Consider the following 71,778-nt stretch of genomic DNA (forward strand, 5'->3'; position numbering starts at 1 on the left):
CGGCCTGCCACTGAAACGCGGAGCTAGCCTTTTGTTTACTGTTTTATGTATGTTTTTAATAAATAATTTTATAGATAGCGGAGCGCCCCCTATTGTTTTTGATTTTTAAGTCCTCTAGGGGGGACTTTAAAAAAGTCAATAAAAGTAAAAAAAAAATTAATAAGATTTCTAAAAATTCAAATCACCTGATTTTTTCTGCCCACTTAAAAAATAAACAATAAAGACATGAACGCCCGTAGGCAGGGCCGCGTGCCAAAATGCCTGTACTATAAAAGTATAAAAATATTTTATCCCGTATGATGAATGCCGTAACAGGATAAAAAAGATAAGAAAGGGGGAGAAGTGCAGATAGGTAGGACGGCGGGAGGAGGAAAAGGGCAGCGAGGCGGATAGACTGCGCACATGGCGGCGGAGTGCTGGGAGCACAAGGCCCAGAGGAAGGGAAGAAGCACCACTGTGAAAATGGGCATAAAGTACCTCAGTCACTGAGGGCAGACTGTGGATTCTCTGTGGAATTAGGTGTGTAAACCCTGACAGACTCCTAACACTGTGTGAATATGGCTTTTTAAGAACTTTCTGAGGTAAAGTCTTAAAAAAACCTTAAAGTTAGCAACAATTACCCCGAGACAATTTTGGGGGAGGTACAGGAACCCCAGTGGAGCCTCTCCCCGCAGAAGCACGGGCGGCTCACTAGGTGTCGCTCTCTACCACTGTACACTGCCCGAACTTCCCGAAGCGCATGACGTCACTGGAAGTTTTCCCGCCCTCAGATCCTCCCAGTAACCGCGCTCCTACAGACACGCCTCCCTGCCAAAGCTCCTCACTCATTGGTGGCTGGGGAGTGATTGACAAACCGAAGGGAAAGGCGGGACTTATTCTCTGCTCCACCAATCACAGAGGAGGAGTGTTTGGTAACCAGGAAGTAGCTGCTTGTGGTGACAGTGGGAGCGGTCTGAAGCAGGAGCCCCGAGTCATCATGAGCTCCCCGGTAAGTGGCTCCGGACTTACCGCAGTTTTACGGTTAATTAAATTGTATAGTGAAGGTCTATATCTAATATGTAGTATATGACCCCCCTGTAAGGAGGTGTGTATCTATCATGTAGTATATGACCCCCCCCCCCCCCTGTAGGAGATGTGTATCTGTCATATAGTATATGACCCCCCCTGTAAGGAGATGTGTATCTGTCATATAGTATATGACCCCCCCCCTGTAAGGAGATGTGTATCTGTCATATAGTATATACCCCCTGTAAGGAGATGTGTATCTATCATATAGTATATGACCCCCCCCCCCGTAAGGAGATGTGTATCTATCATATAGTATATGCCCCCCCCCCTGTAAGGAGATGTGTATCTATCATATAGTATATGACCCCCCCCCCCCTGTAAGGAGATGTGTATCTATCATATAGTATATGACCCCCCCTGTAAGGAGATGTGTATCTATCATATAGTATATGACCCCTCCCCCCTGTAAGGAGGTGTGTATCTATCATATAGTATATGACCCCCCCTGTAAGGAGGTGTATCTATCATATAGTATATGACCCCTCCCCCCCTGTAAGGAGATGTGTATCTATCATATAGTATATGACCCCTCCCCCCCCTGTAAGGAGGTGTGTATCTATCATATAGTATATGACCCCCCCCCCTGTAAGGAGATGTGTATCTATCATATAGTATATGACCCCCCCCCCTGTAAGGAGATGTGTATCTATCATATAGTATATGACCCCCCTTGTAAGGAGATGTGTATCTATCATATAGTATATGACCCCCCCCCTGTAAGGAGATGTGTATCTATCATATAGTATATGACCCCCCCCCCGTAAGGAAATGTGTATCTATCATATAGTATATGACCCCCCCCTGTAAGGAGATGTGTATCTATCATATAGTATATGACCCCCCCTGTAAGGAGATGTGTATCTATCATATAGTATATGACCCCCTCCCCCTGTAAGGAGATGTGTATCTATCATATAGTATATGCCCCCCCCCTGTAAGGAGATGTGTATCTATCATGTAGTATATGACCCCCCCCCCCTGTAAGGAGATGTGTATCTATCATATAGTATATGACCCCCCCCCCCCCCCGTAAGGAGGTGTGTATCTATCATATAGTATATGACCCCCCTGTAAGGAGATGTGTATCTATCATATAGTATATGACCCCCCCCCTGTAAGGATATGTGTATCTATCATATAGTATATGACCCCCCCCCCCCCAGTAAGGAGATGTGTATCTATCATATAGTATATGACCCCCCCCCAGTAAGGAGGTGTGTATCTATCATATAGTATATGACCCCCCCCCCAGTAAGGAGATGTGTATCTATCATATAGTATATGACCCCCCCCCCTGTAAGGAGATGTGTATCTATCATATAGTATATGACCCCCCCTGTAAGGAGATGTGTATCTATCATATAGTATATGACCCCCCCCCCCCCAGTAAGGAAATGTGTATCTATCATATAGTATATGGACCCCCCCCAGTAAGGAGATGTGTATCTATCATATAGTATATGACCCCCCCCCCCCCCCTGTAAGGAGATGTGTATCTATCATATAGTATATGACCCCCCCCCCCCCCAGTAAGGAAATGTGTATCTATCATATAGTATATGACCCCCCCCCCCCAGTAAGGAAATGTGTATCTATCATATAGTATATGACCCCCCCCCCCCCCAGTAAGGAGATGTGTATCTATCATATAGTATATGACCCCCCCCCCCTGTAAGGAGATGTGTATCTATCATATAGTATATGACCCCTCCCCCGTAAGGAGATGTGTATCTATCATATAGTATATGGACCCCCCCCCCCCCAGTAAGGAGATGTGTATCTATCATATAGTATATGGCCCCCCCCCCCCCCAGTAAGGAAATGTGTATCTATCATATAGTATATGACCCCCCCCCCCCCCCAGTAAGGAGATGTGTATCTATCATATAGTATATGACCCCCCCCCCCTGTAAGGAGATGTGTATCTATCATATAGTATATGACCCCTCCCCCGTAAGGAGATGTGTATCTATCATATAGTATATGGACCCCCCCCCAGTAAGGAGATGTGTATCTATCATATAGTATATGACCCCTCCCCCGTAAGGAGATGTGTATCTATCATGTAGTATATGACCCCCCCCCCCTGTAAGGAGATGTGTATCTATCATGTAGTATATGACCCCCCCCCCCCTGTAAGGAGATGTGTATCTATCATATAGTATATGACCCCCCCCTGTTATGAGGTGTATCTATCATATAGTATATGCCCCCCCCCCCCTGTAAGGAGGTGTGTATCTATCATATAGTATATGACCCCCCCCCCCCCCCCCCGTAAGGAGGTGTGTATCTATAATATAGTATATGACCCCCCCCTGTAAGGAGATGTGTATCTATCATATAGTATATGACCCCCCCCCTGTAAGGAGATGTGTATCTATCATATAGTATATGACCCCCCAGTAAGGAGGTGTATCTATCATGTAGTATATGACCCCCCCTGTAAGGAGATGTGTATCTATCATATAGTATATGGACCCCCTCCCCCGTAAGGAGATGTGTATCTATCATATAGTATGTGACCCCCCCAGTAAGGAGATGTGTATCTATCATATAGTATATGACCCCCCCCCCCCCCCCCCCAGTAAGGAAATGTGTATCTATCATATAGTATATGGACCCCCCCCAGTAAGGAGATGTGTATCTATCATATAGTATATGACCCCCCCAGTAAGGAGATGTGTATCTATCATATAGTATATGGACCCCCTCCCCCGTAAGGAGATGTGTATCTATCATATAGTATATGGACCCCCCCAGTAAGGAAATGTGTATCTATCATATAGTATATGACCCCCCCAGTAAGGAGATGTGTATCTATCATATAGTATATGGACCCCCTCCCCCGTAAGGAGATGTGTATCTATCATATAGTATATGGACCCCCTCCCCCGTAAGGAGATGTGTATCTATCATATAGTATATGGACCCCCCCCCCCAGTAAGGAGATGTGTATCTATCATATAGTATATGGACCCCCCCCCCCCAGTAAGGAGATGTGTATCTATTATGTAGTATATTTCGCACCAGTGCCTTTTTGACTATTTACTGGGTTTTCGTCTCGCGCGTTGTGTTTCCCGCAGTGTAAATCTCCCCATTCTCACGGTCACCAGCACAGTCACCACCATGCAGGACAACATGGCGGCCCACGAGAGGACCGTGAGGTGTCATCCCAGCAAGCGGTGGAGGATTACAGCAGCTGGGATATTGTAAAAGCCACACAGTAAGTGAACGGGGAGACCGGAGCGATTGGAGACCTCGCTCAGATACTGAGGCATGAAGTACCTCCCACCTCTATAATGACACCGTCTCAATGACTTGAGTTAGTAGTATAGGTTGGCCCAGTTGCAAGAAGTTTAAAAACTATGGAAAAATTCTTGTTTCCATTCACTGACAGCAAGCAGACATCTTCGTGACTGACACCTTTGTTAGGCCCCTGGCTGCCATGGTAACTCGTTAGCGTCCCACAACTGCACTCCACCCTGCTTCCAGACACGTAATTGCAGCATCTAAGGCTGGGTTCACATGTCCGTCGATCCAGCAGACAATGCCGGGAATCGTCCGGAAGATTCTCTGCAATTTTGCTGAAATGGGACAAGGATCTCTGCCGGACGCCATTATAACTAATGGGGCCAGCAGACATTCCGTTCCTATCCGGCAATGCTGGATCCGGAGAATTCCGGCAGGCTCTTCTCTGTCGGCACAGCCTGCCGGAATTAATGCCACAGATGTGAAACTATCGTAAGGAGTTAAACTGCCCGGGTCAGGGCTATCTCCGGCTCTTCCAGGAGCAGGGCCGGGTATGACGGCTGCGGTTCAGCCTCTGATCTGGAGCGGTCACTGGCAGCACCCACAAGATCACATAGGTGGCACTCGTGCTGTGCTGGAAATTTTTGGGGCTAAGCAGAATGCAAAAGTAAAAAAAAATCTAAAGTCTGCCAGGATAGCTCTGGGTCTAGTGCTGAGGATAGTCACTACTCCTGGCCGATCAATGGTGACCAGCGCAGGAACGGGACCGGGGTCACCCCAGAGGCCGCCATGGACATGTTGCGACTCCTACACTTTTCTAATTGCAGCTGCATTTTCTTTGGTCTCTGGACACACGTGGAAAGCCTTTGGGCAGGAAACTGTAACATACGTGTTGCATGCGGTGACAGCCGTGCAGCCCTCGTGGAGTCATCAGGACTGTTTCTTGCCCTGCAGCGTCGCCTCCTCTCTGCCATCTTCCCTCTTCTCAGCTCTCCCCTCCCTTCCTCTGTTTGCTTTAGACTAGACTCCTCTTTGCTGCAGTGTATATTACCGCCTCTGTTTACCTCTACCGCAATCATTCCTTTATTCCCCTCGTACCTACAATACACCCGGGTGAAAGGTCATCTACTGACTGTAACAGGGGCAGGGAAAGCAGCCCCCTGTGGGGACATCAGTCACTGGCAGAGCTGACCTCGGTCTGCTAAGACCCACCAGCTTTGCATTTCCAAGGGGTCCCCGGCGATCACTGGATGCTATGTAGACAGACTTACAGCGGTTCTCCAGACTTAAAGGGGTGTTCTAAGATTAAACTTTTTTCAAGAGATCCTTTCAGAGTGGCCTGACCCGTGGTGAGGGTCATACTTACCTGGTCTCCGCTGCTGGGTTCCAGCTCCACGGCTGCCTCCGCAGATCCTGGGTCTCTGGGGAAACAACATCTGGCTGATGGGGGGCCATGGGGCCCCCGTAGCCAATCAAGGGCTGCGGTGGTGACGTATCACCCATGCGGTACGTCACTAGGTGACAGGTCTCCACTGCTGCCAGTGATTATCTGCAGGGGTCACGTGGCCCCAATTAACCAGGACGTTGATTCTCAGAGACCCGGGCCAGCGGAAGAGGCCGTGGAGCGATGGAGCTGGACCCAGCGTCGGGGACCAGTTGGGTACAAATCGCACAGCGAGTCCATCACGCTGAAGGGGGTCTGTGAAAAGAAAAAGAAAAAAAGCTTAAACCCCTTTTTAATTATGTCCAGGACTGTGTTCTACCTAAACTAAAAACATGCTCTTACCTGCTCCCCGCTGTTCCGTTCCAGCGCCAAAGCCCCTTCCACTGGCGTGTAAACTTCCAGTTCACAGCCGCTGCAGCCATTCACTGGTCTCAGTGGTGACGTGTCTCCAAGCACCATGCAATGTGCCAGTTGAGGTGACAGCACCACTGGTGCCAGGGATTAGATGCAGTGATGCATAACCCCTTCTGGAGGTTACACAACATGGACCTATTTATATAGCTTTAAGGCTAAAACCCCTTTAAGACCAAGGCGGTTATCCATCAGCTGTGCTGTCTCCTTGGGGTCCCTGGCTGTCTCTGACAACTGGGCACTGGACCTTCTCTTGCTAGATTGCAGGGACTCGGGACCGTCACCCCCCACCGTACAGTGCATTCTGGTTTTAATGCGAATACAGCTCTTAAAGGGTTAAGGTTATAACGGTATGTTAAATCTCTGGGATACAACCTCCTGGCCACCGCTGTGTAAACCACAACAACTCTGCTACATTCAGCTGACCAGGGTCGTGTTGTAGAGCACATCATTGTGCTGGGGGGGATTTATGGACCCCTCATTCTGAGGATCAGGCGATTGCCTGTGGATAGGGGATAATTTAATATAACCGGAATTCCTCTTTAATGATCGTGAAAGCCTGAGGCTGCACCACTGAGAGGTTGTGGAGTCGGTTTCTGAATTAGGTGCAGTGCTGTCTGCCATGGAGACATGAAGCTGTAAATCTCCATCAGCGTTCATCTGTAGCTGCAACTGTGCGACCTTTGTAGGATGTATTCAGTAGTGCAGCCTCAGACTTTGGGCCTGTGACTGGACATTACACAGACATGTTTTTTCTTCTCGCAGTCTTAGTGTTTCATGTGAAAACTGGTCTCTTGTCCATCATTGCGCTGCAGTCAATGTATAGTGTGGATGGACGCCGCCCTGACCCTCTTCCCCTATGATGGTCGCTTTTCTTTCAGACACGGATTGTTGGATCGATGCAGAGAACTGATTGAGGCTGGTTATGATGTTCGGCAACCAGATAGCGAGAACGTGACTCTCCTGCACTGGGCGGCCATTAATAACAGGCTGGAGCTTATAAAGTATGTACCTGCGTCTACTTACCGCCCTCATACACCGCATTTATCTACAGACCAGTGTACACTGCGCAGATTTCATTGACCGTATTGTTCTTCCAAACCAGGTACTTAATCTCCAAAGGGGCAATTGTGGACCAGCTGGGAGGAACGTTAAACTCCACGCCGCTCCACTGGGCCGTCAGGTAACGGAAGCTTACTGATTTACATCCTTATATCCTCGTATGTAAAGAACAGCATTATAGTAGTTATATTCCTGTACATAGGAGGCAGTATTATAGTAGTTATATCCTTGTACATAGGAGCAGTATTATAGTAGTTATATTCTTGTACATAGGAGCAGTATTATAGTAGTTATATTCTTGTACATAGGAGCAGTATTATAGTAGTTATATCCCTGTACATAGGAGGCAGTATTATAGTAGTTATATCCCTGTACATAGGAGGCAGTATTATAGCAGTTATATTCTTGTACATAGGAGGCAGTATTATAGTAGTTATATCCTTGTACATAGGAGCAGTATTATAGTAGTTATATCCTTGTACATAGGAGGCAGTATTATAGTAGTTATATTCTTGTACATAGGAGGCAGTATTATAGTAGTTATATTCCTGTACATAGAAGCAGTATTATAGTAGTTATATTCCTGTACATAGGAGCAGTATTATAGTAGTTATATTCTTGTACATAGAAGCAGTATTATAGTAGTTATATTCTTGTACATAGGAGCAGTATTATAGTAGTTATATTCCTGTACATAGGAGCAGTATTATAGTAGTTATATTCCTGTACATAGGAGCAGTATTATAGTAGTTATATTCTTGTACATAGGAGCAGTATTATAGTAGTTATATTCTTGTACATAGGAGCAGTATTATAGTAGTTATATTCTTGTACATAGGAGCAGTATTATAGTAGTTATATTCTTGTACATAGGAGGCAGTATTATAGTAGTTATATTCTTGTACATAGGAGCAGTATTATAGTAGTTATATTCCTGTACATAGGAGCAGTATTATAGTAGTTATATTCTTGTACATAGGAGCAGTATTATAGTAGTTATATCCTTGTACATAGGAGCAGTATTATAGTAGTTATATTCTTGTACAGAGGAGGCAGTATTATAGTAGTTATATTCTTGTACATAGGAGCAGTATTATAGTAGTTATATTCCTGTACATAGAAGCAGTATTATAGTAGTTATATTCTTGTACATAGGAGGCAGTATTATAGTAGTTATAGCCTGGTACATAGGAGCAGTATTATAGTAGTTATATTCTTGTACATAGGAGGCAGTATTATAGTAGTTATATCCTTGTACATAGGAGCAGTATTATAGTAGTTATATCCTTGTACATAGGAGCAGTATTATAGTAGTTATATCCTTGTACATAGGAGGCAGTATTATAGTAGTTATATTCCTGTACATAGGAGCAGTATTATAGTAGTTATATTCTTGTACATAGGAGCAGTATTATAGTAGTTATATTCTTGTACATAGGAGGCAGTATTATAGTAGTTATATTCCTGTACATAGGAGCAGTATTATAGTAGTTATATTCTTGTACATAGGAGGCAGTATTATAGTAGTTATATTCCTGTACATAGGAGCAGTATTATAGTAGTTATATTCTTGTACATAGGAGCAGTATTATAGTAGTTATATTCTTGTACATAGGAGGCAGTATTATAGTAGTTATATTCTTGTACATAGGAGCAGTATTATAGTAGTTATATTCCTGTACATAGGAGCAGTATTATAGTAGTTATATTCCTGTACATAGGAGCAGTATTATAGTAGTTATATTCCTGTACATAGGAGGCAGTATTATAGTAGTTATATCCTTGTACATAGGAGCAGTATTATAGTAGTTATATCCTTGTACATAGGAGCAGTATTATAGTAGTTATATTCTTGTACATAGGAGGCAGTATTATAGTAGTTATATTCCTGTACATAGGAGCAGTATTATAGTAGTTATATTCTTGTACATAGGAGGCAGTATTATAGTAGTTATATTCCTGTACATAGGAGCAGTATTATAGTAGTTATATTCTTGTACATAGGAGCAGTATTATAGTAGTTATATTCTTGTACATAGGAGGCAGTATTATAGTAGTTATATTCTTGTACATAGGAGCAGTATTATAGTAGTTATATTCCTGTACATAGAAGCAGTATTATAGTAGTTATATTCCTGTACATAGGAGCAGTATTATAGTAGTTATATTCCTGTACATAGAAGCAGTATTATAGTAGTTATATTCTTGTACATAGGAGCAGTATTATAGTAGTTATATTCTTGTACATAGGAGGCAGTATTATAGTAGTTATATTCCTGTACATAGGAGGCAGTATTATAGTAGTTATATTCTTGTACATAGGAGCAGTATTATAGTAGTTATATTCTTGTATATAGGAGCAGTATTATAGTAGTTATATTCTTGTACATGGGAGCAGTATTATAGTAGTTATATTCTTGTACATAGGAGCAGTATTATAGTAGTTATATTCTTGTACAGAGGAGGCAGTATTATAGTAGTTATATTCTTGTACATAGGAGCAGTATTATAGTAGTTATATTCTTGTACATAGAAGCAGTATTATAGTAGTTATATTCTTGTACATAGGAGGCAGTATTATAGTAGTTATATTCTTGTATATAGGAGCAGTATTATAGTAGTTATATTCTTGTACATAGGAGCAGTATTATAGTAGTTATATTCTTGTATATAGGAGCAGTATTATAGTAGTTATATTCTTGTACATAGGAGCAGTATTATAGTAGTTATATTCTTGTACATAGGAGGCAGTATTATAGTAGTTATATTCTTGTACATAGGAGGCAGTATTATAGTAGTTATATTCTTGTACATAGGAGGCAGTATTATAGTAGTCATATTCTTGTACAGAGGAGGCAGTATTATAGTAGTTATATTCTTGTACATAGGAGCAGTATTATAGTAGTTATATTCTTGTACATAGAAGCAGTATTATAGTAGTTATATTCTTGTACATAGAAGCAGTATTATAGTAGTTATATTCTTGTACATAGGAGGCAGTATTATAGTAGTTATATTCTTGTACATAGGAGGCAGTATTATAGTAGTTATATTCTTGTACATAGGAGGCAGTATTATAGTAGTTATATTCTTGTACATAGGAGGCAGTATTATAGTAGTTATATTCTTGTACATAGGAGCAGTATTATAGTAGTTATATTCTTGTACATAGCAGTATTATAGTAGTTATAATCTTGTACATAGGAGCAGTATTATAGTAGTTATATTATTGTACATAGGAGCAGTATTATAGTAGTTATATTCCTGTACATAGAAGCAGTATTATAGTAGTTATAATCTTGTACATGAAAATTTACGTTTATTTTTTCTCTTTGCTTTGGATGCTTGTTTGGTGTATATAATTGTAGCCGTACAGAATGACGGGCATATGAATTTCTATGGGCGCTGTTTTCCAGATGTTTCGGCACAGCTGTGTGCATGAGGACTAAATGTCACTTTCCAATATTAAAATTTGAAATGTGTTCATTTTACACTACAAAATGAAAATATTGTAAGCGGAGGCTCCTGGCATTTGAAAATTCTGTTCGAAAGAGGCCAAATCCGATTTCCCTTCTGTGTATTTCCTGGCAGTAAATACCATGCCTCTGCCCCTGACATTAGACCCAGATCCTGTGTGGTAGGTGGTAACCCAATATATCAAGAAATCCCAGCCAGGACAGAAAAAGGAAGTTTAAACTAAGATATAACTTTTATTGTGATCATTAAAAAGTCTGGGAGTACGAGCTATCGAAAGGACAAACATAAAACAACTCAAACACTAAAGTCCCAGGGGGGACAAAATCGTACCAGAGGTTCCAATCAAGAACAGGTAAGATAATAAGTAAATCTGAGAAAAAGGAACGGTCTTACCAATTGATGCGCTTGAGGACCATCCGGTAACTGTACAGCCCGAGGGATAAATGGCAATGGATTGTGCGAGGCAGCTAGGGCAAGTATCTATCCCTCAAATAAACCCTGAAAAACGAAAGCCTGGGTAGGGAAACTGGGAAAAGCCCTGCCTTACTGCACAAAGAAATGCCCCAAACAGGGCGACCCCATCTGGATGTCTAACCCTATTAGGTGCAATATCCCTCAAAATGCCCTATATCCTAGTTTTTAGTCACTTGGGGACTATAAGAGCAATAGTAGTCGTGCTTTCAAAATATTATAGAGGATGCTGCGCGCAGGTAGCGGTCGTGGACAGCTGTCCCTAGACACCCCCATATAGCGTGAAGGGGGCTAAGTTGACCCTACCTATCTACTCAGAACACCTGCCCCGAAAGGGGCGACCCCGTCCAGATGCCTTTCCCTAGTCCGGGCGGAATCCCTGAAAGACCCTATAGGATAAAGATCAGGGCTTTTCGCAGTTTCCCTTCCCTGGCTTTCGTTTTTCAGGGTTTATTTTAGGGATAGATACTTGCCCTAGCTGCCGCGCACAATCCATTGCCATTTATCCCTCGGGCTGTACAGTTAGCGGGTGGTCCTCAAGCGCATCAATTGGTAAGACCGTTCCTTTTTCTTCTCAGATTTACTTATTATCTTACCTGTTCGTGATTGGAACCTCTGGTACGATTTTGTCCCCCCTGGGACTTTAGTGTTTGAGTTGTTTTATGTTTGTCCTTTCGATAGCTCGTACTCCCAGACTTTTTAACGATCACAATAAAAGTTATATCTTAGTTTAAGCTCCCTGTTTCTGCCCTGGCTGGGGTTCCTTCGTATACTCAGTTGGACTGTTGGAAGTATTTTTCCCCATGTTGAGTTTTTTGTTTGGTGTTCTTCCTGTAGGTGGTAACCCCACCCCGGTAAGGTGTCATTATAAGATTACACAGAAAATGTCTGCGTTCAAGAAGAACCGTCCCGTCTGCCGTGTGTTTCCTGGTTCTCTGCAGGGTGGGGTTCAACCGTTCACATTATCTGACCCCCCCGCCCCGGGTGTAGATAATGTATTGTAATTATAATGGCTGCCTCTAGGCGCTGTAGCTGTGGGTCAGCTCTTTACTTTTAATTAACCTTTCTGCAACTTTGAATCTACCTTTATTTAAATTCCTAGCCGTTATAGAAAGGTCCGCTTCTTGTCAGTGAATGCAAACACTTGAAAAACCATCCTGTTGATGCAGATGCTTGGTTTGTTAAAGTGCATTATTGCTGTGTGTAACCGTGCACGCGATCTGCCTCTGGGTGTAAACAAAAGTGTTTCCATTCACTGACAACAAACAGAAATTGTAAAAAATCTGAGAAGGCACAAAGTATATTGGAAATTTGCAGATCTTCTTCTTATTTCACACTGATTTAGTTCATCGTAGAGTCTTGATTGTTTTTTAAGCACAGGGGCAGTTAGACTCTGTTCACACGAGAGTGCTGGAGCCGTCCCATGACGGACACTAACAGCACCGACGACCCCAGTGACTCCGGTTTCCATCATGGTGGCCATCAGTTTGATGGGAAGACTAGCGCAGATGGTTGCAGTACCACTCGCCACCACTGCACAATGAATGGCGCTGCGCCTCTTCCAGAATGATGTTCCCTATTGTTGAATCCTGAGTTATTAGAGGATGGACCCATATTTAGGTCTAATGCACACAACCGTAGCCTGTTTTGTGGTCCACAATTTGTAGATCCGCAGAACACGGATACCGGCCATGTGAGTTCTGTATTTTGCGGAACGGTTTGTCCTGGCCTCTATAGAACAGTCCAGTCCTTTTTCCTTAATGCGGACACGTATAGGGCATGTTTTTACGGATGCAAAGGAACAGACATACGGATGCCGCGTCTTCTATAGGCCCCTTTGAAGTAGTTCCACATCGGCTCAAGATGCGGAAAAAATACCTTTGTGTTCATGAGCCCTTAGGATCGTCACCTGCCGGTCAGAGCAGCTACAAAGAGCGCCCTTCACTGCGGAAGACCCGGCACATCCAGGCATAAAAGGAGCAACCTCTTGATTGTCAATGGGAATGATGTCATGATTCATTTCTCCTGTGGTGGCGCTGTTGGGGAGATTCAGTGCTTACTGGTTCTTTCACAGATTACAGCTAATTGCTGGGATTGCTTCATTGTAGCGTCTGGTGAGATAATTACAATGGGAGACATTTAACGAGTTTTCCTTTCTCTCCTCCTTCACAGACAAGGACACCTCCAGACTATTATACTGCTGATGAAATACGGTGCAGACCCAAATCTGATAGATGGAGAAGGGTATAACAGCGTTCACCTGGCCGTCCTCTACCAGCACCTGCCCATCATAGCTTATCTGATTGCAAAAGGACAGGTAAGTACGGCCGGAAATCCCTGCTCCTTGTCAGTGAATGGAAACATTCTAATTCTTATCACCACTGAGGGTTTGCTATAGCTGCATTCAGTTACAACTGTTACTAGGTCCCGCTGTGAATTGGTATTGAACTGCCGCTGTTTTTCCTCAGGACATCGATATCCCCGATATGAATGGAATGACGCCGCTCATGTTGTCTGCACAGAAAATCATTGGGTAATGAAAGTAAACTCTGTATAAACACATAAAGAAAGTAAAATGTGTCTGCCCTTTAAAAGGGTTATCCAAGACTAACAAATGCCTCTCACACTGAATCTACTTACCTGGCTCCCCGCTCCCTGTGCCTCTTCTGGTCCCCGCACCGCGCTGCTGCTTCTCCCCGTGCGCGGGTGACGCTAGGGAGGCTCCCCCCATCCCTGCCTGACATTGGCTGCTCCATCCCGACACCGGATGTTTTCATCCGCGCACGAGGAGGAGAAGCAGCAGCAGCGGCGGTGCGGGGACCAGGATCGGGGAGCCAGATAAGTAGATTCAGTGTGAGGGGCCCGGGCATATGGGGACATTTGTTAGTCTTAGATAAACCCTTTTAAGGAATTTGTATATTAAAGTACAAAATGTAAACGTGTTGTATTAATTTCTCGCTTGTATCATTGGGGTACATAGGACCGTGGGTATAGCTGCTGCTGCCACTAGGAGGCGACACTAGGCTGAAAAGTGATAACGCCTCCCCTGCCGGCTATACCCCCTCCAGCCTGGAGAGGGCATATCAGTATTTAGCTTAGTGTCGTAGGAGGCAGACCTCCCTGCTTGCAGGGCGGCTTCCTTTTGTTATTTTTTCCCTTTTTAGGTATGGGAAACAGAGTTGCCTAGTCTCTCTGTCTACCCTGGGAGCAAGACCGGTGTCGCTTTCCCTCATCGCCCGACCTCCCCACAGAAGAAAAGGTGGACCAGGGCAGCCTCTCTCCCCTGCTTCCCGCCAGCCAAAGGGTCACCTCGATCCGGAAGACCCTCACGCCATTTCAGACTCCTGCCACTTCGGTGCCAGCTGCTGAAGAGGTGACCCTGCTGGTCCATTAAGGGGAGGGTAAAGAGAAGAGGATGAAGATGGGGTGAGTAATCGGGACTGGGTGAGTATTTTACCCCCCCTTCTCCCTTCTCCCTCCAGGTCTCATCTGCTCCACTGGACCACAGGGGGTACTTACCCCCCTCCCCCTGCTTATTGCGCCATGGGGAAGCACTTAGGGAGGCTCCCATTATCCAGGCCGGCCACCTCACTACCTCAGGCCCCTGCTTCTTTTCGGGCCTACCCGCGATTCAGGCTCGTTCTTCATGCCACCGGGGGGCTCCCGCGGCCGTGTTCGCACCGCTCCGGGTCCCTCTGTTCCCCGGCCACTGGTAGCTAATTTAGGCCGCGGCTTCCCCGGAAAGGCAGGCCGCATGTCGCCGCCTTCCTCTATGACACAGGGGCGGGGCTAGGCTTCCCACCGCGGCCCACGGTCGGAGGATCCTTTGATCCCCGTGCTGATTTAGGCTCCCTCACCCGACTCAAGCTGCTCCCGGGACCAAGGGACCTGTAGTTCCCTGCAAGCTGGTAGGACAGTTGTACCCCTCTCCAGCCTTGAGTCCAGTATTGGGTTTGGTTGGCAGCCTTGTCCGAGCCCCTCACATGCCATCAGCCATTACTTATTATGCGTGCACTAAATGCAAGATTAAGTCCCTCGCAGCCAGCCAGACTCTGTATGCTGATACCGCAGGCTGTGCGCCAGACAGGTTCTGCCCCCCGAGCCTATGCAACCGCATGTCCACCCTGACCGAGTGAAACCGGACTGGGCCCGTGCCTTATCCCTGGCAGTGGAGGACCTCTCGAAAATATCCCAATCCACCCTCTCTTCATGGGTCCACACCTTCCTCGGGCGGTCAACTTAGGGGCAGACCTTCGCACAAGTGGCCCAGAGCAGGACATCATTCCTCCTCGGCATCTCCACCCCCACTGGGGTCGTGCTCGGATGCATCCTCCCCTCCAGGGGAAGTTCTGTCCGGGGAGATTGAGGACTCTGGCACTAATATGGATCCGGAACAATCTTTTAAGATTGCTTCCATGGTGGACAGCCTAGTTACTGCTGTCCGTGATACCTTTCAGGTGCAGGATGACTCCCCCTCCACGAGCCACCAGGGAGTGTCTTTTCTCCGCTCCAGGTAGTCGCTGAAAGCCTTACATGAAGGCTTTTCGGTGGTCATTGCAAAGGCGTGGGACCGTCCAGATCGTCGCTTTACCACATCCAAGCGACTTGATCTACTTTATCCCTTTCCGGCGAAGTGTGTGGCTAAGTGGTCCTCTCCTCCTAAGGTGGATCCTCCGGTCGTACGTCTCACATACCCCCATTCCTGTGGCCGATGGCTCATCCCTCCAGAACCCCGTGGATCGCCATATGGAGTCCTTTTCTAAGTCCCTTTTTTCGCAGCAGGTGGCTCAACACTTCGTCCCATTTTGGCTTCGACCTGGGTGGCTAAGGGGAACTCTGAGTGGACACTCAGGTTAAATCAGGACTTGGCGGCGGACCTCCCTCTAGCTGAGCTCCAAGCCTTGTCCCTGCAAATCTCCCAAGCGGGGAAGTATCTCTGTGAGGCTTCCTTGCGCTCGTTGCCCGCTCATCGGCTCTTGCTGTAGCCTTACAGCGCGAACTGTGACTTAAAGTTTGGGCAGCGGATTCAATATTTCTAAGGCTACAGGCGGTAAAAGTACGCACCTCCCACATGGCAAATCGAAGCGCGTGTTTCGCGCTAGGCTTTCAATACCCGGGCTCATTCCTTTCGCCGCTTCTCGGGTACACGGCCGGCGGCAGGAGCCCCTCCACGCAAGACCAGTGGAAGAAGCTATTCTTTTGGCCTCAACCAGCCTGGCGCCCGCAAGCACAGCCCGCTCGTCCATCGGCCAACAAGCAGTCCTCCGTATGAAGGAACGCCCCCACCCTCTTTGGTGGGGAGGTCGTCTCCTCCTTTTTCAGGAAATTTGGCGGGCCCACATCTCAGACGCAGGGACGCTCGAGTGGTAACCTCGGGTTACAAGATCGAGTTTGCTTCTCCTCCTCCGGAACGGTTCTTTCTGTCCCAGCCACCCAGAGACTCAGATCGGGCCGTAACTTTTTTCCAAGCAATTCGGTCTCTCGAGGTGTGATCTCCCCAGTTCCCCTGGAGGAACAGTTCACAGGGTTTTATTCAAACCTGTTTGTCGTCCCCAAGAAGGAAGGATCTGTTTGACCGGTTCTGGATCTCAAGCTGCTGAACCGGTTTTTCCGGGTTCAACGTTTCAGAATGGAGTCCCTTCGCTCCGTTGTTGCTTCACTAGAGCAGGGGGAATTCCTTTCGTCAATAGACATTCAGGACGCGTACTTACACGTACCCATTGCCCTGGCACATCTGTGCTTCCTCCTCTTTGCGATAGGGCCCCACTACTTCCAGTTCGTCGCCCTTTCCTTGGGTTTAGCAACGGCACCGAGAGTCTTCACGAAAGTGCTTGCTCCTCTCCTGGCCCTTCTTTGTACCAGGGGTATCATCCCGATTCCCTATCTGGGCGACGGATTGGTCAAGCCTCAACTTTCAGTCAAAACGAGGACAGTCTACATATCTGGATACCCTAGCACGCTTGGGCTGGCTGGTGAACTTCTAAGAGTTGTTCCTACATCCCACCAGGCGGATCACGTTTCTGGGGATGGTCCTCAACATGGACATGGCGTTGGTGCACCTCCCTCTGGTCAAGCGGCTAGCCCTCCTGCGGTTGGTCCGGCTTTTCCTCCGGCGCAGGTGCACATCAATCCTGTTTTGCATGAAGGTCTTGGGTACAATGGTCGCTTCCTTCGAGGCAGTTCCGTTTGCACAATTTCACACCCGTCCCCTTCAACGGGCGATTTTGTCGTCCTGGCCCCAAGGGTACGTTTGGCTCTCGGCCCAAACTTTGGAGTCGGGGAAATCCCTTCTCCCGGTCTCATGGACATAACAACCGATGCCAGTGTTCAGGGTTGGGGTGGAGTCTTCCCGTCCCGGACAGTCCAAGGTGTATGGTCTCAGTCGGAATCCAGACTGCCAATCAACAATCCCGGAGCTCCGGGCCATTCATCTGTCCCTCCTCCATTGGACCCCTTTCCTGAGGGGCCGGCCGATTCGGATCTAGTCAGACAACGCTACAGCTGTGGCTTACATCAATCATCAAGGGGGAATCCGCAGTCAAGTGGTGATGGAGGAATCTGCCAGAATCCTGCAGTGGGCAGAGACGCATGTTCCAGCTCTATCTGCGGTCTACATTCCGGGAGTGGAGAATTGGACGGCGGAGTTCCTCAGTTGGACGGTGGACCCGGGAGGGTGGTCCCTACACCCGGAGGTTTTCGACTCCATTTGTCTCCGTTGGGGTCAGCCGGAAGTGGACTTGATGGCATCCAAGCTCAACAACAAACTCCCTGCCTTCTTCTCTCGGACAAGAGATCCCTGGGCGTGCGCCGTAGACGCACTGGTGGCGCTATGGGACGGGTTCTCTTTTTTTTAAAAATAATTGTATTTTTATTAAAGTATTTATAAAAGTAGAAGAAACATACATAGCTTCATACAAAATCCGCATGTCAGGGACGGGTTCTCTTTACTGTACGTCTTCCCTCCTATTCCCTTCCTGGCCCGAGTTCTGCGTAGGATCAGGACGGAGGGCATCCAGACGATTCTCATCTCTCCGGATTGGCCCCGTCACACGTGGTACGCAGATACAATCCTCCTTCTAGGAGACACGCCGTGGCCTCTTCCGCTCCGAGTTGATCTTCTCTCTCAGGGACCTGTCTTTCACCAGCATTTAGAGTCGCTACGTTTTGAAGGCGTGGCTGTGGAAACCGACATTCTAAAGCAGCGGGGTTTCCCTCACAAGGTCATCCACACCATAAATAAGGCCAGCAAACCAGTTTCATCCATCACTATTATAGAACTTGGGGGTCCTTTCTGCGCTTCTGTGAGGAACATGGCCTTCCCCTGCTGCGCTTTTAACTTCCACCATTCTTTCCTTTCTGCGATCAGGTCTGGATTTGGTTTTTGCTCTTAGTTCCTTAAAGGGACAGGTGTCTGCGCTGTAATTTTTTTTCCTGCGTCCTTTAGCAGAACAGACCCCAGTCAAGACCTTTCTTTAAGGTATGGCTCACACTGTTCCTCCGTATTGCCCCCCCCCCCCCTAGCCTCTGGGGACTTAAATTTTGTCCTTGGTTCTCTCCAATCGGCTCCTTTTGAGCCTCTGGACGCAGTTCCCCTCTGTATCCTTTCCTGGAAGGTTGCGTTCCTGGTGGTGATCACATCCATCAGGCGTGTTTTGTATTTGGCAGCGCTTTCTTGTAAGGAGCGTCTTCTTATTCTGCACCAAGATAAGGCAGTGCTCCGCCAGATGCCTTCTTTTCAGCCAAAGGTAGTCTCTGCCTTCCATGTCAACGAAGACATTGTTCTCCCTTTGTTCTGTTCCTCGCCCTCACATCCTAGGGAGCAAGCTCTCCATCAGTGGGATGTGGTTCGGGCTCTGAGGATTTACTTATCCATTTCTAGTTCGTTCCGCCGTACGGACTCTCTGTTCGTTATTCCTGAAGGTCCTCGCAAAGGTTTGGCAGCCTCCAAGGTGACGATTACCAGGTGGATTCGTTTGGCAATTGCTGAGGCATACCGCTCCCAGGGCAAGTCACCGCCCCTCGGTATTATGGCCCACTCGACTAGGGCGGTGGGCACTTCTTGGGCTCGTTTCTACCATGCTTCCTCTTCACAGCTCTGGAAGGCAGCGACTTGGTCTTCCTTACACACGTTCACCAGGTTCTACCAGGTACATACTTTTGTATGAGCAGACGCTGCTTTCAGCCGCAAAGTTTTGCAGGCAGCAGTGTCTTAAGCTTCCGCGAGGATGTTTTCCATGGGCGTGTGGTTCTTCTTTCCCCGTGTCCCCCAATGATACGAGCGAGAAAACAAGATTTTTGTGAACTCACCTGTAAAATCTCTTTCTCGCTTAGTTCATTGGGGGACACAGCTCCCACCCATTGATTTCTATGTTGCCGCAAGTAATGACGGTTGATTTGCCAGTATGGTCCTCAGTTCTGGTTCGGTCCGACTGGCATTTGTTGGGTTATTGGTGGTTTTCGGTATTTCTCCTACTCCTACTGCTTGGGCACAAACTGATATGCCCTCTCCATTTTTTTTTATTGCTCCAGTGCATCTAAAAAAGAAAAAAAGGAGCAATTTTGCAAATGGCCTTCAGAAAAAAAATATATATATATGTGTCTCCATGGTTACAGACTACAAAAGTCTTTTGCAGTCTGATCCTGCAGTCCTGTTCTTTTTATTTGTCCTCTGCTTCTATAAACATTCGGAAGGTAAAGGGCCCCTTACACGGGCCGAGGATCTGGCCAGATAATTGCTAATGAGCGTTCATAGGAATGCTCGTTACCAACTTTCTGGAGGTGGAAAGGTGACTCTGATTACCCGATGAGTCAAAGAAACGCTTGTTTATCAGGTAATTGGATCTTTTGTGCGGCCCTTAAAGGGGTTGTCCAGGTTCAGAGCTGAACCCAGACATATCCCCATTTTCACCCAGGCAGCCATTACGTGTGCACTTAAAACTGACATTTCTGTATGGAGAACACCGTTTATGAATGGGGCATGAGCGCTGTGGGTACGGCCAGAAGCACATATTGCTGCTCCTGCTCAGGGGGCACAAGGTTTTCTAACTCCTGGCATAGCACATGGGTGCCCTGTACCCATGTACTATGCCAGGGTTAGCGGAGTGAAGTGGGTTCCTGCTTCTGCCTGCTCCACTAAGCTAAGAGTGTTACATGTCAGCTCTTAGCTTAGCGGAGCAGGCAGAATCAGGAGCCGCTCAGCTAAGGCTACTTTCATACTCGTGTTTTGGGCTGATCCGTCATGGTTCTGCAAAAACGGATCCATTACAATAATACAACCGCATGCGTCCGTCATGAACGGATCCGTTTGTATTATCTGTAACATAGCCAAGACGGATCCTTCATGAACTCCATTAAAAAGTCAATGGGAGACGGATCAGTTTTCTGTTGTGCCGGATTGTGTCAGAGAAAACGTCCCCATTGACTTACATTGTGTGCCAGGATGGATCGTTTGGCTCAGTTTCGTCAGGCGGACAGCAAAACGCTGCAGGCAGCCTCCAGAGCAGAACGGAGACTGATCGGAGGCAAACTGAGGCATTCTGAGCGGATCCTTTTCCATTCAGAATGCATTAGGGCAAAACTGATCCGTTTTGGACCGCTGAGCCCTGAACGGATCTCACAAACGGAAAGCCAAAACGCAAATGTGAAAGTAGCCAAATCCTGGCATAGTATATGGGTACAGGGCACCCATGTGCTATGCCAGCATTTAGTAAACCTTGGGGAAATACAGGGAGTACAGCCTGTAATCCGTACACCGCTGAGCAGTGTACAGAAATGTCAGTTTTAAGTGCACAGAGAATGGTGGAATCTTTAGCAAGAAGTAAGGGACAGAGAAAAAGGAGTAGGACTGTAAGGTTAGACTACAGATGATTTGTTTACGGTCTGTTACCGTGGAAACACATAGGCTCCTATAGGAGCTCTAGATATCAAATGTTTTTAATGAACGCTGTTTAAAGTTGCTTCATTTTTTTTATTTTAGATGCACTAAAGCAATAAATAAAATGGTTGCAAAGGTGGTCCTATCCCTCAATGGGTCCATGCTCTCCCCCCACATTTTTGGGTAATATGAAACTTGATTCCCCACAGTGTTAGGTCACTTAGAGCACTGCACCGCTCTATAGGGACCGTATCCCTTCGGGGTACCCTCAGTCATGCACTTATATCCAGTCTTAGTTTTTTTGCATTTCTTATTGGTCCATCTCTGTATTAAAAAATATCACCCCAATAAATCAGTCTTTAAGTTGCATTGTGATAAGATCTCTGCTTTCTTTCAGTATGGAACCCACCAGTTTCCTTTTGAAGTTGAACCCGTCCTTGAATCTCGCTGACAAGATCCACCGGAATACAGCGCTGCACTGGGCGGTCTCCTCCGGCAATGTGAATGCCGTGGATTTGCTTTTAGAGGCCGGATCGAGTTTGGATGTGCAGAACGCCAGGGTTAGAAATTTAAGCTTTTCTCCCTTACTGCATATCGCTAGGATATACTATGACTTTATGACACGTGGGATGGAAACTATGGGACCCCGGCTGATCCTGACAATGGGGCCACAGAGCTGGTTTAGACTGCGTCCACTTCAGTGTTTTCTCTGTTCCACAACGTTCTCCCCCCCCCCCCCCCGCGTAGTGAACTGCAGCACAACTACATTCAAAGGGTTTTTCTGAGGTTTCTTTTTATACTGATCATGTATCCTCAGGATAAGTCATCAGTATGTGATCGGTGGGGGTCTGACACCCAGTGAGCCCCATGACCTCCTCACAGCTTTCCAAGCACTGAGACATCCATTCGATATCTGATGTGCTTGCTATCACAGTTCAGCCCCATTCACTGGATTGAGACTGAGCTCCACCTAGGCCATGAGACCAATCAAGGTGACCTCGATGGCCTAGGAACAGGCCGCAGCCTCTTCAAACAGCTAACGGGAGTCCGACCCTACTGATTATATACTGATGACCATTCCTGAGAAAAGGTCATCAGTATAATGCCGAATTCACACGGCAGTGATTTCCATTAGAGATTGTGAGCCAAAATCAGGAGTGAAGCCGACACACGGATCAGATATGAGGGAAAGATCTGCCCTTATTCTGCGTTTAGAGCCGCACCTGGTTTTGGGGCAAAATCACTGACGTGTGAATGAGGCGTAACACTCGCAGAAAAACCCTTTAAGGGACTGGGGCGAGCTGCAGTTCTCTGTAAAGCTGGGTGTCCAGGGCGCAGCTCTAAATCAGCTCTGTGGCCCCTCCATTCTCAGGACTGGCGGAGGTTCCAGAAGTTGAACCCCATCTGATTATAAAGCACTGGCATATATGAGAATAACCCTTTAACCAACTTTTTTTTGTTTTGTTGGAAGTCAGTTTGGGTTTCTACAAATTAGGGATCGACCGATTATCGGTTTTACTGATATTATCGGCCGATATTGAGGATTTTGAACGTTATCGGTTTCGGCATCTATTTTGCCGATATTCCGATAACGTATTGGGAACACAGAACGCGCTGCTGACAGCGCGTTCTGTGTTCCCTCCGCAGCACAGGGGAGAAGGAAGCAGTGTCTCCTCCCCCTGTGATGCTGCTGCCGCTGCCGCCAATGGCAGGAGAGGAGACAAGAGGAGGGGAGGGGCTGTGGCCGCTGCGCCACCAATGAAGATGAGTCTTTCATTAATTCATATACAGGAGGCGGGAGCTGGGAGCTGGCTGCAGACTAGAGTCACATAGCCGGCTCCCGACCTCTATGAACGGCAGCTGCTGTCCGCGGTAGTTAACCCCTTAGGTGCCGCGGATCTCAGCTACCGCTCATAGAGGTCGGGAGCCGGCTATGTGACTCTGCAGCCAGCTCCCGCCTCCTGTATGTGAAAGAGAGGTATCTTCATTGGTGGCGCAGTGCGCCCCCCCCCTCAAGCCCCCTAGTATTAATCATTGGTGGCGCAGTGCGCCCCCCCCCCAGTATTAATCATTGGTGGCAGTGGCCACAGGATCCCCTCTCCCCTGCTCCCCCAGCTGTGTAATCCTGGGGCTCCGATCGGTTACCATGGCAGCCAGGACGCTATTGAAGCCCTGGCTGCCATAGTCGGCTCCCTGCTGCTGTGTGCACAAAGCACAGAGCAGCAGGGACAGTGTGAGATCCTATTCACCCTGATAGAGATCTATCAGGGTGAATGGGACAAGGGTTCTAGTCCCTAAGGGGGCTAAAAGTTAGTAAAAAAAAAAAAAAACACAAAAATATTAAGTATAAATGAAAAAGAGTTACAAAAAAAAAAAAATAATAATACACGTTAACAATAAACATTAATTTTCAGCAGATTTGTGTAGGAAAATTTTTTTTTTCCTCAAAAATAAAAATACCCAGAATATCGGTATAAATTATCGGCTATCGGCCTGAAAGTTGACAAATTATCGGTATCGGCCCTAAAAAATCAATATCGGTCGATCCCTACTACAAATACTCCTCACTCCTATCAGACACACTTCTCCTTCACATTGAAATGCCATCCCATCTATGACCTTAACAGACATTGTGGTGTTTTTTTCCGGTTGCACAGGGGGAGACGCCTCTTGACCTTTCCCGACAAACCAGAAATCACCTAATCATCCATATTTTGACAAGTGAAGCCAATTCAAGATCAGGACGGAATTCTAGAGCCTCAAAGATCCTACAGAAATACGAGGTGAGGTTCTGTTCTCTGAGTCTAATGGTCATAGAGCCCCATAGCTTAGATTCAGAGCCTGGACTGGAAGTAATGGGATATGGAGCAGGACTTATTGCAGAACTTGTGATTTGTACAGAGGACAGGAACACGGGGTGGCGCATCATTCTAGCCCGCGATGCACCAATACCATGACATATTATACTTTGCATTGTTCATACAGCTCCGATTCCCTTTGGGTCATATTCTCATTATTTACTGTTAATCTCATTTTATGCGATCACTCATTAGAACCGTACTCTAGCAGCGCGATTACTCTTTAAAAGACAAATACGCTCACGTAAACTTTATTTTTTCTCAGATCTCATTGGTGACGATGGTCTGCTTGTCTCTCCTGGGGGGCATCGGATACATTCTGAACATGAATACAGACTCCTGGCTCTTAAAGGGGACGCTCCTCGCTCTGGTCACAGCCGGGTCTCAGCTCTTCACCAGGTTTGTTGAATGAAGTATAGGGACTCTCGCTCCTCTAGACTGTTACTGCTATATACACACCATGCTACTCATTGAGAACCCAACCTTGGCATTATGCTTTGTAGCCAGATCTGTTCCTCTACTCCATTAATGCTTTAATTATGAGGTCCCTTTGTATTGCTAGTTAAACCCCCATCATGGTACGGTAATGCAGTTCCCACCCGGCAGTGGTCTCCAGCCCGTAACTCTCCAACTGTTGCAAAACGTACAACTCCCAGCGTTTCCTGACAGACTCCTATTATACTTATTCATCGTTTCTTTAGTTTGTCGGCTCATCCACTTTTATATCTGGTCTTTTTCAGGCGGCTTATTGGTCCATCCAGTCAGAAGCACCTGCCCGCCATCTTCTTCATCAGTTCCATTTTCTGGATGTTCATGACGTGGTTTATCTGCTTTCTGCCTGATATCCTTTTAAACATTTTTGTTTTACGTTTTTACTTGGGGTTCTGCAATCAAATGACACCCTGAGTAGAGTAGTCCAGTAATAATAGCTAGCCGCAATCAAGTCTAGTACCGTACTAGACACGTCAAAGACTGTCTGTGGCCGAACCTGAAATATGCACTTCATGGTTCAGCAGCAGGAGACTCCCCACCTCTGTTCTTTCTGCAGTAGGAAAAAAAGGATTCCTCTCCACCCCTCTGCTAAGCGCTGCCCTCCGTCATTCACCTGTTAAAAAACAGATCGGCAGGAGATTAACCCCTATGTTCTTTGCAGGTTTTCTACATTACGTTTTCTGTCAGGATCAAGGCAGAATTTTTTTTTTCTTTTAAAGGGGTTATGCAGGAATTTGATATTGATGCCCTATCCTCAGGATGGTGGTGGACTAACTGCCGGGACCCCTGCCGATCAGCGTTCTGTGAGTGCTTGGGCTTCTTCCTAGGCCAGTGAAGTCACTGTACATCAGTCACGTGGCCTAGGCACAGCTCAATCCTATTGGTATACTATATTTTTATAGTCACACATGGCACGTTGAGCTAACATTTAATCAGGCGACAATCATAGTTCCGATCAGAAGCTATTTACAGCTCCTAGGTGATGTCAAAGTCAGATTGGAAAGATAAAGATCCGTTTAAATCAAATGCTAAAATGTAGAGCTCAGGGTTTTCTAGGCCAGCGGAGACCCCCTGACTGCTAGGTGACTATTGTCTGTCATCTAGGGTCTACCCAGAAGCGCCCGGACAAGAGTTTTCCCTCCGCATTTTAAGTTATACAACTGCCACCACTTAAACAGGATTAGACAATCAGAATATCAGTTTTGTTTTAAAACGACCAATAGACGCATGTTTTAGGTTTGAAATTTTAAATTAGCCAATTAGATGTCCTCCACATGTTAGTCAATGGGTAAAAATGGTATAAGAAGGAAGGTTAGGAAGAAATAGACTGAGAGGCGTGAACTGAGGTAAGATCATTCTGGGTATAAGTAGGTTCATTCATCATTAGAGCTGTAAACCTTGCTGTATCTGGGCCTGATAACCGGAATAAAGCTTCATCTCCGGAAAAGAACCGGATTGCTGCCATCATCATTCATCTTAACAACAAGTCCCATTCGAGTGAGTGTGGCTGAGCTCCGGTACCAAGCACGGCCGGTATACAACGTACAGTGAAGGGCTCCAGTGAGCGCAGCGGCCTCTTCGAACAGCTGATCACCCAGAATCCATTGAGTCGGACCCCACCAATCTGATATTGATGATCAGTCCCGAGGATAGGTCATCAATATCGAATTGTTGGATAACCCCTTTAAAACTGTTTTGCAAGGAAGAGTGGGCTGAAATTCTTCAACATCCTAAAACGAGGCTGAGATCCCGTTATAGGGAGTGTTTGGCTGCAATTACCGCTGCGCCAGTGGTCAGTTTTAGGGGGACACTTACTTTTTGACATGAGTGATAGATAACTTTGGTGTTATCTCCTTTCTGTTTGAGAGGCCCCAGACAACGAGCTGATTGTGGGGCGTCCTGTGGCTCTTATTGCCAGTCACTGACCGATCCATTTCCCTCCACCAATGTGCAATAATTTCCGTTCTTTCTTTTGTCATTTACGTCCTTTCTCCTCCTTTGGTTGAACTTGATTGACACGTGTGATAAAAATATGGTTCAGTGTCACATGGCACCCATTGAAACCAATACATGGATGATCCAGGTCCTGCACGTTCTAGTGCAGCACAAGGAAAGGGGGTGTTCGTTAAATCTGTGTCTGGGGGCAATGGTTTTCTTATGTTCCTTAATGAGGTTGCTATCAATCACATTTGGCTCAAGCAACTGTCCAGGTGCCATTTGTGATCAGCGTCTTTCTGCTTTTGTATTATTTCTACAAGACGTGGAGAACAGACCCCGGATACATCAGGTGTTCGGAAGAGGAGAGGAAACAGGTGTGCTGCTCACTTACTGGGCTCTTCATGGATGTAGTATTGCCGCCAATCCTCTGAAATCCCAGACAGGGGAACAAAATAAGACGATTACAGTGCACACATGGAAAAACCCCAATTGTTTGTCTCAGTAGTGGAAACGAGCAAGTGGCAGCAGCGGATCTGCAAGGGAGCTGCCGGACCAAAGGAGGGATCTATGTCTCCCGCTGTTTGTCAGTAACATGTTTAATAAAGTAATTTACATTTTTTTCTTTTGTTTTGCAGACCATTATCGCACTTGCTGACTCCGGGTGCCTGGACATCAGACTGTTCTGCACGTCCTGCCTGGTACGTCCCTTCTCTATTCTGTAACGGGGCTGTGACATTTAGGTTACTATAGGGACAGGTGGCTTCTTGTTTCTGGGCACTATTATTCGTAATGATTCCTCTCTATTGTCTCCAGCAATGAGCGATCACGGTTGCAAAATAATCCATGCGGTTATTGTGAACTAGTGATGCAAGTCATAACTAACGAGGCTCGTTCTAGGCAATTTACCAGCTCATGTAAAACTAGAGCACTTATGCAATGATCTTTTAAACATTAGGATTTCTCACCATGCATGTATTGAGATGTTAAAGGGTACCTATACTTGTAAATAAAAATTTCTTTTAATATACTTCATTTATTTTTTGTCTTCCATGCTATAAAGAAGTTTAGGTGCCTATAGCGATTTGCAGTCCGTAGTCACGTACATTGCTGTGCACGGGAGTACGGATTCCTCTGAGGTTGCACCGAGCCCAGTACAGGCAGAGGTTCCATAGCACATCGCTGTCTGTACCAGCACTGCTCTCCTAAAGCCTGGCATAGATGTGCTATGTCAGGCTTCAGCAGCACAGGTACAGGCAGAGGAGAGATGTGCTAGGCTGAGCTTCTGCTAAAACCTTGGATGGTGCAGGGTCTAGCGGAGTGAGTGGGCACAGGGCTCATTGCTCCTCTGCCCGTGCCCGCTCTGCTAAAGCCTGAGAGAGCCCATGTATGCTAGGCTTTAGCGGAGCAGCACTGGTACAGGCAGGGGCAGGAATGTGCTGTGGTGCTCGTGCCTGTAAGCGCTCAATGCGACCTCGGGGGAATCTGTACTCCCATACACGAGTACATGCGCTATAGGCATCTGGACTTCATTGTATCGCATGGAAAACCCCAAAAAATTATGGGGGTTGTAACGGACCGATTCAGCAGACAAGGGGTTAAAATCCGTTTAGGCGATAAGCCCCTTTCTGAGAGACAGGCACAGCTACTGCAGGATACACCAACCTCCCGAACTGGATACAAAATAGCACTCCAAACTGGAACCTCACGAATAGCTGCTAGCAGACGAACAGGGATCAGCTTACACTTCTGGCAATCGGTCTTCTAACAGCATACAGTGAATCCCCCCAATAACGAGACAAGGCTCCGTGTTGAGGGTCAAGCAGTGGTCTGACTGTACTTCACGTACAGCCTCTTTTATTCATAAACCACAAACATAGTACTGCCCACAGGGGTTTGAAATACAACCAATCAGTAATTTACAACACATACAATGTAACTACAGCAACCAATCGTTCACGCCTCCAGAGGACCAGAATGAAGACTGTGACATAGGACAAATACAACATATCCCCACAATGCATCATGGTCTCCTCCTCTCTGTCCCGGAGACAACCTGAGGAGCAATCCAATTATCTCTGAGGACAAAGGGAGATCGCCAATACACATGTGAGGACAACAGAACAGACATCACCATTTAAACACACAATGGGACAATGGCACAATAGAAACACACCCAGCATTTTCCTCCCAAGCTGACAAGTTACACTTATTATAAATTGTTCCAACTTTGTGAGTTTACATTGGCCATACATATAACTAACATCAATTTAAACAGTATAACTTGGGGACAAACCTATCCAAAATTCACTTGAATAGGTTCAGGGGTTTAAAAGTTAGTATATGGCCCATAATCCAGGGGCAAGAGGCCATCAGCCAGTCCTCTCCAAAACCCAGTGGCGAGGTTGGTTTCGCCACACATCTCCCCCCCCCCCCAGGGAAGACTAACCAGATACCTGACCTCACGCCGGTCGGTACCTGAGTTAGTCTGGCAGCCCACCCACAACCCAATACTGGACCTGTTGAATTTAGTAGCCTGTCTCTGTCCAGTGAGTCCACCAAGGTTATGTTGGAAGCTGGTACTCCCGGTCTCTGTGTTGCTCCTTGGCATGGAGTCTGGTTGTTGGAGGGGGAGACCGACTGTCTCTACCCCCTGTGCTGTAAATGCAGAGACCACGGTCCCATCTGCACTGTTGTGGGGGTTACTGTCTCCCCCTGGTGCGTTAAGCTGCCGCTGGGGAGAGGGGGTAACGAGCTCCTCTCCGATACATACTTCCAGCCGCTGGGGAGGGCGACCGACCGTCTCCGCTCCCAATACAGTGTCCTGCTGCTGGGGAAAGGAGACTGGGCTCTCTATTCCCTGCTGGACACTCTGCCGCTGGGGAATGGAGACTGGGCTCCCAATTCCTAAAAAATCACTCTGCTGCTGGGGGGCAGGAACAACTACCTCTGCCCCCTGTAACTCAGCCTTCCGCTGGGGAGGGAGGACGCTGCTCTCCTCTCCCTGCACTTCACACTGCCGCTGGGGAATGGAGACTGAGCTCCCAATTCCCTGCAGGACCGGTGGAGAGACCTCGGTCCCATCTCTACCGGCCACCTGGGGTCCTTCCCAGTAACACTCTACAATATCTGCCCAGCTGAATGGGTCTGGATCTGGGTCTGTCACCTTACCGTCCTGCTGAGCCTTCTCAATGGAGTGGAAGAGATCTCGGTAGTCCTGCTCCAGTTCCCACTCCAGGGTTGCTAGGTGAGCCAGGTCTTGCTCTACCTCATGGGGGTCATCCCACTCCTGCCTAGCCTCCCTCTCATAGAAAATGTCCTGAAGTCTGGACTGTACAGGGCTCCCGAAGTCAGGCTCTGCAAAGGACTCCCATAACAAGCCAGGACCATAAAACTCCTCTCCCTCTGGCTTGTCATGTTCGGCTGTCCAGGGTATATACTGTGCCATATACCACCAAAGCGCCTGGTAGGCATCCTCCAGCCATAGCTCCTGCCATACCCGGTGCTCTAGTTCCTTCACCCATTCCTCCAGGGGCTGCTCTCCCAGGAAGGGCATCCGCAGGGCCACTTGCTTCTGCAACCGCTGCTCTTCACTGGGGAGACTCTCACCCCTCTGGTATTGTAGATTATCCAGGGCCTGGTACCAGATGCCTTTCCTTAATGCATCCCGGCCATCCAGGTCCTCCTCCTCGTATAACACTGCTGGTTCCATCCTGCTGCTGTCAGGGACGCTGTACTGGGACATGCGTTGTCCTTAAATTGTAGAATCCACAGAAATGGTGTCTCCTGTAGCTGTCCTTCTGGCTGTAGGAACGATCCCGCTGCTTGCCACCAATGTAACGGACCGATTCAGCAGACAAGGGGTTAAAATCAGTTTAGGCGATATGCCCCTTTCTGAGAGACAGGCACAGCTACTGCAGAACACCAAGCTCCCGAACTGGATACAAAATAGCACTCCAAACTGGAACCTCTCGAATAGCTGCTAGCAGACGAACAGGGATCAGCTTACACTCCTGGCAATCGGTCTTCTAACAGCATACAGTGAATCCCCCCAATAACGAGACAAGGCTCTGTGTTGAGGGTCAAGCAGTGGTCTGACTGTACTTCACGTACAGCCTCTTTTATTCATAAACCACAAACATAGTACTGCCCACAGGGGTTTGAAATACAACCAATCAGTAATTTACAACACATACAATGTAACTACAGCAACCAATCGTTCACGCCTCCAGAGGACCAGAATGAAGACTGTGACATAGGACAAATACAACATATCCCCACAATGCATCATGGTCTCCTCCTCTCTGTCCCGGAGACAACCTGAGGAGCAATCCAATTATCTCTGAGGACAAAGGGAGATCGCCAATACACATGTGAGGACAACAGAACAGACATCACCATTTAAACACACAATGGGACAATGGCACAATAGAAATACACCCAGCATTTCCTCCCAAGCTGACAAGTTACACTTATTATAAATTGTTACAACTTTGTGAGTTTACATTGGCCATACATATAACTTGCATCAATTTACACAGTATAACTTGGGGACAAACCTATCCAAAATTCACTTGAATCGGTTCAGGGGTTTAAAAGTTAGTATATGGCCCATAATCCAGGGGCAAGAGGCCAGCAGCCAGGCCTCTCCTAAACCCAGTGGCGAGGTCGGTTTCGCCACAGGGGTCATTTATTAAGACCGGTGTTTTAGACCTATAGCTGGGGGTGGATCCGCTGGAGTTATGTAGAGGCGCCGGCTTCCTTGCTGGCTTAAATTTCGACAATTTTGTACACCTAATACAGACGTAGAAAATCATAAATGAGACTGGCCTGCCGGCCCTTCCCTGCCCGCACCACGTCCACTTTTTTAGGCCTGGCGTGAGTGGAGAAAAGTCGCAGATTGCGGCGCAGATAACTTTTGCGCTGCATCTACGCCAGAAATATGCAATAAACAGGCCAATTTCTGTTAGTAAATGACCCCTAAACCCAATGGACCCGATTATGTCAGAGGGATCAGTTATGAATGGAACCAAAGTGCAAGCGTGAACTGAGCCTCTTACGTAGATATTTGAGCCCTCAGCAGATAGATGATATAGTCCAAAGCATCACTGTTTCTAATGCTGTCGTCTATGTATTTTCATTAACCCTTTGTATATTCCTACAGGTGAAGAAGCCGCTCAGGTCGATGCACTGTCATGCCTGCAATGCCTGTGTGGCTAAATTTGACCAGCACTGTATATGGACCGGGCATTGTATAGGTGAGGGGCAGTAACTTTCTGGAGGGGCATTTTCCCGTAGAATAAAAAAAATAAGCGTTAACCTAAGTGAAGAGTGAAGGGTTGTCACCCAGCTTTCCCAGAGTCCTGTGTGGCAGAGGTCATACCGTATTTTATATAGTCCTATACGATTGTGTCTCCTCCAGGTGCAGGGAACAATCATTACTTTGTGCTCTTCCTCTTCGCCCTTGTGGTCATGGGGCACTGGATGATGTACGCCTCCTCCATATGTAAGTACTGGGCCCGGTGGTTGCGGCTTCTGGTGTGACAGGCTTGTGATCTTGTCTACATTTCTTTCTTTCTTGCAGTTTGGGTCAATCAGTGCTCCAGCAATCTACAGAAGGATGGCATTCTAGGTTTCATCGGAGAGATTATATCGTGTTCCCCATGGGTTCTGTATATCTTCATCCTTGTGTGTTCTCTCACAGTGTGGTCCACAATGATGCTTATACTGCAGATATACCAGGTGACGTAACACAACCAGTATACAGATGTAGCCTGGATTATGGTGACCACCTATACGAGGGGGTGGCACTGCTGTGTATCCACTGTAGGTTGTAATAGCCATCAGTAGAGATAAGTACAAATTGTGTCCCGTGAAATGTGGTTCAGCACAGCGTGCGCTCGACTGCTGTCCCATTCTCAAATTCCTCCGTCCTGCAGTTGTCCAGCTTTGGGGAATGGTGATCAATAGGGGTCTCAGTGGTCGGACCCCACCAGTCCAATGCAGAGATGATAAATGCTTTTGGCTGGAATACCCCTTTAACATATTTATTTGTCAGTGCAATGTGAGCTTCCCCGTCACTGGTAGAAAGAGACCTTTAATGCTGTGGAAATAGAGCACGAAATGAGTCATTTTGGGGAGGATGGGATTGCTGATTGTTTCTGTGATCCGTGTCTTTGCATAGGTCACATTTCTGGGTCTGACAACTCAAGAAAGATTCACTCTCCAAATGCAGAACAGATTCAGTAAGCAAAAAGTGTCCCTGCGGAGATCTCCCTTCAAGTAAGTATTCTCTGTACTGACATGGGTGCTGCTCCCAACAAAGCGGATGATGTGGAGAAATCTCACATAAATCGCCTGAAATTTCTCTGATGCTTACTGGCCTGTCACCAGTAGAGGGCACACTTTCTTTATGGGGGTTTTTCTGCTTGTACACATGGGTGACTTGCTCTCCATTCACTGCTATGGGGGAGCACTTGGCTATTTTCTGAAATCCCATAGCAGTGAATGCAGGGGTAGCCGCCCATCTGCCGCTTGCTCTCTATTCACTTAGGGGCCCTGTTCTTCAGTTAGGAGCTGGGACCTGCACCTATTGGATGTTAATGGGATATCCAATCAATAATCCAAAAATGTCCAGATGGGACCACCCCTTTAAGTTTTACTTACATATTCTATTGACTAGGGGTGGGCGATATAGACTATATGCAATATAAACTATATAAATTTGGCCAACGACTGAGATTTCGTTTATATCGCCATATCGCGGTAGAACATGGCATGCGCCACTCTCGGCACGCACCATGTTCTCCTGAGCCGGCACAGTGGAGAAGGAGGGAGTCCTTCCCTCCCCACTGTGTGCGGCTGCCGCTGACCACCAATGAGAACAGACTAGGAGGAGGAGGGGAGGGACTGTGGCCACTGCGCCACGAATTAGAACAGAGTAGGAGGAGGAGGGACTGTGGCCACTGCGCCACGAATTAGAACAGAGTAGGAGGAGGAGGGACTGTGGCCACTGCGCCACCAATGAGAACAGAGTAGGAGGAGGAGGGACTGTGGCCACTGCGCCACCAATGAGAACAGAGTAGGAGGAGGAGGGACTGTGGCCACTGCGCCACCAATGAGAACAGAGTAGGAGGAGGAGGGACTGTGGCCACTGCGCCACCAATGAGAACAGAGTAGGAGGAGGAGGGACTGTGGCCACTGCGCCACCAATGAGAACAGAGAGGAGGAGGGGAGGGACTGTGGCCGCTGCGCCACCAATGAGAACAGAGAGGAGGAGGGGAGGGACTGTGGCCACTGCGCTACCAATGAATATAGTTAATATGTCTGAAAACAAACGTAGCCTGCATGTGCCGGCCATATCCCATACCTAGCCTCTATTACTGCGCGCAGTGATCCGCCGCAATTAACCCCTCAGGTCCAGGGTGGCAGCTTCTGATCGGAGCTCCAGCAGTGTAATCGCGGGGCTCCGATCGGTTACCATGGCAGCCAGGACGCTAATCAAGCCCTGGCTGCCATAGTCGGCTCCCTGCTGCTGTGTGCACTGTGCACAGGGCCGCAGGGACAGTGTGAGGTCCTATTCACCCTGATAGGACAAGGGTTCGAGCCCCTAAGGAGGCTAATAGTTATTAAACCCCCCCCCTCCCCTGAAAATATAGAATATATCGCACATGCTTAAAATTATATTGCAATATAGATTTTAGGCCATATCGCCCACCCCTACTATGAACATAAAACCCCTTAAAGAAAGCACACCCCTTAGTGGTGACAGGCCAGAAATCCCCAGTTGAATCATTGTACAGTGAAAAGTTCTCCAGGTGCCGATCAGTGCTGAGCACTTCTTTTTTTCAGTTGTTTTAAGGGGAACCCCAAACCCCCCTCCCCTTCCCCTGAGTTGTACTTTCTCTTCTAGCTAAGTTACTGCAGTCCTTTTTAGCAGCTATCCTTTAGTCACAGTCGCCCAGGCTCCATAGAATTGCTTAGCCCCGGCCTCGAGGAAAGTCAGGTGAGATATCGGTGAGGACAGTAATGGCAGCTCGTTCTCTCATACACCCCTCCTACAGTGCGGATCCGCAGTCGCTGTCAGCCGAGGTGCAGTGAATCTCTGTATTTTCTATATTCCAGCCGCGGCTGTATCCAGAATCTGGCAGATTTCTTCCATTGTCAGTGTTTCGGGTTGATAAAAAGCAATCCCGTAGACTGGACGCAGCAATTCCACAACATCTTCCAGGCCTCCATGATGAAGAGAGCCCAGTCTGTGTAGAGGGATCTCGCGTGACCCGGAAGCCATTCAGTGCCTACTAGTTACCACTATCCCCCAGGTGATGCCCTAGGACAGTAACACCTGGGGGACCCTTGTAAAGACCACCCTCCGGAAGGGACCTGCAGAACACCCTGCTGTGCATGGACAAGATGCGGATAAGATTCTCCAGACTTTCCCAGTGAAACCTGTGTGCAGATCGGCTCAGCTGGATATTTCGGAGCAGTGCTAGGTGTGTGTATATATGTATTCCTTCCTCATTCCACCCTTTACAGATTTTGTATAAAAGAACAAGACAACAATGTATGTAAAATCCAGCGCTTTACTCGTGCACTGATGGGACCACCCCTTTAAGTTTGCGTACGCTACCTGGACGGCGTCTCTGATGTTTAGTTTTAGTTTTTTTTCTTCATTGACTAATTTAACCTAAAAGAATAAAAGGTAAGAGAGGCAGCTGCTCCTCCAGGACTGAAGAGGGCGACGTGATCCATTAGCTTTTTAGTTGGACAGTCCCAATTCACATAGGGTTTGATGACAATCTTTTTGTCTGTTAGGCCCAGCAGAGCACATGCCGGGTTAGATGTTAACCTGTCGTATGCTGCTGCTGGAGCTTAGGGGCTGGATGAAGAATATTTCCATTCATTGACAGCAAGTGGAGATCTCAAACATTAAGGAATTGGATGAATTACATTAGAAATCTGCAAAGTTTTCACTTAAGCTTAATTTACACAAGATGGGACAAGGTCTAGGAGTGCAGTGCGACCAGGCTGCGGAAACCACACGTGGGTGACCCCTGTACCTGTACTTGCAACTTAAAGGGTATGTTAAAAAAAACTAGAAAAAACCCTGATGCAGAATCGGCTTCAGGAATCCATGTAGTCTTTTGTCTATTCCCATCAAGAATGGACACCTTTTTAAAAAAAAACTCAAGTTAGGGGGAAAAAAAGCCATGTCTGAATTCATAGGCGGATTCCCCATTGACATCAATTGGGGAAGATGTGTAAAAAAAAAAAACCTCTGTAAACAGAACCAAACCAGGGAATGTAATATGGTTTCTTTGCAGAGACCCTGATGCACATTTAAAGGGGTTGTCCAGGTTCAGAGCTGAACCCGGACATACCTCCATTTCCCCCCCGGCAGCCCCCCTGACTTGAGCATCGGAGAAGTTCATGCTCTGATGCTCTCCTTTGCCCTGGGCTAAATCGCTCAGGGCAAAGGCATTTTCTGGTAACGTCCATAGTGCTGCCAGGCAGAGGCTTCCGCCCAGCAGTGAGCCCGGTGACATCACCCGCACTGATGGGCTGGCTTTAGCGCTGCCATAGCCTTTAAAACGGCTAGGGCAGCACTAAAGCCCGCCCATCAGGGCCAGTGACGTCACCGAACACACTGCTGGGCGGAAGCCTCCGCCCCGCAGTGTGTTATAGTAAATAAAAGAGCCCTTGCCCTGCGCGATCCAGGGCAAGGGAGAGCATCGGAGCATGAAGTACTAACATCAGGGGGGCTGCCGGGGTGAAGTTATGGGTATGTCCGGGTTCAGTTCTGAACCCAAACAACCCTTTTAAAGCTGAAAAAACTATTAAAATATTGAAATAATTTTCCAAAGCAGTTGAGTTATAGCCGCAATTCACTGCTCTCTGAGAGAACTACAGCTCTGGATGTGACTAGAGTGCAAAACGCAATGTACATTGAGAGCCATATAGGATAGGTTCACACAGGGAGTGTTCATTATGTTAAGTGCCTTTCTAGCAGTTATGGAATGGACCCTCTTAGCAGGGTCAACCCTATGAAACGATGCATGCTGTCACTTAGGGTAGATTCTGCTGATTAAAATGATACCTGTGAAAATCAGTTGTGGCTTTTTGAGAAAAATCACCTTTATTATTTATGCAAATGAGGACTGCACTAGAAAGCTGGCCTATCCTCAGCTTTCTAGTGCAGGCCACACCCCTCGGTTTATTAGGGTTGACTCCTTTGAGGAGTGCAAGGGAACCTGTCGCCTCTAACAAACATCCCAAGCCGGCAGCAGTACCCGAGAGTAGCCGGCAGCAGTACCCGAGAGTAGCCGGCAGCGTGTTTGTAACGATCATTTTCTTCCTGCAGGCAGATAAAGCAGAAGCTGTAAAAACGTTCTTTAATCCCTGGCCGGTGCGCTTCTCTAGTCAGGCTTGACATCACGGGGGCAGCGGCCTCCTTGCTTCAAGTCACGGTAACCACGCCCCCTTCCCCACCCCTTCGCTGTGATTGACAGCGCTTATGCACGACAGTTCGGCTGGCTTTGCTGAACTGCCGGCTGTCAGTCACAACGAAGGGGTGGGGAAGGGGGCGTGGTTACCGTGACTTGAAGCAAGGAGGCCGCTGCCCCCGTGACGTCAAGCCTGACTAGAGAAGCGCACCGGCCGGGGATTAAAGAGCGTTTTTACAGCTTCTGCTTTATCTGCCTGCAGGAAGAAAATGATCGTTACAAACATGCTGCCGGCTACTCTCGGGTTCTGCTGCCGGCTACTCTCGGGTACTGCTGCCGGCTACTCCTCGGGTTCTGCTGCCGGCTACTCCTCGGGTTCTGCTGCCGGCTACTCCTCGGGTTCTGCTGCCGGCTACTCCTCGGGTTCTGCTGCCGGCTACTCCTCGGGTTCTGCTGCCGGCTACTCCTCGGGTTCTGCTGCCGGCTACTCCTCGGGTTCTGCTGCCGGCTACTCCTCGGGTTCTGCTGCCGGCTACTCCTCGGGTTCTGCTGCCGGCTACTCCTCGGGTTCTGCTGCCGGCTACTCCTCGGGTTCTGCTGCCGGCTACTCCTCGGGTTCTGCTGCCGGCTACTCCTCGGGTTCTGCTGCCGGCTACTCCTCGGGTTCTGCTGCCGGCTACTCCTCGGGTTCTGCTGCCGGCTACTCCTCGGGTTCTGTTGCCGGCTACTCTCGGGTACTGCTGCCGGTTTGGGATGTTTGTCTGGTGACAGGTTCCCTTTAAGACAGCCTGTCTTCAAAACTGTCTTAAATAGGTGGATGCCCTCCCCCCTTAATGTTTGAGAATCCAGGGGTGCAGCATATCCCCCATATGTTTCAACTGTTACTTCACCACCCACTGGAGGAGAACAAGTGAAATCCATACAATGAAATTGCTTTATTCCGGCATCTGACACTCCACACATTCCTCTCATGAGACTAGGCAGAGGGTTTTTGTGCTATTGTTGTTTTTTGTTTTGTTTTTTACATTGAATTATGGCAGATCTGTGTTTTTTTTTTTTGTTTTTTTTTGTTTTTTTTATAACCGCCCAATAACCCAGAATATTTGGTAAGCCAGCGTCTGTCCTGGGGCGCACACCCTATGCCCCTATGTATATTAATAAATCATTTCTTACAATTTGACTGTGTTTTCCTTTCTTATATTTTTTGCCATTTTGTTTTGCCTCAAATAATTGCCCTCTGATTACTTTCACTTGATGACGGGGCTGGATCATGATAGGAACATCTTGTTCTCTTTATATATTAATTTATTAACTCTTCACTTACTCAACAACCTGAATATATTTGGGGGGACGTGGTGCCATCTTATACTTGGTGAAGGTGGAAATATGAAAATATGATCTTGGATCCGCAATGTTATATTGGGTTAGAAACCAATGGGAAGCCAGCATTCAGCCTCACATGACCAATGGGAAGCCAGCATTCAGCATCGCCTGACCAATGGGAAACCAGCATTCAGCCTCACACAGCCAATGGGATTCAAGCATTGACCTTCCTACAACCAGTGGGAATCCAGCTTTCAGAATCGGTAAACAATGGGGTTCCTGCGTTCCGACGCACACAACGACCAGTGAATCCCGTGGATAGACCTGGCCTGTGCGGCAGTTGTAGACCGCAAACTCTAGTTCACATTCAGAAAAAAAAACTTTATTTCCAAACTTAATTGTCAAACATTCCAGAAGCGGTCCGATCTATAATGAGAGTATTTCCAGAATCGAATTTCTTCAAGTAATGTGAACGTTTCTCGTCGTAAACCATGAGGACGCTTCACCCTTCTTTCTGCTCCACCTGCGTCAGGCCCCCAAATCCTATTCCTTTTGGACCAAAGTTTTTTGCGTAACAAACTGGAGAAGAAGAAAGAAGGAAGAGACTATTATTAATGTGATCATCGGTGTGAGCGGCCGATACCCAGCAATAATCAAGAGCATGCTAGGAGTTGTAGTTGAAGATCCACAGGTTGCTCGCTGCCTTTTCTCTGAGACCAATGTCACACGGATCTTTAAAGTGAAATGTAAGAGGCAATATCCGTGGCTTGGTGGATTTCTGCAGACATTACACTGGGAAATACCTTCGTAGAGCCCCCGCCAGGACCTTCCACCACAGGCACTGCTAGACGTGGGGGGCATGAGCGTACCTCTGCTTGGTCTGGGAGGACAGTATCACAGAATGCTTGTAAGCGGAGGAGGAGACCGGGAGAACAGACTGCAGCTGACGCGCTCAAACTCATCCCGTGTAAAATGACCACTAATGCAAGGAACAGAAATCTCTAGGGGCTCGACAACCTGAAAAGGACCTGTTATGGTGGTGCACCAGACGGACCCTCAGGACACTCCTTGTAATGATATATATGAAGTATCTCTGACCTTTACAGTAGATTTCTCCGTCCTTCTCTGTGACGGTGGTGGAGTCCAGGCTTTTCCCACAGATTTTACACCGGAAACAGGTTTTATGCCAGGGCTGCGAAAAAAAAAGATCATAATTCAACGCCTTAAAGATGCCGTCACCTAATCTGAGCATTTTAGACCGCTTGGATCAGGTTATAGACTGTTTGGCCTCCATTACAATGGTACCTCCAAGAGTCTGTGTCCCTCGTCGAGATCGTGAAAAATACATTTTATAAACCTATGCAAATTAGCTTTGGCAAGTGCCCAAGGACGGCGTTACTGCCGCAAGTGCCCAGGCCCCTCGGCGATGTGCCCAGAAAACCACACCTTCTTATCTACTATCACGTCCTCCTCTGCCTGCCAGATCTTGCGCGTGCGACGCTCCACGGTTGGCCCGCACATGCCCACTGCTCTGCCCGTTATGAGCAGAGAAACCTCTAGTCCTATTGGGCATGTGACGGTCTTTGGCGTGAAATCCAGCCGGTGGAAGTGACGAGCGACACCCAAAGACTGGAACATGCGTAATATGACTAGCAGTTCCTCTGCCCATAATGGGCAGAGCAGTGCACATGTGCGGGCCAACCGTGGAGCGGCGCATGCGCGAGATCTGGGAGGCAGAGGAGGACGTGATGGTAGGAAAGAAAGGCGGGCCAGAGGTGCGGTTTTCTGGGCACATCGCCAAGGGGCTTGGGCACTTGTGGCAGTAACGTCGCCCCTGGGCACTTGCCGTAGCTAATTTCCGTAAGTGTATTTTTCACGATCTCGACGAGGTACCATTGTAATGCCAAACAGTCTATATCCTGGGCTGAGCTATGTGCGAGTAGTGGAATCCACATTCGAAACACCATCAACAGCCCCCATTGACTGATGTAAAAAGAAACTTGATGTGAAAATAGGGCTCCCCAGAAGTAGAACCATTTTCCAGGGGTTCTTCCATGGTAACGGGGTTGCCCTAATACATATTGGTGATGGTGAAGGCAGCCTGCCATGTAGTCCCCGGGATGTGGGTGTGCAGCCTGCCCTGTAGTCCCCGGGATGTGGGTGTGCAGCCTGCCCTGTAGTCCCCGGGATGTGGGTGTGCAGCCTGCCCTGTAGGCCCCGGGATGAGGGTGTGCAGCCTGCCCTGTAGTCCCCGGGATGTGGGTGTGCAGCCTGCCCTGTAGTCCCCGGGATGTGGGTGTGCAGCCTGCCCTGTAGTCCCCGGGATGTGGGTGTGCAGCCTGGCCTGTAGGCCCCGGGATGTGGGTGTGCAGCCTGCCCTGTAGGCCCCGGGATGTGGGTGTGCAGCCTGCCCTGTAGTCCCCGGGATGTGGGTGTGCAGCCTGCCCTGTAGTCCCCGGGATGTGGGTGTGCAGCCTGCCCTGTAGTCCCCGGGATGTGGGTGTGCAGCCTGCCCTGTAGGCCCCGGGATGAGGGTGTGCAGCCTGCCCTGTAGTCCCCGGGATGTGGGTGTGCAGCCTGGCCTGTAGGCCCCGGGATGTGGGTGTGCAGCCTGCCCTGTAGGCCCCGGGATGTGGGTGTGCAGCCTGCCCTGTAGTCCCCGGGATGTGGGTGTGCAGCCTGCCCTGTAGTCCCCGGGATGTGGGTGTGCAGCCTGCTCTGTAGTCCCCGAGATGTGGGTGTGCAGCCTGGCCTGTAGGCCCCGGGATGTGGGTGTGCAGCCTGGCCTGTAGGCCCCGGGATGTGGGTGTGCAGCCTGGCCTGTAGGCCCCGGGATGTGGGTGTGCAGCCTGCCCTGTAGGCCCCGGGATGTGGGTGTGCAGCCTGCCCTGTAGTCCCCGGGATGTGGGTGTGCAGCCTGGCCTGTAGGCCCCGGGATGTGGGTGTGCAGCCTGCCCTGTAGGCCCCGGGATGTGGGTGTGCAGCCTGCCCTGTAGTCCCCGGGATGTGGGTGTGCAGCCTGCCCTGTAGTCCCCGGGATGTGGGTGTGCAGCCTGCCCTGTAGTCCCCGGGATGTGGGTGTGCAGCCTGCCCTGTAGTCCCCGGGATGTGGGTGTGCAGCCTGCCCTGTAGGCCCCGGGATGAGGGTGTGCAGCCTGCCCTGTAGTCCCCGGGATGTGGGTGTGCAGCCTGGCCTGTAGGCCCCGGGATGTGGGTGTGCAGCCTGCCCTGTAGGCCCCGGGATGTGGGTGTGCAGCCTGCCCTGTAGTCCCCGGGATGTGGGTGTGCAGCCTGCCCTGTAGGCCCCGGGATGTGGGTGTGCAGCCTGCTCTGTAGTCCCCGAGATGTGGGTGTGCAGCCTGGCCTGTAGGCCCCGGGATGTGGGTGTGCAGCCTGGCCTGTAGTCCCTGGGAAGTGGGTGTGCAGCCTGCCCTGTAGGCCCCCGGGATGTGGGTGTGCAGCCTGCCCTGTAGGCCCCGGGATGTGGGTGTGCAGCCTGCCCTGTAGTCCCCGGGATGTGGGTGTGCAGCCTGCCCTGTAGGCCCCGGGATGTGGGTGTGCAGCCTGCTCTGTAGTCCCCGAGATGTGGGTGTGCAGCCTGGCCTGTAGGCCCCGGGATGTGGGTGTGCAGCCTGGCCTGTAGTCCCTGGGAAGTGGGTGTGCAGCCTGCCCTGTAGGCCCCCGGGATGTGGGTGTGCAGCCTGCCCTGTAGTCCCCGGGATGTGGGTGTGCAGCCTGCCCTGTAGTCCCCGGGATGTGGGTGTGCAGCCTGCCCTGTAGTCCCCGGGATGTGGGTGTCCCCAGTCAGCATCGGACACTCACCAATCCGCCTCCCATCACTTTCTCAGCAGCGTAGACCGATTTTCCACATCTAGGACATTTTTCCATGGTGCCAAACTTCTGTGAGAACTTGGAGGTGTGTGTGGTGGTGGGCGAGCCGCGGGACGGATGTGTCCTGTGAAAACACCTGGATTTAGCTGTACATTTTCCAGATTTAAACTCAAAGGCCTTTGAGAAATGAAACCGTCTTGAGCACTGACACATTGTAGCAAACAATCAGGACGGGAAGGAGAGTTATGATGAGCTGTTTATCTCATAGAGGATTGTGTAGACTGCATACAACTGTAACAAAACCTCATGAGTGAGAGGCATGAGGTTGGGGGGGGGGGGGTTAGGTTCAGGAATTAAACAAGAATGTTATTTATTGACAGCAAGCAGAGATATTGAAAATTGGAAGGAAATGAAAATATATAATGCACAATGTGACTAAGTAGATTGTACTCACTGAGCAGCTTCAATCCCAAATCTCTCTCCTGTGTCGGTGCTCAGGCAGCCGGCACCTTGTCCATGGCCATAGCCCTTCGGGCCGTACTTTCTCCCATAACAGGACTTGCAGTAGATTTCAGATTCATGTGCAGCGACCGTGGTGCTGTCCAGAGCCTTCCTGCAAACCACTGCAAAACAGCACAAAGATACAGGAACCGGGTGTTTAGGCGGGTATCACCAACATTTCCAACTTGTAAAACTTATCATTCAAGGAGCAAAAAAAATCTGCTGCCAATATATAAAACATGGGTGATCCGACTGCCCCAAATCGTGGCTCCTAACAAGTAGATTTGACAGATTCCTATTCCTTCAAGAACAAAGCTAAATACAAGATCTGATTTATCCTGTTCCAATCCCGAATAACATCCTGCATTATACTCCAGAGCTGCACTCACTATTCTGCTGGTGCAGTCACTGTGTACATACATTACTGATCCTGAGTTACATCTTGTATTATACTCCAGAGCTGCACTCACTATTCTGCTGGTGCAGTCACTGTGTACATACATTACTTATCCTGTACTGATCCTGAGTTACATCCTGTATTATACTCCAGAGCTGCACTCACTATTCTGCTGGTGCAGTCACTGTGTACATACATTACTTATCCTGTGCTGATCTTGAGTTACATCCTGTATTGTACTCCAGAGCTGCACTTACTATTCTGCTGGTGCAGTCACTGTGTGCATACGTTACTTATCCTGTACTGATCCTGAGTTACATCCTGTATTATACTCCAGAGCTGCACTCACTATTCTGCTGGAGGAGTCACTGTGTACATACATTACTTATCCTGAGTTACATCCTGTATTATACTCCAGAGCTGCACTCACTATTCTGCCGGTGCAGTCACTGTGTACATACATTACTTATCCTGTACTGATCCTGAGTTACAGCCTGTATTATACTCCAGAGCTGCACTCACTATTCTGCTGTACTGATCCTGAGTTACATCCAGAGCTGCACTCGCTTTTCCCAGAATGCTCATTAGCAATGCAAGCTCTGTGAATATACTGTACATACAGGGAGGGTTCAGCTCTGCAGCCTGCACAACTCTCTGTACTATATGGCGATAGAAGTCCTGTGTTTTGTGTGCCCTTCTGTCGCCCTTGCACTGAACACTACATGAAACCCAATATGAAAATGGCCTTAAGCTGTGGTCTCACAGTCCAGGACACGGTGCTCCCTAGATAATGTCCAGGGTCTGAGAAGTCAGCCTCTATTTCTGTCCTCACAACCAGCGCACATTGTGACTCATCCCGGGGTATCTGGACTTGAGGACATCTGCCAACCCCGCGGCGGCTGGAGGGACGGAAACTTTGACGGATAAATCGCGGTTATTCTTGGAAAAGTCTGGGACAATTTGCTTTGACAGATGCAGGGATCCCATTGAAGTGATATTGTCAGAATATCTCTGAGGCTTGTCATCTGGCACCCGCAGCCCCCACAAAAATATCAAGAAGCTGAGATACGTGAGAGAGGGCGGAAGCCAAAAACATGTCTGCAGCCCGTCCTTGCAGTAAACAGAGTGCCGAAGCAACAGTAAGGTGGCTTTCAGACTACCATAAAGTCCAATGGACAGTGCAGATACACTGGAGCCACCGGTCATTCAAAGGTCCTGATGGAGCAGAGACAGAAATAGTGGCAACGCCGTAGACAAAGGACAACAGGTAAATGGTGAACCTGGAGCCTCGTGTTAATCAAAAAATTGATAAAAAAAATTGAAAAAAAATAGGATTTTTATTCTGCCTCTCTGTGCAGTTGCTCTATACACAGGACATCTACTCGGTACTTACACCCTGCGCCCTCGCTCTGCAGTCCCCAGTGCGGGTGCTGTGCGTTCACGTCATTCATTACACCCGCGCGGAAAACTCTCTTGTGTGAAAGGGGCCTAAGACCTCAGAGACAATAGGGTCCTGATGAGAAGCAAGGCCGGCTCGCTCCACATAACACCCACAGGATCAGATGGCGCTCTACTGCTGGCATGCTGTATAGAATCCATATACATGATATATCCACGCACCCAGCAGGACTACATTATTGTTCCTCTATATCACTTCCTATAGGCCTGCTATAATAACTCCCCCCCCATCCCCCCCCCGGGTATCTAGCCACTGATGCCACTGCTGACGGCTCACCACTTTAAGAAATGGTTGAAAGATTCAGTTCTTTACTTCCTTACTCACTGCATATAAAACATGGCTTGTGGAAGCTGCGTCCATTGCACTGGATCTCCTCTGCGTGGTAAACCGTCTTCTCACAAGCTCCGCACTTGGCTCCTCCACCCAGATTTGCCATTGTCCAAGTATAAAAGTCTGGAGAATAAACTATTGTCCAATACAGAGAGAGTAGGATTATGTGATACATATCTATACAAATCTATGCTACATGGAAACCATCAGCACGAAGGCTAGCTATTGCTGGTGCAAAGAAATGGTACTTTTCCTAGTGGAATGATATGATAAAATTCCTAAATACAAAATACATAAAGGGGTTTTCTGGTTTATGAATAAAGGGGGAGATTTATAAAAACTGGTGTAAAGGAAAACTGGCTTAGGGTTCTTTCACACTTGCGGCAAAGGATTCCAGCAGGCTGTTCCGTCGCTGGGACTGCCTGCCGGATCCGGCAATCCGGACGCAAACAGATGCATTTTTCAGACGGATCCGGATGCGGGTCGGTCTGACAAATGCATTTCAATACTGGATCCGTCTTTCCAGTTGTCATCCGGAAAAACGGATCCAGTATGTACCTTTTTCAAATTTTTAAAGCTCTGCGCAGACCGCAAAACCGGATCCGTTTTTCCGAAACACTTGTGGCCGGATACGGCATTAATGCATTTCAATGGAAAATAATGCAGGATCCGGCATTCCGGCAAGTGTTCAGGATTTTTGGCCGGAGAGAAAACTGCAGCATGCTGCTGTATTTTCTCCGGCCAAAAAACATAAGAGGGACTGAACTGATGCATCCTGAACGGAATGCTCTCCATTCAGAATGCATTAGGATAAAACTGATCAGTTTTTTTCCGGTATTGAGCCCCTAGGACAGAACTCAATACCGGAAAATAAAAACGCTAGTGTGAAAGTACCCCTAGTTGCGCTTTTTTTTAAAATTTTCAGAGCTCCTTTGGAAAATGAAAGGTGGGATCTAATTGGTTGCTGTCGGCAACTCAGAGAGTTTTCTTTTACAGTTTTGATAAATCTCCCCATTAAAGTGTAATCGCGTATAAATGAAAGGTTTTGCTACTTTCTAACAGACTTTGCCTTTTAATTGTGGAGTATTTATGTTGGTATATTAGTTTGCTGTCAGTGAATAAGGACCCTTGTTTCCATTCAGAGGCAGGGATCCTGTACACAGCTAGCCCTGCTCTCAGCAGAGAAGTGGATACTATTGTATCCAAACAGCCCAGACTTCAGACTGATACATTGTAGCAAATTATCAACTGATCATGAGATCCAGGAACATGGTATATAACAACAATAAACCTTTATGTAAATGTAATCACAGGATTAAAATGAACATAGATAATAAAAGTGGAGGGCATCCATGCCAAAAAAAGTGCCATGCCGGTGGTACAGTGTACAGAAAGTAAAACACCACAGCTCGCCATATCACAACCATAGGGCATATCATGAATAAGACGGTAAGTACATGCCTGAAATAAAGAAATGGATCCAGCTTCCAATAAAAGCCATGACCTTTTCTTCCAAGCAGTAAAATCCGAATATAACCCAGTGCACAAACGTCTACGTGTTTTGGATGATGATTTGAGACCTTTACCAATGACGTCATAAGTCAGGGTCTGAAATCCATAATCCGAAAAGCGTAGACTTTGTTTGTGCACTGTGTTATATTTGGATTTTACCGCTTGGAAGAATAAAGCTAATCGCTTTTATTGGAAGCTGGATCCATTTCCTTATATTCCCGATTCCAGGCATTTCCGCGCTTTCTAAGTGATTATAGCAGGTGAGAGCTGCTGTCGCTTTTTCTTTGGACTGAGTAAGTACATGCTATATGCAACTAGTGAACATAGGCGGCCATACAGACCAGTAAATGACTCCATTCTACACCAGTCCTGCTCCCAGATGAGAGGTGGCTACTAATGTATCCAGTCTATGACAATAAGAAATAAATACATTGCCAGTTTGCTACAATGTATCAGTCTACAGTCCAGGCTCACAGAGCACCATCTAGACTGCAGACAGTTCTATTTGCTTCTCGGTTGGCAGCAGGACTGGCTGTGGACATGGTTACTGCCTCTGAGTGTTCTCATTCACTGACAGCAAACAAATATCTTGAAAATAGCCAGTAATTGAAACAAACTGCAGCCGAACCACAACTGTAAGAGCCGAAATCTGCATGAGAAGTGCCCGCTATATACTATAATGAAAACTGTTCTGGGTCATGGTTGCCAGAACCCAATTTTACATGCCAAAATAGCCCGCACCGCCAGCACCAGCCATATAACGGACCAGCACTGATACTGCGTAATAATGTTCAATTCAAGTCTGTGTTGTAAGAGTACTTTCACACTAGCGTTTTTGTTTTCCGCTATTGAGTTCCGTCACAGGGGCTCTATACCAGAAAAGAACTGATCAGTTTTATCCTAATGCATTCTGAATGGAGAGCGATCCGTTCAGGATGCATCAGTTCAGTCCCTCTTCCGTTTTTTGAATGCAGAAAATACCGCAGCATGCTGCAGTTTTCTCTCCGGCCAAAAATCCTGAACACTTGCCGGAATTCCGGATCCGGTTTTGCAGTCTACACATGCGCAGACCTTTAAAAATGTGAAAAAGATAAATACCGGATCCGTTTATCCGGATGACAATCGGAAAGACGGATTCGGTATTGCAATGCATTTGTCAGACGGATCTGAATCCGGATCCATCTGACAAATGCCTCTGATTGCGTCCGGATTGTTCGAGCGATGGAACTGCCTGCCGGAATCCTCTGCCGCAAGTGTAAAAGTAGCCTAAGGAACCACAATTCACAAAGGATTTGGCCAGACTATAGCATCCGTATTGTAACCATCTGAGAATTATAAATTGCAACATTTGCGTTGTATCCGTTATATCCGTTATATAATTTTACAACCACGTAGGGACAGATGGAAGAACCTACAACTGGGTTTGTTAGACACATAGATCTGCATGGGAGCTGTATACACAAAACAGCAGGAGACCTTCTCTTTTAAATCACTACAATTTGCAAAGTTGCCTTATGGTTAATATTAGACTCAGAAATAACAGAAATTAAGTTCATGAAAATTGTAATGTAAATCTGATAGAGAAGAGAATCAGCCGGAGTGCATTGTAATGATGCGGAGAGGTCCAGAATAGATGCCTCCCAGACACAACACTCACCGCTCCGCGAGCAGTCCTCTGGAGAGAGCGCAGGCACTGGAAGGTCTGGACAGGTTCCTGGACCCTTTAAATTCCCCGGAAAGAGCTTTCCCTGGGTGATGATTGATGAAGAAGAACATCTCTGAAATCAGACGGCCAAAAATAGCTCCTGATCAACCCCTGGATCTAAGGCCGCCAGCGAGGGGAGCCAGATAACAATGCCTTCTGGAATTTCACTCAGGAGCAGAGCTTTCCAGAACAAGGGGGGCTCAACTGGTCTGCCCCCCACCCCACACACAAACCACACATGGGATTTCAGGCAGCAGAGAAAGAGTTAACACACAGAACCACCAAAGGAAACAGCCACAATGGTGCAGAGGATGACAGTAAACTGAGTGGTAGGATCCCTATCAGTCCTGTACCCCAAGTGTCAGTGTCATTATCCTGTACCCCAAGTGTCAGTGTCATTATCCTGTACCCCGAGTGTCAGTGTCATTATCCTGTACCCCAAGTGTCAGTGTCATTATCCTGTACCCCAAGTGTCAGCGTGTCATTATCCTGTACCCCAAGTGTCAGTGTCATTATCCTGTACCCCGAGTGTCAGTGTCATTATCCTGTACCCCAAGTGTCCGTGTCATTATCCTGTACCCCACGTGTCAGTGTCATTATCCTGCACCCCAAGTGTCGGTGTCATTATCCTGTACTCCAAGTGTCAGTGTCATTATCCTGTACCCCGAGTGTCAGTGTCATTATCCTGTACCCCAAGTGTCGGTGTCATTATCCTGTACCTCAAGTGTCAGTGTCATTATCCTGTACCCCGAGTGTCAGTGTCATTATCCTGTACCCCAAGTGTCAGTGTCATTATCCTGTACCCCAAGTGTCAGTGTCATTATCCTGTACCCCAAGTGTCAGTGTCATTATCCTGTACCCCGAGTGTCAGTGTCATTATCCTGTACCCCAAGTGTCAGTGTCATTATCCTGTACCCCAAGTGTCGGTGTCATTATCCTGTACTCCAAGTGTCAGCGTCATTATCCTGTACCCCAAGTGTCAGCGTCATTATCCTGTACCCCGAGTGTCAGTGTCATTATCCTGTACCCCAAGTGTCAGTGTCATTATCCTGTACCCCAAGTGTCAGTGTCATTATCCTGTACCCCAAGTGTCAGTGTCATTATCCTGTACCCCAAGTGTCAGTGTCATTATCCTGTACCCCAAGTGTCAGCGTCATTATCCTGTACCCCAAGTGTCAGCGTCATTATCCTGTACCCCAAGTGTCAGCGTCATTATCCTGTACCCCAAGTGTCAGCGTCATTATCCTGTAACCCAAGTGTCAGTTTCATTATCCTGTACCCCAAGTGTCAGTGTCATTATCCTGTACCCCAAGTGTCAGTGTCATTGTCCTGTACCCCGAGTGTCAGTGTCATTATCCTGTACCCCAAGTGTCAGTGTCATTATCCTGTACCCCAAGTGTCAGTGTCATTATCCTGTACCCCAAGTGTCAGCGTCATTATCCTGTACCACAAGTGTCAGCGTCATTATCCTGTACCCCAAGTGTCAGTGTCATTATCCTGTACCCCAAGTGTCAGCATCATTATCCTGTACCCCGAGTGTCAGTGTCATTATCCTGTACCCCAAGTGTCAGCGTCATTATCCTGTACCCCAAGTGTCAGTTTCATTATCCTGTACCCCAAGTGTCAGTGTCATTATCCTGTACCCCAAGTGTCATTATCCTGTACCCCAAGTGTCAGTGTCATTATCCTGTACCCCAAGTGTCATTATCCTGTACCCCAAGTGTCAGTGTCATTATCCTGTACCCCAAGTGTCAGTGTCATTATCCTGTACCCCAAAATGTCAGTGTGTCATTATCTTGTACCCCAAGTGTCAGTGTCATTATCATGTACCCCAAAATGTCAGTGTCTCACTGTCCTGTACCCCAAGTGTCAGTGTCATTATCCTGTACCCCAAGTGTAAGTGTCATTATCCTGTACCCCAAGTGTCAGTGTCATTATCCTGTACCCCGAGTGTAAGTGTCATTATCCTGTACCCCAAGTGTCAGTGTCATTATCCTGTACCCCAAGTGTCAGTGTCATTATCCTGTACCCCAAGTGTCAGTTTCATTATCCTGTACCCCAAGTGTCAGTGTCATTATCCTGTACCCCAAGTGTCAGTTTCATTATCCTGCACCCCGAGTGTCAGTGTCATTATCCTGTACCCCAAGTTTCATTATCATTATCCTGTACCCCAAGTGTCAGTGTCATTATCCTGTACCCCAAGTGTCAGTTTCATTATCCTGTACCCCAAGTGTCAGTGTCATTGTCCTGTACTCCAAGTGTCAGTGTCATTATCCTGTACCCCAAGTTTCATTGTCATTATCCTGTACCCCGAGTGTCAGCGTGTCATTATCCTGTACCCCGAGTGTCAGTGTCATTATCCTGTACCCCAAGTGTCAGTTTTATTATCCTGTACCCCGAGTGTCAGTGTCATTGTCCTGTACCCCGAGTGTTATTGTCATTATCCTGTACCCCAAGTGTCAGTGTCATTATCCTGTACCCCGAGTGTCACTGTCATTATCCTGTACCCCAAGTGTCAGTGTCATTATTCTGTACCCCGAGTGTCGGTGTCATTATCCTGTACCCCAAGTGTCAGTGTCATTATCCTGCACCCCGAGTGTCAGCGTCATTATCCTGTACCCCAAGTGTCAGTTTCATTATCCTGCACCCCGAGTGTCAGTGTCATTATCCTGTACCCCAAGTTTCATTATCATTATCCTGTACCCCAAGTGTCAGTGTCATTATCCTGTACCCCAAGTGTCAGTGTCATTATCCTGTACCCCAAGTGTCAGTGTTATTGTCCTGTACTCCAAGTGTCAGTGTCATTATCCTGTACCCCAAGTGTCAGTGTCATTATCCTGTACCCCAAGTGTCAGTGTCATTATCCTGTACCCCGAGTGTCAGTGTTATTATCCTGTACCCCAAGTGTCAGTGTCATTATCCTGTACCCCAAGTGTCAGTGTTATTGTCCTGTACTCCGAGTGTCAGTGTCATTATCCTGTACCCCAAGTGTCAGTGTCATTATCCTGTACCCCGAGTGTCAGTGTCATTATCCTGTACCTCAAATGTCAGTGTCATTATTCTGTACCCCAAGTGTCAGTGTCATTATCCTGTACCCCAAGTGTCAGTGTCCTTATCCTGTACCCCAAGTGTCAGTGTCATTATTCTGTACCCCGAGTGTCAGTGTCATTATCTTGTACCTCAAATGTCAGTGTCATTATCCTGTACCCCAAGTGTCAGTGTCATTATCCTGTACCCCAAGTGTCAGTGTCATTATCCTGTACCCCGAATGTCAGTGTCATTATCCTGTACCCCAAGTGTCATTATCCTGTACCCCAAGTGTCAGCGTCATTATCCTGTACCCCAAGTGTCAGTGTCATTATCCTGTACCCCAAGTGTCAGTGTCATTATCCTGTACCCCGATTGTCAGTGTCATTATCCTGTACCTCAAGTGTCAGTGTCATTATCCTGTACCCCAAGTGTCAGTGTCATTATCCTGTACCCCAAGTGTCAGCGTCATTATCCTGTACCCCAAGTGTCAGTGTTATTATCCTGTACCCCAAGTGTCGGTGTCATTATCCTGTACCCCAAGTGTCAGTGTCATTATCCTGTACCCCAAGTGTCGGTGTCATTATCCTGTACCCCAAGTGTCAGTGTCATTATCCTGAACCCCAAGTGTCAGTGTCATTATCCTGTACCCCAAGTGTCAGCGACATTATCCTGTACCCCAAGTGTCAGCGTCATTATCCTGTACCCCAAGTGTCAGTGTCATTATCCTGTACCCCAAGTGTCAGTGTCATTATCCTGTACCCCAAGTGTCAGTGTCATTATCCTGTACCCCAAGTGTCAGTGTCATTATCCTGTACCCCAAGTGTCAGTGTCATTATCCTGTACCCCAAGTGTCAGTGTCATTATCCTGTACCCCAAGTGTCAGTGTCATTATCTTGTACCCCAAGTGTCAGCGTCATTATCCTGTACCCCAAGTGTCAGTTTCATTATCCTGTACCCCAAGTGTCAGTGTCATTATCCTGTACCCCAAGTGTCAGTTTCATTATCCTGTACCCCAAGTGTCAGTGTCATTATCTTGTACCCCAAGTGTCAGCGTCATTATCCTGTACCCCAAGTGTCAGTGTCATTATCCTGCACCCCAAGTGTCAGTGTCATTATCCTGTACCCCAAGTGTCGGTGTCATTATCCTGTACCCCAAGTGTCGGTGTCATTATCCTGAACCCCAAGTGTCAGTGTCATTATCCTGTACCCCAAGTGTCAGTGTCATTATCCTGTACTCCAAGTGTCAGTGTCATTATCCTGTACCCCAAGTGTCAGCGTGTCATTATCCTGTACCCCAAGTGTCAGTGTCATTATCCTGTACCCCAAGTGTCAGTTTCATTATCCTGTACCCCAAGTGTCAGTGTCATTATCCTGTACCCCAAGTGTCAGCGTCATTATCCTGTAACCCAAGTGTCAGTTTCATTATCCTGTACCCCAAGTGTCAGTTTCATTATCCTGTACCCCAAGTGTCAGTGTCATTATCCTGCACCCCAAGTGTCAGTGTCATTATCCTGTACCCCAAGTGTCAGTGTCATTATCCTGTACCCCAAGTGTCAGTGTCATTATCCTGTACCCCAAGTGTCAGTGTCATTATCCTGTACCCCAAGTGTCAGTGTCATTATCCTGTACCCCAAGTGTCAGTGTGTCATTAGCCTGTTACCTGTATGCAAGAGAGTTGGAAACAGCCTTACCCCTCTATAAGAAGATGACATATTCTGTTCAGCTACATGTGGGGGGTTATAGCGTGCAATACATAAACATTTCTGCCATATTCTTCAGTAATTTGGCATGTTATAGTCACATAGTTCAATTTAGGAAGAGTATCCACAACAACAGGGTAAATCAGTAATCCACAGCAATAGGCAAAGTATGTAAGACAATGTGCTAATGTGAACCTGGGACCGTTGTGGAAGGCCAGTGAGGGTAGACTATAAGGTATTGCACTAGATGGGTGAAACATGGACCAAGCTGTATGCTGGTGGGAAATATCACTGGCCGTCTGGGAGCCATGTCCCCTGGGGTAGGATGTGATGGACATTGCAGGTGAGCTACACTGGAGACATTGTGGATATACTGTACTGTGCCCTCTATATGTTGTGAACAGCACTGGGGTTACCATGCCAGTTGTGTTATTGCTGTTGGATAATGCACAGGACCTGTTGAGCACATGGTCTTATTATGCAGGTCATCAGCTATGGTGAGAGCACATGTCTATGAAACAATAAACAGTGCCCTGTAGATCCAGAGTCAGCAGTAGAAAAGAGAAAAGGCTGGAAGACTGCTGGGCTGGAAAGAGAAAACCAGTTTAAAGAGCATCTGTCAGCAGTTTTGTACCTATGACACTGGCTGACCTGTTGCATGTGCGCTTGGCAGCTGAAGGTATCTGTGTTGCAACAGCTCAGCCAGTTTCATAGGTACAAATCTGCTGACAGATGCTCTTTAACCCTGCGTGGTAGTTAGCTAGCAAGTGGAGGTGAGTGTTTGTAAATTGTCACACCACCTCAGTAAGGTAGGGGCAGAGATGCAGCAACACCCTCGGCAGCAGAAGGTAGCGAACATGCACTTTCTGGCCCCTGCACTTTGGAGTATTCCTGGACCTGTGGAGAAGCCAGATAAGAAGGAAAAGAGCAGCCTGCTGTGTGGAAATCTGAGTGCATGTGTCCCAAGAAATAAAGATACTGTTACCTGTGAGCTGTGAGGAAGGCGCTACTGCAACCTGGAAGTGTCTGTACACAGGGAGTATGCTGCAAGGAGAGAGATACTGCCGGGTGAAGATATGTCAGTACACAGCGTGCAGGCATCCCCTTAATGCCAGGGTATAAGGACCAAGATGTAGGCTACTGAGTGGAGTGAAATGCCTGAGGCCTGGAAGCTCCATGTATTACTTTATGGACCAGGATGCTTTGTAGAAAGGGGTCACATTTTCATAGGGCTGGTCTTATAGCACATGTTCTGGTCACTGAATATAGCTGTTTTTTCTTTACTGACGGCTGTGAATTTACTGACATTTGGCCGCCCCTCCTGTCAGTTTATGAGCTCGGGGCTCACTGGGGTTGATAATATCGAGGCAGCTGTAAGTCCAGCAGTCTGAGAAGCCGTGCTCGTGATTTTCCACTTGTAATTTTTATTGATATTCCAGAGTCCGCGCCACGGCCAAGGAAAAACTGAGGCTCCATCCACATCATCAGAGATTTTCGCCTTTCGGGTTGACTTCAATGACTTTATGGAACCAAGCTGCGCAGTAAATCCCCACCAAATATCATCGAGACCAAATGGTCAATGCCAGGGAAAGAGGAAAATAGTCCTCGAGAGGGGACTGGTGAATATAAGAACTCCACCAGAGGACATTTAGAGAGGTTCATCCTGAGCGTCCTGGTTCCTGAATATGATACAACCACAAAACTGCTAGAACTACTGTGACACTTAATCCTAGGAGAGTTTGCTACAATTGCATATTGGTGAGATAAATACATCTCTATCATCCCCCTTTCTAAAAGACCGTTCCCTACCCCTCAAAGCGGCCAGAAGGACAAGGACAAATGGCAACCCCCTGACCACAAGTCAACCCATCTGTGCCCTAATGTCAACATTGGCTGCAACCTGAACATCCCCTAGGGCAGGGCTGGCCAACCTGCGGCTCTCCAGCTGTTGTAAAACTACAACTCCCACCAGGCCCTGCTGTAGGCTGATAGCTGTAGGCAGACTGGGCATGCTGGGAGTTGTAGTTTTGCAACAGATGGAGAGCCGCAGGTTGGCCATCCCTGCCCTAGGGTTTACAGACCAGTTTAGCTCTCCAAGATGGGGGCCAAAGGCAGACTGGCCATAGACCCTAAAGGGAAATCTCCCTGTAGGCCGATGCCCAAGGGGCTACCCGAGCCCTCTTCATGGCTGCTGGCCGAGTACATAAAGATCTGATGATCCTACCATTAATTAATGTTAGGAGCATTAGGTACTTACCACAGGTACCTGGACATTGATTGCAGGTACCCTCCTTAATTCAACTAACGTCCCCAGGGCAGTGATACAGGGGTGGCAGTATATTGTGCTGCACTGTGGTATCTGGTTCTGCTGGGGCAGTATATTGTGCTGCACTGTGGTATCTGGTTCTGCTGGGGCAGTATATTGTGCTGCACTGCGGTATCTGGTTCTGCTGGGGCAGTATATTGTGCTGCACTGTGGTATCTGGTTCTGCTGGGGCAGTATATTGTGCTGCACTGTGGTATCTGGTTCTGCTGGGGCAGTATATTGTGCTGCACTGTGGTATTTGGTTCTGCTGGGGCAGTATATTATGCTGCACTGTGGTATCTGGTTCTGCTGGGGCAGTATATTGTGCTGCACTGTGGTATCTGGTTCTGCTGGGGCAGTATATTGTGCTGCACTGTGGTATCTGGTTCTGCTGGGGCAGTATATTGTGCTGCACTGTGGTATCTGGTTCTGCTGGGGCAGTATATTGTGCTGCACTGTGGTATCTGGTTCTGCTGGGGCGGTATATTGTGCTGCACTGTGGTATCTGGTTCTGCTGGGGCAGTATATTGTGCTGCACTGTGGTATCTGGTTCTGCTGGGGCAGTATATTGTGCTGCACTGTGGTATCTGGTTCTGCTGGGGAAGTATATTGTGCTGCACTGTGGTATCTGGTTCTGCTGGGGCAGTATATTGTGCTGCACTGTGGTTTCTGGTTCTGCTGAGGCTGTATATTGTGCTGCACTGTGGTATCTGGTTCTGCTGGGGCGGTATATTGTGCTGCACTGTGGTATCTGGTTCTGCTGGGGCGGTATATTGTGCTGCACTGTGGTTTCTGGTTCTGCTGGGGAGGTATATTGTGCTGCACTGTGGTATATGGTTCTGCTGGGGCAGTATATTGTGCTGCACTGTGGTATCTGGTTCTGCTGGGGAAGTATATTGTGCTGCACTGTGGTATCTGGTTCTGTTGGGGAAGTATATTGTGCTGCACTGTGGTATCTGGTTCTGTTGGGGCAGTATATTGTGCTGCACTGTGGTATCTGGTTCTGCTGGGGAAGTATATTGTGCTGCACTGTGGTATCTGGTTCTGCTGGGGCAGTATATTGTGCTGCACTGTGGTATCTGGTTCTGCTGGGGCAGTATATTGTGCTGCACTGTGGTATCTGGTTCTGCTGGGGCAGTATATTGTGCTGCACTGTGGTATCTGGTTCTGCTGGGGCAGTATATTGTGCTGCACTGTGGTATCTGGTTCTGCTGGGGCGGTATATTGTGCTGCACTGTGGTATCTGGTTCTGTTGGGGAAGTATATTGTGCTGCACTGTGGTATCTGGTTCTGCTGGGGCAGTATCTTGTGCGGCACTGTGGTATCTGGTTCTGCTGGGGCGGTATATTGTGCTGCACTATGGTATCTGGTTCTGCTGGGGAAGTATATTGTGCTGCACTGTGGTATTTGGTTCTGCTGGGGCGGTATATTGTGCTGCACTGTGGTATCTGGTTATGCTGGGGCAGTGTATTGTGCTGGACTGTGGTATCTGGTTCTGCTGGGGCAGTATATTGTGCTGCACTGTGGTATCTGGTTCTGCTAGGGCGGTATATTGTGCTGCACTGTGGTATCTGGTTATGCTGGGGCAGTGTATTGTGCTGCACTGTGGTATCTGGTTCTGCTGGGGCAGTATATTGTGCTGCACTGTGGTATCTGGTTCTGCTGGGACAGTATATTGTGCTGCACTGTGGTATCTGGTTCTGCTGGGGCGGTATATTGTGCTGCTCTGTGGTATCTGGTTCTGCTGGGGCGGTATATTGTACTGCACTGTGGTATCTGGTTCTGCTGGGGCAGTATATTGTGCTGCACTGTGGTATCTGGTTCTGCTGGGGCGGTATATTGTGCTGCACTGTGGTATCTGGTTCTGCTGGGGCGGTATATTGTGCTGCACTGTGGTATCTGGTTCTGCTGGGGCGGTATATTGTGCTGCACTGTGGTATCTGGTTCTGCTGGGGCGGTATATTGTGCTGCACTGTGGTATCTGGTTCTGCTGGGGCGGTATATTGTGCTGCACTGTGGTATCTGGTTCTGCTGGGGCAGTATATTGTGCTGCACTGTGGTATCTGGTTCTGCTGGGGCAGTATATTGTGCTGCACTGTGGTATCTGGTTCTGCTGGGGCGGTATATTGTGCTGCACTGTGGTATCTGGTTCTGCTGGGGCGGTACATTGTGTTGCACTGTGGTATCTGGTTATGCTGGGGCAGTATATTGTGCTGCACTGTGGTATCTGGTTCTGCTGGGGCGGTATATTGTGCTGCACTGTGGTATCTGGTTCTGCTGGGGCAGTATATTGTGCTGCACTGTGGTATCTGGTTCTGCTGGGGCGGTATATTGTACTGCACTGTGGTATCTGGTTCTGCTGGGGCGGTATATTGTGCTGCACTGTGGTATCTGGTTCTGCTGGGGCGGTATATTGTACTGCACTGTGGTATCTGGTTCTGCTGGGGCAGTATATTGTGCTGCACTGTGGTATCTGGTTCTGCTGGGGCAGTATATTGTGCTGCACTGTGGTATCTGGTTCTGCTGGGGCGGTATATTGTGCTGCACTGTGGTATCTGGTTCTGCTGGGGCAGTATATTGTGCTGCACTGTGGTATCTGGTTCTCCTGGGGCGGTATATTGTGCTGCACTGTGGTATCTGGTTCTGCTGGGGCAGTATATTGTGCTGCACTGTGGTATCTGGTTCTGCTGGGGCGGTATATTGTGCTGCACTGTGGTATCTGGTTCTGCTGGGGCGGTATATTGTGCTGCACTGTGGTATCTGGTTCTGCTGGGGCAGTATATTGTGCTGCACTGTGGTATTGCTGGCTCTGCTGGGGCCGTATAATGTGCTGCACTGTGGTATTGCTGGCTCTGCTGGGGCGGTATATTGTGCTGCACTGTGGTATCTGGTTCTGCTGGGGCAGTATATTGTGCTGCACTGTGGTATCTGGTTCTGCTGGGGCAGTATATTGTGCTGCACTGCGGTATCTGGTTCTGCTGGGGCAGTATATTGTGCTGCACTGTGGTATCTGGTTCTGCTGGGGCAGTATATTGTGCTGCACTGTGGTATCTGGTTCTGCTGGGGCAGTATATTGTGCTGCACTGTGGTATTTGGTTCTGCTGGGGCAGTATATTATGCTGCACTGTGGTATCTGGTTCTGCTGGGGCAGTATATTGTGCTGCACTGTGGTATCTGGTTCTGCTGGGGCAGTATATTGTGCTGCACTGTGGTATCTGGTTCTGCTGGGGCAGTATATTGTGCTGCACTGTGGTATCTGGTTCTGCTGGGGCAGTATATTGTGCTGCACTGTGGTATCTGGTTCTGCTGGGGCGGTATATTGTGCTGCACTGTGGTATCTGGTTCTGCTGGGGCAGTATATTGTGCTGCACTGTGGTATCTGGTTCTGCTGGGGCAGTATATTGTGCTGCACTGTGGTATCTGGTTCTGCTGGGGAAGTATATTGTGCTGCACTGTGGTATCTGGTTCTGCTGGGGCAGTATATTGTGCTGCACTGTGGTTTCTGGTTCTGCTGAGGCTGTATATTGTGCTGCACTGTGGTATCTGGTTCTGCTGGGGCGGTATATTGTGCTGCACTGTGGTATCTGGTTCTGCTGGGGCGGTATATTGTGCTGCACTGTGGTTTCTGGTTCTGCTGGGGAGGTATATTGTGCTGCACTGTGGTATATGGTTCTGCTGGGGCAGTATATTGTGCTGCACTGTGGTATCTGGTTCTGCTGGGGAAGTATATTGTGCTGCACTGTGGTATCTGGTTCTGTTGGGGAAGTATATTGTGCTGCACTGTGGTATCTGGTTCTGTTGGGGCAGTATATTGTGCTGCACTGTGGTATCTGGTTCTGCTGGGGAAGTATATTGTGCTGCACTGTGGTATCTGGTTCTGCTGGGGCAGTATATTGTGCTGCACTGTGGTATCTGGTTCTGCTGGGGCAGTATATTGTGCTGCACTGTGGTATCTGGTTCTGCTGGGGCAGTATATTGTGCTGCACTGTGGTATTTGGTTCTGCTGGGGCAGTATATTGTGCTGCACTGTGGTATCTGGTTCTGCTGGGGCAGTATATTGTGCTGCACTGTGGTATCTGGTTCTGTTGGGGAAGTATATTGTGCTGCACTGTGGTATCTGGTTCTGCTGGGGCAGTATCTTGTGCGGCACTGTGGTATCTGGTTCTGCTGGGGCGGTATATTGTGCTGCACTATGGTATCTGGTTCTGCTGGGGAAGTATATTGTGCTGCACTGTGGTATTTGGTTCTGCTGGGGCGGTATATTGTGCTGCACTGTGGTATCTGGTTATGCTGGGGCAGTGTATTGTGCTGGACTGTGGTATCTGGTTCTGCTGGGGCAGTATATTGTGCTGCACTGTGGTATCTGGTTCTGCTAGGGCGGTATATTGTGCTGCACTGTGGTATCTGGTTATGCTGGGGCAGTGTATTGTGCTGCACTGTGGTATCTGGTTCTGCTGGGGCAGTATATTGTGCTGCACTGTGGTATCTGGTTCTGCTGGGACAGTATATTGTGCTGCACTGTGGTATCTGGTTCTGCTGGGGCGGTATATTGTGCTGCACTGTGGTATCTGGTTCTGCTGGGACAGTATATTGTGCTGCACTGTGGTATTTGGTTCTGCTGGGGCGGTATATTGTACTGCACTGTGGTATCTGGTTCTGCTGGGGCAGTATATTGTGCTGCACTGTGGTATCTGGTTCTGCTGGGGCGGTATATTGTGCTGCACTGTGGTATCTGGTTCTGCTGGGGCGGTATATTGTGCTGCACTGTGGTATCTGGTTCTGCTGGGGCGGTATATTGTGCTGCACTGTGGTATCTGGTTCTGCTGGGGCGGTATATTGTGCTGCACTGTGGTATCTGGTTCTGCTGGGGCGGTATATTGTGCTGCACTGTGGTATCTGGTTCTGCTGGGGCAGTATATTGTGCTGCACTGTGGTATCTGGTTCTGCTGGGGCAGTATATTGTGCTGCACTGTGGTATCTGGTTCTGCTGGGGCGGTATATTGTGCTGCACTGTGGTATCTGGTTCTGCTGGGGCGGTACATTGTGTTGCACTGTGGTATCTGGTTATGCTGGGGCAGTATATTGTGCTGCACTGTGGTATCTGGTTCTGCTGGGGCAGTATATTGTGCTGCACTGTGGTATCTGGTTCTGCTGGGGCGGTATATTGTGCTGCACTGTGGTATCTGGTTCTGCTGGGGCGGTATATTGTGCTGCACTGTGGTATCTGGTTCTGCTGGGGCGGTATATTGTGCTGCACTGTGGTATCTGGTTCTGCTGGGGCAGTATATTGTGCTGCACTGTGGTATCTGGTTCTGCTGGGGCGGTATATTGTACTGCACTGTGGTATCTGGTTCTGCTGGGGCGGTATATTGTGCTGCACTGTGGTATCTGGTTCTGCTGGGGCGGTATATTGTACTGCACTGTGGTATCTGGTTCTGCTGGGGCAGTATATTGTGCTGCACTGTGGTATCTGGTTCTGCTGGGGCAGTATATTGTGCTGCACTGTGGTATCTGGTTCTGCTGGGGCGGTATATTGTGCTGCACTGTGGTATCTGGTTCTGCTGGGGCAGTATATTGTGCTGCACTGTGGTATCTGGTTCTCCTGGGGCGGTATATTGTGCTGCACTGTGGTATCTGGTTCTGCTGGGGCAGTATATTGTGCTGCACTGTGGTATCTGGTTCTGCTGGGGCGGTATATTGTGCTGCACTGTGGTATCTGGTTCTGCTGGGGCGGTATATTGTGCTGCACTGTGGTATCTGGTTCTGCTGGGGCAGTATATTGTGCTGCACTGTGGTATCTGGTTCTGCTGGGGCAGTATATTGTGCTGCACTGTGGTATCTGGTTCTGCTGGGGCGGTATATTGTGCTGCACTGTGGTATCTGGTTCTGCTGGGGCGGTACATTGTGTTGCACTGTGGTATCTGGTTATGCTGGGGCAGTATATTGTGCTGCACTGTGGTATCTGGTTCTGCTGGGGCAGTATATTGTGCTGCACTGTGGTATCTGGTTCTGCTGGGGCGGTATATTGTGCTGCACTGTGGTATCTGGTTCTGCTGGGGCGGTATATTGTGCTGCACTGTGGTATCTGGTTCTGCTGGGGCGGTATATTGTGCTGCACTGTGGTATCTGGTTCTGCTGGGGCAGTATATTGTGCTGCACTGTGGTATCTGGTTCTGCTGGGGCGGTATATTGTACTGCACTGTGGTATCTGGTTCTGCTGGGGCGGTATATTGTGCTGCACTGTGGTATCTGGTTCTGCTGGGGCGGTATATTGTACTGCACTGTGGTATCTGGTTCTGCTGGGGCGGTATATTGTGCTGCACTGTGGTATCTGGTTCTGCTGGGGCAGTATATTGTGCTGCACTGTGGTATCTGGTTCTGCTGGGGCGGTATATTGTGCTGCACTGTGGTATCTGGTTCTGCTGGGGCAGTATATTGTGCTGCACTGTGGTATCTGGTTCTCCTGGGGCGGTATATTGTGCTGCACTGTGGTATCTGGTTCTGCTGGGGCAGTATATTGTGCTGCACTGTGGTATCTGGTTCTGCTGGGGCGGTATATTGTGCTGCACTGTGGTATCTGGTTCTGCTGGGGCGGTATATTGTGCTGCACTGTGGTATTGCTGGCTCTGCTGGGGCCGTATAATGTGCTGCACTGTGGTATTGCTGGCTCTGCTGGGGCGGTATATTGTGCTGCACTGTGGTACTGCTGGCTCCTCCTACTTCTGTTGTCCCTCTCTACCAGGAGTGGACTGGCCATAGACCCTACAGGGAAATTTCCCAGTAGGCAGAGGCCCGGATGAGCCCTTCTCACAGCCTCCGGCCGGGTACATAATGATCTGATGCTCTTTGCATTAATTAATGTAGGAGCATCAGATACTTCTGCACCTGATCAACGGCCGCAGGTGACCTCAACTGTATCCCCATCCTCAGGACGGTGATACAGGTGAATAATGCAGTGTGGGTGGTAGTATTTTATGCTACACTGTGATATCCTGTTCTGCTGGGGCGGTATTTTGTGCACTAAGGTATTGCTGTCTCCATCTACTTCTGTTGCCCCACATTCAGTGAATCTGGATCCGCCTACAACATGGGGCCACTTTTTGGCTTTTTCCCAGAGCCACTTTAAGTAACCTAGAGCTCCCAGACCATCAGCAGATCAGGGCTGTAACTATAGTGGATTCAGGGGTAGCAGTCACTCCTGGGGCCGGGGGCCTAAGAGGGTGCAAAGACCACACAAGAGGGGCCCAGGAGCCTCAGGTTACTCCTCTGCGCAGGAATATTCCATAATGACATTGCACCTTGTGAAAAAAAACATTCATAGTGAACATATGATAGTGATAAAGTGAAGTCCATGTGAATGCGTCTCCAGTCATTGAGATCCCATCCTCCATGATTTCCCCATTCCCCTATGGAATTTCTGCACCTCAGTCTACGGCTTTGATCCCGCGGCTGGGGATAATTTTGGGGGCACCCAGTGCACTGAGCACTTACAACCAACCACCTTGAGCGGATCTAGTCGGTACAATGCGTTATGACCATTGGAAGAGATCTTGTGCTTGATTTTAGCCAGAAGGGGATCTGAAAGTTTGCAGCCATGTATCTATCTAGGTAAAGTTCACTGGAATGATACATTGTTGCAATTCCTTGGCTGAGAGAAGAATAAGGCCTCGTGCACACAGCAGTTGATCAGCAACTTCTATGCAGATTCCGCAGACGGATCCGGACCAATTCAACTTGAATAGGTCCATGATCCTTCTGCACCGCAAAAAAGTAGTGCTTCCGTGCCTCCAATCTGCACCGGACCTTCCAGATTGAGAACCCATTCAAGTGAATAGGTCAGCATCTGTGATGCAGGGTGCACACGACCGGTGCCCACATATTGTGGACCCGCTGTTTGCGGACCGCAATATGGGCACAGCCGGGCACCAGCAGTGTGAATGAGGCCTTAGATGTAAATAGATTCTCTTCAGCCTCTGAGTCCAAACAAGAGTAGTTCAATTCACTGACATCAGAGATATTGAAAGTTGGAAAGAATGGAATCCCGAAGTCTCTTATACGCGGATTCATCCCAATGTACATAATGTGACGCTTGTTTGACGGTTCCTGGGTGTTCAGTAACACGGAAGGTGCGACGATCTGCAGCCGAGACGGAAAACAGATTTCTTTTAAGATCAAATAGCTGAAAAGCTCAAGTGTCATAAATCTCCCGACATTACAACTTGTGATACTGAGTAACACGCTAAGATTGTCAGCTGACTCATTATCTTCAGAGGATTGAGCCGCAATCTCCCCGCACTATATATAGGTGGCAGTGAGCTCATCGCTAACACAGCGCCATTCCCCCCCCCATCTCTGACCTTCATCCTCCTCTTCGTCAGTTACATTTTACAAGAGATTTTTTTGACGGTGTGGTCAGAAATCCTGTTATAGCCACATGCGGTTTTACTAGGGGCTGCTGACAGGTGAAACATTTATTTTTTTATATTTTAACTCTAAAACCCAACGTGGTTGAAAATCATATTGTAAAACTGTGGCCATTACATCCAGAAAGGGGTTAAAATGCCTAATCAATGTATAATAATATACCATGTCTAAATTACTCAATTTTTTCAAGATCTCTGCTTGCTGTCAGCAAATTGGAACATTCTTGTTTACATTTCCCATACAAACCTAATACTTCTCACATCTGAGAGTTTGTTACAATTGTATCCAGTCTGGACAATCCTACAATGTATAAGTGGTAAGAGCTAAGTGATGAGTATACCTCAGAGCAGGGCTGGGACAAGGCCATTTGGTGCCCAGGGCGAAGATGGCAAACTGCGCCCCCCCCCCCCCCCCCCCCCCCCCGTTTTTAAGAAAGAATCAATGTTGTTTCAAAACAAGAATATACTTAAAGCAATAGAACAAAGGACTGTGGGACTTTGAAAGTATTCATTTTAAAACACGTGTGTAAACACGAATATGAACTTTGCCCCACGATAGCTCTTTTGTAGAACCCCCATAAAAACTTACAGTTACTTGACTTGGCCCTTGGGGATCTCGGACGCCACTTCAACACTTGGCCGGGGGCTCGGCGGAGCTGATGTTGTGCTTTATCCTAATGAGAAAGATTTCATAATAAGGATTTGGAGAAGGGGCAGAGGAATAGCAGAGCAGGGAGAGGCTGGTGCTGCTACTAGGGGGTCATACCATGGGGGAGTAATAAAGCCCACCATAATGCCCCCCCAGTAGTAATAATTCTCCTTATAATATGCAAAACATACCCCTTTGTAATGCCCCCAGTTGAGCTAATGTTCCCATAATGTGCCAACATAAAATACCCCTTCTCAGTGCCCCCGTAGATGACCCCCATAGTGCTCCCCCCTTCCCCATAGTACCCACCATAATGTGTCCCAGTATAAAATGCCCCTATACAGAGCCCCCCATATAAAATATCTTCTTTTTAGCCTCAGTAGATGCCCCTAAATAATCTGCAGTAAGATGTGCCCCCATAGATGCCCCCATATCATGTGCCAGTAGCCAGAGCCCCCCCCATATCATGTGCCAGTAGCCAGAGCCCCCCCCCCATATCATGTGCCAGTAGCCAGAGTGCCCCCATATCATGTGCCAGTAGCCAGAGCCCCCCCCCCCCATATCATGTGCCAGTAGCCAGAGTGCCCCCATATCATGTGCCAGTAGCCAGAGTGCCCCCATATCATGTGCCAGTAGCCCCCCATATCATGTGCCAGTAGCCCCCCTTATTGCCAATAGCCCCCTTATGGGCCAGTAGCCCCCCTTATGTGCCAATAGCCCCCCTTATGTGCCAGTAGCCCCCTTATGGGCCAGTAGCCCCCCTTATGTGCCAGTAGCCCCCCTTATCATGTGCCAGTAGCCCCCCTTATCATGTGCCAGCCCAGTAGTCCCCCCTTATCATGTGCCAGCCCAGTAGCCCCCCTTATGTGCCAGCCCAGCCCAGTAGTCCCCCCTTATCATGTGCCAGCCCAGTAGGCAGCCCCCCTTATCATGTGCCAGCCCAGCCCAGTAGTCCCCCCTTATGTGCCAGCCCAGCCCAGTATTGTACCTATATAAATAAAAAAATAAAAAATAAAAACTTATACTTACCTCCAGCAATGTGATGCGATGCAGGCCGCCTCTTCCGTCTGTGTCCCTCGCTATACGGCAGTCAGGCGACGCGATGACGTCATCGCGCCGCCTGCACCGGCCTCTGATAGGCTGCCAGCATTAGGCCGGCAGCCTATCAGAGGAACAGGAGGGGACACACCTCTCCCTCCTCTGCCGCAGCGCAGGCATCTGTATTGCAGTCCTGAGGACTGCAATACAGATGACTATGGAGATGAGCGCTTCCGCAATGGAAGCGCTCATCTCCTGCTCTGCCCTGCCGCCGGCCGCGGCCGCCCCCACTTGTCACCAGGGCCGCGGCCTTGCGGCACTCAGGCTTGCCGGCCCACCTGCGCCCCCCTCCTTGTAGCGCCCAGGGCACCCGCTCCTTCGGCCCCTGCCTTGTACCGGCCCTGCCTCAGAGCCTGCGCTGTCAGGGCATTCTGGGAGTTGTAGTTGCACAGCGGCAGGAGAACTGCAGGTTATAATCGTCAGGTCTTGCATCTCATCGTTGCGATATATTTCTTGCTTCCTGGAAGAGTCACCATTTTGGTCTCACTATCAGCAGATTCTCGCCTGGCCATAACGTACTGCTGAAAGGTGACATCATGGAGGACGGCACAACATACGGAGCAATGAGCTTATCACACACCGCTTCTGGACATTCCTTCCAATGTGTCATGTATCTCTCCTCACAGCGTCCGCACCTACAGCAAATGCTTTTATCTATCACCTAAAACATGGAAGACAGAATATAAAGCAGAACACACTTTCCAATTTACATAGCTGTAAATGATCCTGAATGAAATCCTGTATTACACTCCAGAGCTGCACTCACCATTCTGCTGGTGCAGTCACTGTGTACATACATTACTTATCCTGTACTGATCCTGAGTTACATCCTGTATTATACTCCAGAGCTGCACTCACTATTCTGCTGGTGCAGTCACTGTGTACATACATTACTTATCCTGTACTGATCCTGAGTTACATCCTGTATTATACTCCAGAGCTGCACTCACTATTCTGCTGGTGCAGTCACTGTGTACATACATTACTTATCCTGTACTGATCCTGAGTTACATCCTGTATTATACTCCAGAGCTGCACTCACTATTCTGCTGGTGCAGTCACTGTGTACATACATTACTGATCCTGAGTTACATCCTGTATTATACTCCAGAGCTGCACTCACTATTCTGCTGGAGCAGTCACAGTGTACATACATTACTTATCCTGTACTGATCCTGAGTTACATCCTGTATTATACTCCAGAGCTGCACTCACTATTCTGCTGGTGCAGTCACTTGTGTACATACATTACTTATCCTGTACTGATCCTGAGTTACATCCTGTATTATACTCCAGAGCTGCACTCACTATTCTGCTGGTGCAGTCACTGTGTACATACATTACTTATCCTGTACTGATCCTGAGTTACATCCTGTATTATACTCCAGAGCTGCACTCACTATTCTGCTGGTGCAGTCACTGTGTACATACATTACTTATCCTGAATTACATCCTGTATTATACTCCAGAGCTGCACTCACTATTCTGCTGGTGCAGTCACTGTGTACATACATTACTTATCCTGTACTGATCCTGAGTTACATCCTGTATTATACTCCAGAGCTGCACTCACTATTCTGCTGGTGCAGTTACTGTGTACATACATTACTTATCCTGTACTGATCCTGAGTTACATCCTGTATTATACTCCAGAGCTGCACTCACTATTCTGCTGGTGCAGTCACTGTGTATATACATTACTTATCCTGTACTGATCATGAGTTACATCCTGTATTATACTCCAGAGCTGCACTCACTATTCTGCTGGTGCAGTCACTGTGTACATACATTACTTATCCTGTACTGATCCTGAGTTACATCCTGTATTATACTCCAGAGCTGCACTCACTATTCTGCTGGTGCAGTCACTGTGTACATACATTACTTATCCTGTACTGATCCTGAGTTACATCCTGTATTATACTCCAGAGCTGCACTCACTATTCTGCTGGTGCAGTCACTGTGTATATACATTACTTATCCTGTACTGATCCTGAGTTACATCCTGTATTATACTCCAGAGCTGCACTCACTATTCTGCTGGCGCAGTCACTGTGTATATACATTACTTATCCTGTACTGGTCCTGAGTTATATCCTGTATTATACTCCAGAGCTGCACTCACTATTCTGCTGGTGCAGTCACTGTGTACATACATTATTTATCCTGTACTGATCCTGAGTTACATCCTGTATTATACTCCAGAGCTGCACTCACTATTCTGCTGGTGCAGTCACTGTGTACATACATTACTTATCCTGTACTGATCCTGAGTTACATCCTGTATTATACTCCAGGGCTGCACTCAGTATTCTGCTGGTGCAGTCACTGTGTACATACATTACTTATCCTGTACTGATCCTGAGTTACATCCTGTATTATACCCCAGAGCTGCACTCACTATTCTGCTGGTGCAGTCACTGTGTACATACATTACTTATCCTGTACTGATCCTGAGTTACATCCTGTATTATACTCCAGAGCTGCACTCACTATTCTGCTGGTGCAGTCACTGTGTACATACATTACTTATCCTGTACTGATCCTGAGTTACATCCTGTATTATACTTCAGAGCTGCACTCACTATTCTGCTGGTGCAGTCACTGAGTACATACATTACTTATCCTGTACTGATCCTGAGTTACATCCTGTATTATACTCCAGAGCTGCACTCACTATTCTGCTGGTGCAGTCACTGTGTACATACATTACTTATCCTGTACTGATCCTGAGTTACATCCTGTATTATACTCCAGAGCTGCGCTCACTATTCTGCTGGTGCAGTCACTGTGTACATACATTACTTATCCTGTACTGATCCTGAGTTTTACAGCAAGACACGGAGGCTCCTATTGCTATCTCTTCCTTTACTGTTCCACCAATAGCAGCAAAGAAAATTTACATAATGGACATGGTAACCATAGTAACACAAGGTCCCTCCCCAGACAGCCCCTATATCAGGCAGCTCCTCCTCTGGGTCTCCCTCTTTCTTTGCTGCTGCCACCAGATAAGTGCTGCGATTTTTGTTCTCTGTGTTTTAATGCCTCAATTTTGATTGTTGTTTTCAGATTGTGAGGCATCATCATGCTGTTTTAATTCTGATATTCCCTTTATTATCTGTATATATTTTTACCCCCTTATCTATCGCTCTGGGGGTGGTTTATTGTTTGGCCTACTTGCTCCCATTCGGGGGGGTCCTCCCCCCGCCTCTTATTTCTAGGGTTTATTCCTTTTAGTTGTTTTTTCCGCTTTATACAGCTTGCGCTTGCCCCTCCATTCCCCCCTGTTACCTGCGCTTTGCGCCCCGCTTTTTATCGGCGTCTGGGGCTCCAGGCCCTTCTCCGTGACGACCGGATCTTCTTTCTCAGGCTTTGCCAGGCTCCGCGTGCTCTCGCGAGATCCCGGCGGCCATTTTGGATCCTGTTATCCCAACTATCGCGGGATTTCGGCGGCCATATTCAGTTCCGCTCGGCTGTGCATCGGATCGGTCGCATCTCCCTGCTCTCCTGCTCCTGCCGCATCGCTTCTGGGGTGATTAACCCCTGCCTGGCCTTACCTTCCCCTACGATAGGTTTTGTGAGTACTGGGACGGATTGCTTGTCCCCATTGTCGGCCCTATAGTCTCTGCTTTGTGTCACATAGCAATTTTGCATCATGTCAGCCCCTGACCAGCCTTCAGCCCAGGCCTGCCATCATCCTACGGATGAGATGGAGGTTGAGAGGAATGACCCTCATACATTGGCCCTACAGCAGTCGGTCTCAAGTGCCATAATGACTGCCATGGACTCCATGTCCAGTATGCTGGCTGCCACTATTTCTCAGGCCCTTGCTGCACACCCCTCTAGAGAGGCCTTGCAGACTGCCCATGCTAGAAATACATCATCTGATGCCATTGATGCTCCTGTTTCACAGGATAATAGAACTGGTGAGCGTACTGCCACCCATGAGAGCGTGCAACGATCACGCAAGAGAGCCTTGCCGCGCCAGGCAGAAAGGGCGCGTACAGGGAAATGTGCTAGAGCACAACCAGGCACTGATTCTGACTCTGATAAGGGTTCAGATTTGGAGGTGTTTGAGGATCATAGTTATCCCTCTGAGGAGGATACCCCTGATGTGGGACATGAGGTCAGGGACCCCATCCCCTCTACTTCCACTGCGGTTGATTCTGCGTCTGCCTTGGCAGATCCTTCTGGCGAGCTTATGTTCAACCCAGACACCCTCCACCACCCTCGGTCGGCGGAATGGCTTCCGTCGGACCATGTGGGCAAATATTTGGAATCTCGGGTTCGCCACCCGTTGAGTAAGGAAGCTCGCAATAAACTACGGGCGGAGTGCCCAAGACCCCTGGTCCCTAACAAGGTCTGTGACACCCCGGTGGTCGACCCCAAAATGACCCAGTTTTTGGCAAAATATGGCTGGAACCCCCGTAAGGGGTTGGACTCCGCATTGTGGAGTTGTCAGGACAAGCTCCTGGACGTTTTCGGGCCCCTGACTAAACTTGTAGAATTGGCTGAGACAGCCAGAGCAGATGGCTCACGGATAGACCCCGACGAGCTTCGAGGTTGGGCTCAGAGAGCGATTTGTATCACCGGCAACGCCAATACGTCTTTGGCTATTGAACGGCGTAAAGCCATTCTTTTTAAATAGACCCCAAGCTGGCTAATCTTGCCCTTACGGAGGCAGGTAAGGATGCACAGGGGCTGTTATTCGGTGACTCTTTTATCAAAGATCTGAGTCGATTTGTTGGTGCATTTACGGCCTTAGACAAGGCACAGTCCTCTATGCGTAGAGTATTTCAGGGACGGGTCTCCACCAGGGCCGGCAGTAGCAGGGGCCGCCTGTCCGGCCGATCCGCCTTTCATGCCCGCGGCGCGGGCCAAGGCTCCTATCACCAGAGACCTCCTTTCCAGGATCATAGAAACCCCTCGCCTTTCTTCCCGGCCAGAGGCGGCAATTGGCGTTCCAGGTCCTTCCGTGGGAACCCCAACTCCAGGAGACCCTTTGGTAAGTCTTCCCCCTGCGGGGGATTTTTCGGATCCTTGTATCGGGGGCAGACTCCGTCATTTTTTTCGTGCCTGGTCAGACATCACTTCCGACCCATGGGTTTTGTCCACAGTCATGGGCTTTCAGATCGAGCTCATAGACTTCCCTTACCACCTCCCTCCCCCCCCCCCCCCCCGTTTGCTCTATCAAGACCCGATTGCTCTCTGGTAGACCTAGAGCTAGTAACGCTGTCCCACAAGCGTGCGATAGAAAGGGCGCCTCCTTCTCACAGGAGGGTCCTCAGCAATATCTTTTTGGTCCAGAAAAAGCCCGGTTATAAACCTTCGGTCTCTGAATTCCATAGTGCGCTATCGCCACTTCAAGATGGAGGGGATTCACCTCCTCAGGGACTTACTGATGCCGGGGGATTGGATGGTGAAACTGGACCTCAAGGATGCTTACCTGACGGTACCAATTGCCCCCCAATCCAGGGACCCTCTCTGTTTTCTGTGGGGAGGGGAGACTTGGCGATTCACTTGTCTCCCCTTCGGCCTGTCTTCCGCTCCTTGGTGCTTCACCAAGCTAATGCGTCCGGCCAGGGGCGAAGCTAAAGGCTCATGGGCCCTGGTCTAAAGGTTCAGCTTGGGCCCCCCCCTTCCCTCAGTGTTTTGTGGTTAGGGAAGCACATAGCTTTCATGCTGCCTGCGGCAAAAATTTAAACAGTAGACCACCCCCCCAACTCCCCCATGCCAATTTCTTGACCCAAGCCCTTCCCTCCAGCCAGAGTTATAACTTGACCAGCATGCACTTTCTATAAAACTGGTGTCTTCTTATGGGGCGCAAGGGTCTTTGGGCCCCCTCAGGCTCCTGGGCCCGGTAGCGACTGCTACCTCTGCACCCCCTATAGCTACGCCCCTGCGTCCGGCCATGTCTTGGCTTCGCAGTCGGGGTGTACGTCTGATTGTTTATCTGGACGACATTCTTATCATGCATCAGTCCAGGTCGGCCTTGCTGGACCATCTAGGCTGGACGTCGGATCTGCTTTCACGCCTCGGTTTTCTTCTCAATTTGGAGAAATCTTGCCTGACCCCTCTACAGAGGATGGAATTTCTGGGGTTCACAGTGGATTCAGTGTCCGAATCCCTTAGCCTCCCGACGTTGAAGCTGCGCTCAATTCGGAAGGAACTGCGACACGCCCTGTTTACCCCGCAGTTGACCTTGCGGCACCTGGCCCGCATCATCGGCCTGCTCGCCTCCTCCATCCAGGCGGTGTTTCCTGCTCCGCTGCATTATCGAGCCCTGCAACGCCAGAAGATTGCACACCTCCGCTCAGGTGCGGCGTTTGCGGATGTGGTGACCTTGGATTCGGAAGCCAGGGAGGAACTTCACTGGTGGATCGACAACTTGGAGGCGTGGAATGGCAAGGTGATTTTCGGCCTTCAACCAGAGTTTACGGTAGAATCGGATGCAAGTCTGCAGGGCTGGGGTGCCCACTGCAACGGTGTCTCCACGGGCGGCCGCTGGACGACGGACGAGACGCGCCTTCACATCAACGCGCTGGAACTGCTGGCCGGATCTTTTGCCATTCGGAGTTTCACCAATGGGATGGCTCATGCCTGCATCCTCCTGCGTATGGACAACGTGTCTGCTGTCCGTTACGTCAACCGTTTGGGTGGTACCCAATCGGCGACTCTGGCTCGGCTTGCGAAGGAGTTTTGGTCCTATTGCCTTTCCAAGGACATCATGGT

At 48.4% G+C, this 71,778-nt stretch overlaps 2 protein-coding genes across 2 annotated transcripts; one reads left to right on the forward strand and one right to left on the reverse strand.

Annotated features, from left to right (window-relative positions):
- The first annotated feature begins 912 nt into the window (after positions 1–912).
- On the forward strand, positions 913–35,516 carry ZDHHC13 (zinc finger DHHC-type palmitoyltransferase 13). The gene is made up of 17 exons (XM_040409793.1): positions 913–988; positions 4,152–4,291; positions 7,054–7,176; positions 7,278–7,355; positions 13,355–13,499; positions 13,651–13,715; positions 21,454–21,616; positions 23,714–23,839; positions 24,180–24,313; positions 24,655–24,755; positions 26,594–26,718; positions 26,980–27,042; positions 31,506–31,599; positions 31,764–31,847; positions 31,926–32,083; positions 32,526–32,623; positions 34,466–35,516. Exons 1-17 carry the CDS (start codon positions 977–979, stop codon positions 34,602–34,604), a joined length of 1,848 nt encoding a protein of 615 aa, XP_040265727.1. The 5' UTR covers positions 913–976; the 3' UTR covers positions 34,605–35,516.
- Positions 35,517–38,472: 2,956 nt separating this feature from the next.
- On the reverse strand, positions 38,473–47,948 carry CSRP3 (cysteine and glycine rich protein 3). The gene is made up of 6 exons (XM_040409115.1): positions 47,794–47,948; positions 44,619–44,747; positions 42,392–42,560; positions 41,929–42,061; positions 39,205–39,298; positions 38,473–38,685 (listed from the first exon to the last, which is right to left on the reverse strand). The coding sequence occupies exons 2-6, from the start codon at positions 44,728–44,730 to the stop codon at positions 38,609–38,611; spliced, it is 585 nt and encodes a 194-aa protein (XP_040265049.1). The 5' UTR covers positions 44,731–44,747; positions 47,794–47,948; the 3' UTR covers positions 38,473–38,608.
- Between the last annotated feature and the right edge of the window lie 23,830 nt (positions 47,949–71,778).

Source organism: Bufo bufo, chromosome 10 (assembly GCF_905171765.1).
Source record: "Bufo bufo chromosome 10, aBufBuf1.1, whole genome shotgun sequence".
Lineage (NCBI taxonomy): Eukaryota > Metazoa > Chordata > Amphibia > Anura > Bufonidae > Bufo > Bufo bufo.

Bases quoted from the DNA above. Each gene is read 5' to 3' on its own strand.
- ZDHHC13 (XM_040409793.1), top strand. The intron at 21,617-23,713 runs GTTAGAAATTTA...CCGGTTGCACAG, and splicing joins TGGATGTGCAGAACGCCAGG to GGGGAGACGCCTCTTGACCT. The intron at 24,756-26,593 runs ATATCCTTTTAA...GCTATCAATCAC, and splicing joins GTTTATCTGCTTTCTGCCTG to ATTTGGCTCAAGCAACTGTC.
- CSRP3 (XM_040409115.1), bottom strand. From the start codon at position 44,730: ATGGCAAATCTGGGTGGAGGAGCCAAGTGCGGAGCTTGTGAGAAGACG. The intron at 42,561-44,618 runs GTGAGTAAGGAA...GCTGTTTTGCAG, and splicing joins CAAGCCATGTTTTATATGCA to TGGTTTGCAGGAAGGCTCTG. The intron at 42,062-42,391 runs GTGAGTACAATC...GTGTTTTCACAG, and splicing joins TTTGGGATTGAAGCTGCTCA to GACACATCCGTCCCGCGGCT.